This window comes from Corvus hawaiiensis, chromosome 10, assembly GCF_020740725.1.
Source record: "Corvus hawaiiensis isolate bCorHaw1 chromosome 10, bCorHaw1.pri.cur, whole genome shotgun sequence".
Lineage (NCBI taxonomy): Eukaryota > Metazoa > Chordata > Aves > Passeriformes > Corvidae > Corvus > Corvus hawaiiensis.
Window position 1 is genome coordinate 25,880,595 of NC_063222.1, and position 63,560 is coordinate 25,944,154.

The 63,560-nt window shown below is 41.5% G+C and overlaps 1 protein-coding gene and 1 long non-coding RNA gene across 2 annotated transcripts; one reads left to right on the plus strand and one right to left on the minus strand.

Annotated features, from left to right (window-relative positions):
* Positions 1-5,023: 5,023 nt before the first annotated feature.
* On the plus strand, positions 5,024-48,197 carry LOC125331059 (maltase-glucoamylase-like). The gene is made up of 48 exons (XM_048314940.1): positions 5,024-5,259; positions 6,617-6,737; positions 8,022-8,095; positions 12,211-12,331; positions 12,411-12,520; positions 13,186-13,337; positions 14,668-14,839; positions 16,159-16,258; positions 16,885-16,997; positions 17,530-17,655; positions 18,117-18,248; positions 18,409-18,528; positions 19,121-19,234; positions 19,460-19,544; positions 20,143-20,260; positions 20,632-20,803; positions 21,390-21,506; positions 21,945-22,099; positions 22,378-22,462; positions 23,209-23,265; positions 23,634-23,758; positions 24,127-24,215; positions 25,411-25,460; positions 26,767-26,937; positions 27,423-27,572; positions 28,823-29,029; positions 29,857-30,011; positions 30,997-31,165; positions 32,029-32,125; positions 32,536-32,648; positions 32,753-32,878; positions 33,602-33,730; positions 33,836-33,943; positions 34,041-34,103; positions 34,373-34,504; positions 35,102-35,186; positions 36,087-36,225; positions 39,504-39,637; positions 40,163-40,197; positions 40,289-40,405; positions 41,618-41,766; positions 42,267-42,351; positions 42,446-42,502; positions 43,129-43,253; positions 43,463-43,551; positions 44,804-44,853; positions 46,111-46,281; positions 47,594-48,197. The coding sequence occupies exons 2-48, from the start codon at positions 6,617-6,619 to the stop codon at positions 47,654-47,656; spliced, it is 5,427 nt and encodes a 1,808-aa protein (XP_048170897.1). The 5' UTR covers positions 5,024-5,259; the 3' UTR covers positions 47,657-48,197.
* Positions 48,198-49,841: 1,644 nt separating this feature from the next.
* On the minus strand, positions 49,842-54,671 carry LOC125330859. Its single transcript, XR_007205727.1, has 3 exons — positions 53,158-54,671; positions 52,787-52,966; positions 49,842-51,398 (listed from the first exon to the last, which is right to left on the minus strand). It is a non-coding gene; the product is annotated as an uncharacterized LOC125330859 (long non-coding RNA).
* Positions 54,672-63,560: the final 8,889 nt, after the last annotated feature.

A 63,560-nucleotide genomic window follows, 5' to 3' on the forward strand; every position in this document is an offset into this window, starting at 1 on the left:
ATCCTTTTGTTTTCCTACAATAGCCATCTATTATTTTTCACCGGTATGAAATGCAAAGCTGAATAACATCCAGCAGTATCATGTCTAAATAAGCAAAAAGCTGGCAAGGAATCAAGAGATAATAAAGGTGGCTTTGCTTTGTTTCCTGCTCAGGAGCAGCAAGGAACACAGGAATTGGCTGGAGGACCATCTGCAGCAAGGACAGGGAAAGTCATGGGAGCAGCAGAAAAGCTCTGACAAAAAAACTGCAAAGGGTCAAAGCCCTGATTTCATTAAGCAGCTCCTTTCAGAATTATCTTTTCCTCTCTGCAAAATCTGTCATTGCAGCTTTTGTTCAAGAAAAACAGGAGAAAACTCAATGGAATAGGTTAGGAATGGTGGATAATGAAGTTAGGACTTAATAAGGTGCATTTTGAGTGTTATTTAATAACTGGAGTTTTTTATTCCCTTTAGGGTGTTGTCATTATTGCAGATCAGTAATTTCACCTTAAAATGCTTTCTTTTAATTATTATTATTACTGTAATTATCAACCTAGCTATTAACCTTCATTTAAAAATAATAACTAAAGTTTCTGCTCTTCCTGGTTGTAAAAATATGCATATTTACAAGCCAAGAAATTAAGAGTCCCCAGTTTATTGTGGTGGGTTTTTTTCTTAACTAGCATTACAAAACCCATCAAAGGCTATTTTGGAACTGCCTGATGCATGTATGACTCAAGGAGTATGACTTTGGAGCTGGCAGGCTCCTGGGCTTCCTGGTGGTCTGTGCATATGTGTCTCCAAACTGGCACGAAGAGGTGGTTGTGTCAATATTTATTTTTTATTAGTGAGCCTTTGGGCAGCCTAAGTACAGAGGGGTGATTTAGGTTCTTAAATCCAAGACTCTCATTTGCCCATATTTGAATTATTGAAGAGTATCTGCTTTAGTTAAGCACATCACACGTGAATTTATCCATTTCTAGAAGGCACAAAATTAATGACGTGCCTTGGGAGGTTTAAGAGTTCTCCCTGTTTTTAAGGAATCAAAGGAGAAGGAAGGACAGTCTTTTTAAAGGGATTTAAAACCTGATACAAGCTCTTTTAACCAGTTCTTCAGCTTTTCACCAATTAGGTTTCATAGGAAGCAATACCCACTTTTTTATTCAAAACTTTATTCAAATTTAACTTGAATATTAACCTTGATATGTCCCTGTTCAGAAAATGTCTCTGATGTTTCTAGGTCTGCTAGCAGGAGTGAAAATTCCTTTCTTCTGGTACATTCCAGGTAGGAAGGGAGATGGAAAAAAAAAATCACAAAAAGCTGAAGAAGTTGAGAGAAGAAGGATTTGAGAGTAAAACCTGAGGATCATTCCCAGCAAAAGGACCCCAAAACCAGCACCCACAGAGGGCTTGGTCTGAAAAATCAGTGCATTGTGAATTCAGGTATTTGAGGAGGAAGGATAATTGCTAATGAATTACATTTCTTTCTGCTTGTTTGGGGTTTTTTTTTAGCTTTGCTGTGGTTGGTGTTTTCTTCCAACTGCAAATGAAGAATTCCTTTCTCTCCGTTCTGCCCAAAGCAGAGCTGGGACGATGCAGCTGAGAGTCACTTTCAACTTGGTGCATTATCAGGAGCCAGCAATTAGCTGGAAGCAAACATTAATTGTCCTTTTCCCCTTCATTTCCAGGCAGTGAACTCTATCCCGGAGTGAGCATTGTCAGCTGCAAATGCCAGGTTCAAATCTCTTGCTTGTAGGACACTTTCCATTTTGGAATATCCCTGATGTTCTCCCAGTACACCTTACAAAAATCAAAAAGAAGCTGATAGATTTTGATCAATTAATAATGTCAGGCACATTTTGATATTTCCACATATTTATGCATGAGTGGCCAAAGGAAAAATATTCTTTTTTTTTAGTGCAATCTTGTAATTTCTTTGTCAGCTGAGAAGGTAGATAATAAATATTGGCAATACATAAGACTTGGCTCTGCTAAGAGCTACCCTTGCTATCTTGAGCAGCAGCAGTTATTAATTTTCAGACATAATCAAGTGATTTATATTCATGATTATGGTTCAAACCATCCTGACACTTGTTCCTTCTACATCAGACACCTTCTCGCTTCGTGCTTTCTGTGTTCAGCAGCGATTAAAATAAGTATGAGAGGGTTTGGGGTTTTTTAGGAGTATTGTTACAATGTTTCTCCTCTGATTTCAGGTCTTACCCACTGAGTCATCACCTGAGCAGTGTGTTCTGCACTGACTTGCAGTAATTACTGCATTTTAGAGATTCCCAGCAAGTCATTTCCTCATTTGCATTGAGAACCGCAAAATTTATTCCTCTTTCTATACCCCATAGATCCACTGGAATTCTTATATTTGTGATCATTCTCATGATCACTGGTATCTAATTATCACTGGTGTCTAATTTGACCTCATAAAAATTCATAAATAACACATAAAAATTCGATTTTAATTTTCATTACCTCTGCCGTACTTTGTTGGATCAAAAGTGGTATTGGAACGAGGATAAAGATCATTGTTTAGCCATAAAGAAACATATTTACTTTCAAAATATAGTTTCTGTGCAATGTTTATTTGCATTTCTTTCAGAAGAACTGCACATACTTTGAAAATGAACTTCAAATATGTTCTGCTTTCCCACTGCAACGAAATGACTCAGCTGAATTATTTCTCTGTTTGGTAAACAAAATCAAAATATTTTGGTTGTCAATTACTATAAAATGAAAACTGCTTTTGTCTGAGACGGAGCTCACAGCATCTGATCTTGAATTGTGATGTGCTTTGGGAAAATGACACAGCATGGGATGAATCCAAATTCATTCTCTCCAGAGTCTCATTGGGGGAAAATCTGTTTTCAATGCATTGGTGAGGCTTCACAGCTCCTTGTCTTGCTCAGTTGAATGTCTGGAGGAGACTCCAGGCCTCTGAAAACAGCTCAACCTTTTTCCTTGCTTGGATGTGACCAGTGCTGCCCTGGAGAGCTCTCAGTTGGGAGAACTGGGATTGCAGGGTGGGTTCAGCCATGCAAACGTGGAATGTGGGAAGTAGGGGAGTGTGTTCCCACTGGATCTGTGCCAGATGTCCTTCCATAATAGTAATTATGTTCCTGGCTGGACTGGTAACTGCAAACAGATTCTTACAGGAACGAAGGACTGAAATTTAACTGTAATTTATATTAAATATTTGATACCAAAACAGTGAAAAAACGCATCTTGTGAAACTGTAGAAAAAGTATAAGGTATTTCTATTTCCTAGCGTGGTCCCTTAGCTGAAACCCCAAATATTATCCCAGCTGACTGAATTAATACAACCAGGGAGCTCAGTCTGCCCAGCTCAGGAGCTTTGCAAGGTGTGTGTGATTTAATTAAAAATGGACCTGTTCAAAGCAAAGAGATAAATGTCTCTTCTTAAATGACCACGTTTTTAACAGTACCTAATTTCCTAGATTGCTTTCCTGTGCCATTCTCTCCAGCCTAGCCTGTACCCCTGGGCTTCTAGCAATTCTTCTTCCCAGCTTTTTGTCAGAAAGGGATCAGCTCAGAATTCCTGGGAACCAAAGCAGGAGCCAGCAGAGACCACGCTGCTCCAGCTCTTCTTTTAATGGAGTTCTCATTGTTTTTACGGCCTCTCAGTGTCCCTGACTGAGGAGCCTTCCCCGTCCCTCCTCCTTGGAGTTCAATATTACACCTTGCCCTGAAAGCCCCGTGCTCGATCTCCTTTGTGGAGTAATGAAAACGCACTCAGCTGGGAAACCTGCTGGGAAACCCTCCCTGGAGACCTTTGCGTTCCCTGCTTTTGTGCTCTGGAGTGGCAGGGAAAGCGTTCCCTGGGTGATGGATGACAGAGGTTTGTGGCACCACCAATTCAGGGAAGCACTTAAGCAAATGGTTTTATTGATGGCAGGGAGATTGCTAAATGGGACCCACGGAATATGCTGTGCTGGGCCCAGAGCTTTCCTGGAACACTTATGTGAAATAAATAAGCTTTGGAAAACAAATATCCATCAAACAACCCCCTCAGGCTTCCCTAAACCATTATCAGCCTCATAATCCACACTAAACCATTATTTTTGTCTCAATAGACACTTACAAAGCAGAGTATTCAGCAATTTTTAGCAATGTTTCTGGAGTTTACTTGGACATGGGGGGTGTTCCCATGGAAAGGGGGGCTGAGATTGGTTTGGAAACTCTGCCTGTTGTTTCCCTGAGTCTCTGGGAGTGGTGGCATTGATCTGAGGGGATGGATGGATGGATGGATGGAAGGAAGGAAGGATGCAGGAGACCCCCAGTGCTCTGGATGTGCATTGATTTTCTTTCCTTCAAGTGCTGACTGAGGAAAAGGGGCCCATCCTATCTGTGCTTCATCAGGAAATATTCCAAATTTCTCATTCCTGGGCTCCACAGGCAGAGCTGAGGGAAGGAGAAATTGGGATAAATTCATGAGCAGTACAAAAAATACAAGTGGCCCTTCTCAGCCATTTCATTATTATTGAAAAATTACTTGTAAATGCTTCAATAATATGAATTGAAAGCTTGCTTTTGGAAAATAGGGATTTAATGTTAAAATCCCACCTATCATTTGTGAGAAAAAGACAAAACCCAGTTAAGTGTGAAGGATTCATATTAAGGTTATGATTGAAGCCTCTTTGCTATAAAATTTTAACATTTCTGTGTTAATCTTTCATCTTTTTCATCTGCTTTTGACATTTATTAGTAGTATCCCATGAAATCTGTTTATATTGATTTAAGATTCATATTTTATCATTAATTCCAATAAAAATTTTAATGTCATAAATTTGATTCTCCCCTGCAATGAGTTCAGCAGCTCTTTCCCTCATTTGGGAAAGTTTAATGACTTCCTGTGGTGATTAAAGCAGAAATAATAGACAAAGAATCTGAGAGTTCCATGAAGGTTAAAGTACCAAAGATACAGAAAAAGAAGAGACTAAAAAAAAACCTAGTTGTGCAACTGGATGAGCTGACTGGCATTTTATGGATGTTTATCTCTCCTTTGCAGAATCTGATGTTTCATATTAAACAAAATATTATTAATTAACCAGCCATTCCCAGGCTGAAATAATCCCAGTGTTCAGTCCAAAGAGTGTCTGCAATCTGCCTGTAATTCTGGCTGTGCCTGCCATTGGCCCAGGGCTTTGCAAACACAGCTGAGAACTGATAACAGCAGCTCATAAAACCCCTGGGTTGATGCTGGACTTCACAGTGAGGAGCAGCAGATGAAGGAACCACAGAAACTTTAAGGTATGGCATTTGTTTTATTGCTTCCAAGGTTCTGGAGATCTTTGCCTTGCTGGGGAGTGCTCATCATACAACAGAACTTAAATTTATAAATTATAAATACTTATTTCCAATGTTTTAGGGTTTGGAGGGAGACTATGTGAAGAAAGAACTGAAATTCAATGAGATAGGAGGCTTTCATGACAAGAATTGGAATGAAATCAACTTTTCAGATAAATGACCATTAGGTTTTTTAACTTTTAGTGTGATAACATCTGGGGCAACACAGCAAGAGGGGGTTTTTGGCTTGGATAGAGGGAGGCTGATGGGTTAAAAATGGCACCAAGAGCATACAATGGCTTAAACTGTTATTTCACACACAAAATAGTTTATTCTGAAGTATTTTTCACTCCTGTGGGTCATCACAAAAACATATAAAAGTGTTCTGATGTGCCAGTGTAATGCACGTGTGCTCCCACACTTTCTCAACTAAACAGAACCAATTTCTTTGTATTTGAGATTGTTTTATGAGGTTAAGTGCTCTTAACCACAAGTTAAATGCAGTGAGAGCTGCCAGTGTGTGTATTGACCTGGCTGCTGAGATTAGTTTTAATTAGTTTTAATCAGTTTGATTGCTGGTGCACAGTTCAGTGGTGATGGTTCTGAGTTGTTCTTTTAGCCAGCACATCCCCCTTGGCTCAGCACAATTTACTCACCAAAAACATACAGAAGGAATTTGGGAAAAACCTCGTGTTTTCCACAGCTTTTTAAGGCACTGACTCCAGTGACTTATTTCCCATATTTCAGTTGTGATTTCAGCAGCAACCACTGTGCCATGAGCTTGTACACAATCTGTTCTCCCACTGTACAAATGACGAATGTGCCTCTGTCTTGCCTTCCCCGCGTGTCCTGGACACGCCCCCAGAGTTTATTTGAGCTTTTCTCAGGTATATTTTTAACAAATCACGTTCCTCCCTTGTAAGAAAGAACAGACTTGTGATTTATCTAAGGGAAAAAAGAAAGAAAAGGAAAAAAAAGGGGAAGAAGATTTAATTTCTTTTCTGTTTCAGGAATTTTAGTAACCTATAGGAAACTCCATGGTTAATCTCAGGAGTAAATTGTTCTGTTTAAGTGATTTACAGGAAGCAAAATACATTTCTCAGTGTAATAATTTCATAATCTGCACTGGTTGAATTATCCTGGACTGGAGATTTATTGCACACGGTCTTTAAGAAGCATTTTATTTAAGCCTCAGGATTAGGTGGCCTGGCTTAAAACCTGAATAATTTACAATTGTTGCTAATTTAATAAATTGGAAATGTAATTTATAGCTGTTCCTTGTGTTTTGCTTTTACCAATGGTGGTTTTTCTGGATTTCTAGATGGGCAAGAAGTTCAGTGGGCTGGAGCTCACCCTGATCATCCTCTTCTCCGTGGTGGTAGTGATCCTCTGTGTCCTCATTGGGTTGTTGGCCACGGGGCAATCCGGAGTGAAATCTCCAGGTAAGTGCTTCCTACGGCTGCTGGAGGATCAAAAACCCTGAGTAGGATCTGCTCAGCTCTGACTCAGGGTCTCTGTTCTGTGCTTATCTTTAGCCAAAGGTGAATCATGGCCAGAACTTCCTATGGATGATACAATCAAAGTCACCAGCCATGAATGTAATAAATGGTGTGACTCAGGATTTAATGTCATGAAAAAGCTTTTATCTCTCCCTCCCGTGACTGGACTTTCTTTAGGAACATAGAGCTCAGATAATTTCAATTTTTCTTTTGAGTATAAAACAAGGTGACAGAGAAAAAACAGTTTCTCTGATCCCTTCTTTTTGTGAGAGCAGCCAAATTGTGTGGAACATACATTACAATCCTAAAATCCAACAGTGTTTCTTGCTAATTGATACATCAGAAACCCCTTGTGTTCCAGGGATGTGATGCAGAGCACCTGCTTTACTTCCAGCTCTGTTTTGTGTGAGTAATTCCATTCACACACAGGGACTGAAGCAAAAAAGTTTGGAGGTGAAAATGGCAGAAAAATAAAAATTACTGCTTATACAAAGCAAACACCTCGGTGTTTTAGTAACACTGCCCATCCAGACCAAGATCTGCAGATTTTTTCCTGTTTCTGTCATGAGCAGCAGTTTCCCTGAGCAAAAAGCACAAGTGCAGATGATGCAAAGAGGCAAATGTGGGGGAGCATGTCCATCTGAGCCCAGGGCACATCCCTGCACTTCACAGTCCTTGTTCCAGACATAAACAATGTTCCCAAATACATAAAGTAACCTTCAGTGCTCCCTTTAATCAGCTAAAGCTGCCCATGCTAAATTCAGTCCCACAAACCTGAAATCTAAAGGAGCATCTTAATGGAGCTTTGAGGTGCTTTTCCCTGATGCTCCCACAGCTCCTGTGGGAAACTGTGGCTCTGGGGAAGGAGTGTAAGAAAATAAAGTTCTTCCAATTTATAGTTTTGCACATATTTTCACATAAAGCAGAGCCTGTTGGCCCACAGGAGTCACTGAAAAGTGGACTAATGAAATAAAGTTATCAATATCACCCACATGCTCAAAAGCTTTGAGGTGAAGGTGTCACGTTTGAGATAGTTGTGCACCACGTTCCAAAGGTAAGAGTAAGTCACGGAAGCAATGGTTTATTGTGATTTGAACCCATGTTGTTTCAGGGGTTCCAGCTGGTGAGAGGCAGCCAGCAGAAGTACGTGCTGAGTTCAGAGGGAATCAAGTTATTCCTGCAGTTTAGGGATGCTGGTAATAACCCATTCCTTTATTTCCCTGACAGACTTTTACCCACAATGTCAGAAGATACCAGTAGCAGAGAGAATCGACTGCATCCCGGATCAATTGGCAACACAGGTCTGGAAACATTCTGGAAAATAATAGAAAACAGGTTTCATCCCATAAAACCTCCTTGTGTGTTTATGAAAATGTAATTTGTCTCTACTAGATCAGGTATTTTCTTAATATTTTTTAAATCTGTGATTTCCCCAACATCTGCAGGGGAGTTCAACTCCTCTACCACCACTTCAGCCCATGGACAGAGGGTCTGATTTGGGGAGAGGTGGTAACAAAATTGGTCAGACATCAAGCAGTTAAAAAAGTCACTCTTGGTTTTTAACAACTTTTTCTGAACAGTTTCATTTGGTGTGATGGTCAAAAACTGGCATTTATAATAATGCAGAAATGATGGGCTTTACTGAGATGTGCAATTTTAGAATGTACAAGACGTGGTCAGAGTTTCCTTTCGGACCCAGTTTGGATCCCAGTGTCTTCCTCCCCTGGTTGGGGTGTCTGAGAGAGCAGAGTATGGAAAAGACCTTTTGGCTGAAGAATCTCTGAGATAAAATTCCCGGTGAAAAGCATCACCTGAGGCTGGATGAGGCTTGGAGCAACCTGGGATGGTGGAAGGTTCCCTGCCGGTGGCAGGGGTAGAATGAGATGAGCTCTGAGGTCCCTTCCAACCCAAACCATTCCATGATTTTATGATGCTCTTTACTTTTCAGTGCTTCCACTTTGAGAACCTTTCTGTAATAGTTAGCCTGGAAACACTATTATTATTTTAATAATTATTATTATTATTCATCTTTATTATGGATTTTCTTGTTTTCTGGTGGATGCCTGACATCCTTCTTTGATTTGGGGACAGGCAGCTAAGGAGAAAAAAACCAGTGTGGGTTACTTCTGTCATTCACAGAGGTATAAAAATTGTTCACCAGCTGTCTGAACCTCTGAGGGACTTCCCATCTAATTCCAGAGCTGGCCGTTGTTAAAGCCTCTCATGCCACGGGTTCTGTTATGATTTGTAGTTCAATAAAGTCCTGCAGGGGACAGGTTAGGAAAAGTTCAAATCACAGCCTGTTCCTCGACTCCTCAGGTTCCTTCTCTGCCCCAGGAACAGGCACAGCACTGCAGGAGAAGCCATGCAGATCATTTAAATCTGTAATTACTGCCTTTGAAGCAGTCACCCTGTGTTACGTGCTGCACCCCTCAAGCAGGGAGGGAACCCGGGGTGCTCTGCTTGCAGCTGCAAGGCTGGAGGCAGGAAGGAATTGAAAACAATCAAATCATAGCTCCCAGCAGAAGAGTAGGTGCAGATTGCAACACTGAGGGTGCCAGATCTGGAATTTGGGGTAAAAGAAATGATTCCTGAATATTAGTGAAGACCAGGCAGCAGATTTCACAGGATTAGAGATAAATATCACCTTTACTCTGTGCTGTGAGGTGCAGGGTCCCATCTCAGTGGTTCCCTTCACTCCTGCGTACATTTTTCCTGGAAGTGATTTGGGTGTGTCAGGCCACACAAATGCAGCAACCTGTGAAACCACAGGTACCTGCGTCACTCTTCTGCAGTGGTTTGTGTTAATGGTTTTCAGAATAAAGAGCAGCACGGAAAATTAGGATTCACCTAAGCTGATCTGGAACGTTTAGTGTCTGCCTTGATTTCCTGAGTCACTGAAGATGTCCAGGATGGAGCCAGAAAATGAGTAGGATTGCAGAAAACAGAAGAAAGAAAATGAAAGGGGGAGAAAAAAAAAAAAAACAGGAGGAAAGAAAAAAAAAAAGAAGAGGAAGGGAGGAAAAAATTAAGAGAAAGAAAAATAGCTGTTTATTTTCTTTCTTCTTTTCTTCCTATCTGATCATATGGTTGGTGAAGATAGAGATGCTGAAAGAAGGAAGGTATTTAGTAACTGTTCACTGCTGTGGAACATTGCCGGGAGGTCTGATCAGACAGGCAGAACACACCAGTAAAACATGAATTCCTCTGAGCAGAGCTCATGCAGGCCAGGCTGACACCTCTGCCAGCTCATGGAAAGGGGCATTGTTGGTTTGATTTTGGGTTTCGTGCTTTTCATCCCAAACTACCCTGCTGGTAGAGGGCTGTGTGGATGCACAGAACAGCACATTTTAGTTCAGCACGTGGCCAAGCTCTTTGAGTCCTTGGTGCTCAGTTCATGCTGTGCCCCAGTGGAAACGGTTTCCTCGTATCTAGGGTTGTTCCCAATTAAGCTTTGGCTTTCCTGGGTGTTGGCTTTCCTATTGTGCTGCTTTTACAGCTCACAGGCTGGGATCACATCTTTATAGCAGATGATTGCTTTTACAACAGGCTCCCCAGTGTCTCTGGTGAACTCTGCTCCTTTCGCTGTGCCAGGCCTAACCAATCCTGAACTCCTGTGTCTACTTCCTTGTGCAGAAAGCTCAATAGGCCACCAAAATAGAAATCTGCCTGGATAAGATCCAGCTGGAAAAGTATCACTGGACTGTGAAGTAGCTGCTGAAAATGGCCGAGAACTATTCATGAGAAATGGCTGGGGAAAAGAAAAAGGTGCTTAGGAAGCTGGGAATGTGGATGCTTGAACTGCCAGGTTCTAGGAAAATCAGTTCAAGTTATTCTGCTTTTTATGGGATGATCATTGGTCTAGGGAGGGATAAGAGGATGGAGGTAGTAACTGTTCTTGTATATTTAGGATATTCCCCTATATATGAAGGAAATGAAGTCAGGGAATGAAGCTGTGATCTCTGCAGCCTTGGAGGGCTTGGTGCTTCCTCTCCTTTGCAATAGTTTTTAAAGGGGAAATAGGGAGTTCTCCTGGTGGCATCTGGGAAGGTGGGAAGTGAGCCTGGGTTTTTCCCAGCGTTACAAAGGGCTTACATCGCTTTGTGTATCAAAGGAGGGAAAATGCGTCCCTACATCTCTCCTCCAACCGTTTGTCACTTGGAACCTGATGGAAATGACAGCAAATGTTTTTCTGATGGGATAAATCCATTACAAACAGACACACATTTACCTGTTTGGTGAATCTGGGTTTTATTTTGGGTGATTCTGAGCCATTTCTGTGCTCTGTAAAACCAATATCAAATAAATGCGCAGACACTCCCCAAGGCGGTGGCTTTGTGAGCTCCCTCAGTGCTTCCTTCAGCACCTGCCTGATTGTTGGGCTGGAGCTGCCTTGTCTTTTGTCTGTTCAGAGCCTCTGAAAATAATTTGAGCTGCATTAACCAGGTTGAGCTCTCTAACCCCAAAACAAGGACAGCAGCAATGAAGCTTTTGGGTTGTGTCCACCTATTTCAAGCTGCAGAAAATTTTAGATATTTATCACAAACACCAAAAGCATTTGAGCACAATCAGATGAAGGCAGAAAGAGCTTCTGGTAGTGGATAGGTGGAAAATGAGGTTTTGAAGGTGTCCCTGTTGGATTTGGATACCTGAGATCACTGATGGACATTGCCCTTCACCCTCAGTGAGAGTAGTTGTTCTACCACTGCCCTTTGCCCTAAGTAATGAATGGGGTTTTAAAGGAGAGAAACTTAGTGATAAATTGCCCAAATCTTATCTCCAAACATAAACCTCACACACAGAGCACGTGAGCAAGTTAATTCCCAACAGCAAAGCAAGGGAATTTCAGCTTCTAGTGAATGGGAGTGTAAAGGTTGGTGCCACTACACTGAGAGAGAGGCTTGAAACAATAGGCTTATTTTTTTTAAAAAAATTTATTTGTCTCAATTCGAGGTTTTGTAGAAACGATTGGAGTATTTCTGATACTAAAAAAAATCACATTAAGATGTAGATATTATACACAGTGTTCAATTATGTATATATAAATACTTATTAGATATAAATTTCAGCCCCTCTCCAGGGCGTGACTTTTGGCCAGACTCTGCTGCATCTGTCACAGCTCAAATGGTTCGATAATCCTTTTGAAGTGTTCATTTTACCTGTGGATCTTGTAGTTTTCAGAATGTACATCTAATAAGCAAGTTTACTCTGAATCCAGAAAAAAATCCTCTTTTGTGAGTTCTGTGCCACTGAGTTCACTTACAGAGTTTTTCAAAGAAGGACTTGACCTGAGTGCAGAGATTGTGAAGGTTTCTGGTGTTTGGGGTGAAATGCACTCCGTGTGCACTTTAGCTGGTTTAGTATGGATTTATTTGTGTAAGCCGAGCTGATCTGTGCCCCTCCTGTCCTTGCTCAGAGCACCTGCTCCCTCCGTGGCTGCTGCTGGAGCCCCCAGAGCGACACCAGTGTGCCCTGGTGCTTCTTCTCCCCCAAACACGGCTACAAAGTGCAGGGCTCCCAGAAATCCACCCAGGCAGGTAAGCTCTGGGCTGGGTTCCCCCAGTTCCCACCCCCTGATGTCCCATTCCACACAACACCTTGTGCTTGTCTCCCAAGGATTTGAGGCCACGTTGAAAAGGCTGCCATCCCCTTCCCTCTTCGGGAACGACATCCACACGGTGCTGCTCACAGGAGAGTATCAGACACCCAATCGCTTCCGATTCAAGGTCAGTGCGTGCCCTGTTCTGCTTCAAGGTCCATTTTCTCTGCAAGATGTGAGGTTGCCTGTGCAGGGAATGTAGGATTGATGCCTCTGGAGCACTCTCATGATTCCCACTGAAGCCCTTTTGTTGTCCTTCCTGCTGTTGCAGTGCCTCAGGTTAACAGGCACTTGGCACAGTGGGAATTCTGCTTGAAAAGTCACCAAGACCTTTGAAAAGCTCAGCTTTTCTATTATCTACCATTTGTTCTCATCCCAGGAAGATTTGGGGGATAAATGTATTTACTTATTTTTTATTTATGGCCCAGTCACATCTCTCAATCATTTTGACACACAACATCAGCTTTTCCAGATTTGTGTTTTCTCTGGAAAGCTCAGGACTCTGTGCCGTGGATGTGGGGTATCAGGGGTTTATAGGATTGAAAACCTTCTGTGGGAGACTTTGTGCTGTGGTGGCTTCCTGGTGAGCCAGGGAAACACAGAGTCAAATATTCTGAGGAAAATGGCTGAAAGTGAGTAATTAAAATTGGAAGTGAATAACAATAAAAGAAAGAGGAGACTGGGGTAAGGGTGGAAATACCTGAGTGAGAACTATGTGTAAATGCTGTAAAAGATTTGCATTAGGGATCAATTTGTGAAGGCCCAACACTTGTGTTTTGTAAAAATGTGCAGATCACTGACCCCAACTCACAAAGATTCGAGGTCCCTCACGAGCACGTGAGGCCGTTCACGGGGTCCGCGGCCACCGGCCTCAACTACAAGGTGGAGCTGAAGCAGGAACCCTTCGGCATCGTGGTGACCAGAGCGAGCAATGGCAAAGTGCTGTAAGTCGTGGTGGGGCTCCCTCGGGGCCACAGATGTCACTGGGGCTCTGTGAAAGCTGGGGATGCCACCTGTGAGGTGTCCTCTTGGACACAGAGTCTGCTTCTCTTCTTCTGGCTGATGGATGTCCCTCAAGGACTCTCGGGGTGCCTTTGGGAACAAAGTCTGTGAGCTCTGTCTGAAAGGTTTCAGGTGTGGCTCTCTGATCACTTTCCCCTAGTGCTGGGGAAATCTCCACAGCTACTTTGTCCTGTCAATTGGAGGAACTTTTATTATCTGAGGGACTCTTTGCCAATGCTTCAAACCACGTGGGAAAAGTCCTCATTGCACCTTTTGTCTCACCTGTGCTGAGGGCCTGAATCACCAAAACCAGGCTGCCCTTTAGACCTGTGATATCCAAGGACAGCTGATTGTGCAAGGCTGTGTGTAAAATATTTAATGAACTTGAACACTGAATTCTCTCATCCCATTTACATTCTAAAACTAAATAAATAAACCAAACCTACTGACCCACAGGTGTCCAAGTGCCCTCAGAGAGGGGAAGTGCCAGGATGAAGGTGCTCATTAAATCAGCCAGGAATGATTACCTGTCACAGGGCTGGGCCATGTGGATTAGCAAGGCTTTGAGTTTAATTAATTAAGGGTTACTTTTTGCTCTTCTTAGCATTGTTTTCTTGCCTGGAATCCTCTGTAATGATTGATTTGCAATTATAGAGGGCACAGAAGATGGACTTGGCAGTCAGCAGTGCCTGGCTGATGAAACAGGTACAGGGAGGTGGGTAAGACACCTGTGGGACCATGTTGAAACAATTCTCTGGGATATTGTCTCTGGAAAATTTTCCTTAGGCCTTTGCTTAATTTCATAAATGTGTTTGCTTTTGGTTCTCTAAAAAAAAATGACAGTGATGTTGGACTCTGAGTTTGAGGATCTCAAAGGAAGCTGTTGCTACCATGGGATAAGAGCAGCCCCTCAGAGATAAATCCCTGATAAACCTGTTTGCACAAGATCACTGATTTTCCCCCACCCTTAAACAGCCCAACAAAAGAGAGACCTCTTTATAAAAGGACAAGCAGGGACCAATGTGTTACAACAGTTCATTACCAAAATCCTGATTATTCTGATAAAGTCTGCGACCTTCCATCATCATTTTTTCCACCTGAGGCCCCGAAGGAGAGTTCTGATTCCATCAACAGTTGGAAGAAAACTTGAAAGATCTGGGTGGAGACTTGACTCTGCCATCCAGCCCCAGCTAAAAGGAGCAGAAAGAGTTCTCGCAACAATTCTTTGTAAAACTCTTCTTTTTCCCCTTTTTTTTTGCTTTTTTTCACCAGGTTTGACACAACCATTGGCCCCCTGCAGTACTCTGACCAGTTCCTGCAGCTCTCCATCAAACTGCCCAGCAGCAACATCTACGGCGTGGGGGAGCACGTGCACAAACAGTACAGGCACGATGTCAACTGGAAAACCTGGCCTATTTTCAGCAGGGACACTGGCCCCTCTGCAGTAAGTTTGGGGTTCTTTCCCCTCGTTCTTTGCAGTTCTGGAACCCAAACCTCTCGGGCAGTGAACACATTCCTGTATCCACTGAGTTTTCCCTGAAGATCTTTCAGGCACTGCATGTTGTTACCGAAAGCTCCGTGGTACGGATGGATGCTCCCTGATTTTTTGTGTTGGTGTGCAGTGGAAAACCAATGGATAAACCTTAACAGATGAGTCTGCAGCTTCCAGTGATAATCAGAATAAATAACATACTAATAAATAACAATACGTCTTAATGCATTGCTGTGCGCAGGGTTCAGTTCACATGGCACAGGCTGATTCAGCAACATCCTTGAAGCTCAAATTATGGAAAAATTCTCCTTAACAGGTGTCTCTTTCCAAGACAAAATATGTCTGTCAGCTGTTACTTGTTTCTAGAGTTTTTCTGGCTGTCCCTGTATGAAACAATTTCTATGGCACCCATTTTTTGATAACTGTTAAGATTACTTTCACCATTACATCAGCTTCATAAAGTAATTCCCTGCTTTGAGAGAGAACTTTTGTTCCACAGCAGTGGGAACTGTACTGACAGAAACCTGAGGGTGAGATGACTGGATGTAGTTAATTAATAATCTGGAATTTGTACCCATTGCCTTGAGATTCCTTCTCACTCTTTCCTCTGGTTTGAAGATAGCTCAACGCAATGGCTCCACTGAATGTGGACTCATTAAGAGAAAGTAACAGTGAACTAAGTTAGGCTGGTTGCAAATTGCTCATGTTCTGCTCCTTGTTCATTTGAACTGAATTTGCTTCTTCAGGAGAAAAAGCACAACTCTTGCAACAATTGTTAACAGCTCTAAGGGGTTTTATTGCTAATAATAGCAACAGAAAGGAATTAAAGAAAAATATTAGCAAGGAAATGAAAAAGCAGCAATATTTCCTTAGATTAGACATCAAAATTATTGCCTTGCAGGATGAATAGAAATATAGATTAGATGTAAAATCTAATCTATGGTGAAAGGGGATGGAAGCACCTCTCAAGTTCTCCTTGATGAGCACATTTATTCTCCAGAAATAGAGCTGCAATATCTGCCAGCTCTCCTGGAGATCCATCAGATCTGTTATCTATTTATTGGGGGAACTCTTGTTTTAATGGAAAATAAAGGAGAATAACGCCAGGAAAACCAGAACATACGAAACAGGGAAGTGTCAGGACTTAAATTTTTGTAGTTTGTTCTATTTTGAGACGTTTCAAGTTCTACCCATGATATATCTTGAAATATTCCAGAGCAGATCCTGTTATTAGCTTTTAACCAGCTTGCCTGTTCCCTCCATTATTTTAGGCAATGGATAACTTATATGGAGCCCAGACTTTCTTCCTGTGTTTGGAAGATGACACTGGAGCCTCCTTTGGTGTTTTCCTGATGAACAGCAATGCCATGGGTAAGAAACCTTTCTCTGTGGCTCTGAGCAGTGCAGTTAAAATTCTTTTGAAATCTGTGAGACTGTGATCAAAACTGAGCTGATGTAGATGTCCCTTCTTAAAAACACCCCCAATATCTGAGGCATCATTACTCTGTGTTTAATAATATTTCACATACACAGTACAAGCAGTGGGTAGCTCCCAGTTAACTGGAGGATTTTGATGGAAATCTGAGGGTCAGAAACTGATCCAAAGTCTGTACAGGTCTGAACTGGAAGAAAGGGTTAAATTTGTAGTGAACAACACTTGGAAGTAAATGTCCTTTAGTCCCTTCTGATAAGCATATTTATATTTACAGAGCTCTGCATGTCTTGAGGCTGGAAAGTTGTACCCAAACTTAAAAGATAAAAGGTTGAACTGTTGGATTTCTTCTGATTCTCTTCTCTACAGCATGTAAAGGAATGGAAATAGGGGCACATAAAGAGTTGTCTGATTTCCCCCTCTTTGCTCAGTTAAAAGTTTGTGTTCCTTAGGCATTTTGTGGTTTTTACTTCAGTAAACTCTCTGATTATCAATTAGAAAACGGCAAAGTTATTTTAGAATTTCCTGTCCTTCAGAACTGTTTTTGTGCACTCTTGTCTGGCAGAGTTTGTGGTGCAGCCTGCTCCAGCTGTGACCTACAGAACCATCGGGGGCATCCTGGATTTCTACATCTTCCTGGGGAACACTCCAGAGCAAGTAGTCCAGGAGTACCTGAAGGTACCTTCACCTACTGGGATTATGCATTGAAAAGACTTTTTTTAAGTGCTTGGGATTTATTTTATAATATTTTATTTATAATATTTTTTCTCTGGGTGCTGGAGAGGCGACCATACTCGAGGCGCAAGAGCTCCAACATTCATTAATCTGTAATTTACACCATAATCGTTAGAGCTGCGGGTGGTCTCTAGAATAATTTATGTTTCCTTGCTCCTGCCATAAGGACAAATTCCTGTTCCTACGGCTATGTTATGGGATAGAGAGTGTGTTTATAGGCTGTCTGGATTTTATGATCATAAGATATCACTGGGTGTCTTTAGGTTCCAGTGGCACTTTAAAGAACAGGCATTGTCCCAAAACACTGGTAATTCCTAAAATAAAGACATAATGGGGAAAAGTATTGTGTTTTGAGTCGGGCTGCTCATTTAGTGTGCATTATTCGAGCAGATTTGGGGAATGTGGATGCAGGGAAAGGGGATGAGTTGACACAAGGTGTCCAACAGCACGTGGGATTTTTGCTGTCCCCTTGCAGCTCGTGGGACTGCCAGCACTGCCCTCCTACTGGAGCCTGGGATTCCAGCTCAGCCGCTATGGTTACAGGTCCCTGGATGAGGTGAAGGAAGTTGTGGAGAGGAACAGGGCCATCGGGCTGCCCTATGTGAGTATGGGATTAGGGAAGGACACAGAGATCCTGCCCCCGGTTCATTCTCCATCAGTTTGGATTAGGAAATGTGTGGTGTCAAATGTTTTTGTACATTTTGATGTTAGACCCATTACCAGAGCATGGGATGGGGGAGGGGTGAACTGCAGTAAGATTTATTCAAACACTTTACTGTAATAATTTGTCTTTTATTCTTTCCAACTCTATCCATTTTTCTTCTCATGGAACATTTTTTTTATTGTCTGTGGACATGTATGGAACCATATATTGTTCTTAATTGACAGTCATAGGCAAAGTACAATTAACTTTTAAAATTAGATTTTTGGGGGATATGAATCTGGTGTCCTCAACAGAATAAGAATACCCTGATATTAAGCTAATATTTGGGAAGAAAATGGACTAATAAAAATCTTTACCTAACACTTCTCCTGGAAAAGCTGAACTCCCTTCTCTTTCAGGATACCCAAGTCATTGACATTGATTATATGGAGGAAAGGAAAGATTTTACTTATGACAAAGTGAACTTCAAAAATCTCCCTGAATTTGCAGCTTATTTGCATGACTATGGACAAAAATATGTCATCATATTGGTAAGCATTTAATTACTCATTTTTTCCCTTGTAAACACTTTCATTACAGTTATTTATTTATTATTATTAATATTCTATGTAATTATTGCACGTATAGCCTGTAATAATTGATGGAATATCCGGATTTCTTCTTTTCTTTGTTGCTTTCTGATTTCTTTAGGATCCTGCCATTAGCACCCAAAATCTGGTTGATGGAAGTTCCTATGGAAGCTACGTCAGGGGAACGCAGAGAAAAGTCTGGATTAATGAATCAGATGGAGTAACAGCACTGCTTGGGGAGGTAATCGTGGTTCCACACACTGGGACCTGATCTGTTGTCCTTGTTAGGATTTAATTTGGCTCAGGGGACCTATCTACCAGTGACAGAAAAGTGTGTAAGGTCTCTTGTAGACAGAATGAATTCTCAAACTTTTTAAACTTTTTTTCCATTTTTTCCATTAAAACAGTATTTTTCATTAATCTTACATTCAGATTAATATTTTTTAAAATTTTAGGTTTTTAAAAGAAAAATAGAATTAAAATTGCAATTAAAATCACATTTGTTCACATTAGCCCTGCATTTTGTTTACATTAACACTAAAATTTTTATACATTAAAGTGTGATTTGAAGGCTCAAGGGACATTTCATCAGCCAGCTCCTATTTATTTCCAGTAGCTACTGAAGATCCTGACCCCACATTATCCTTTTAATTTATATTCTTAACTTCTATTGAGAATTTTCTCAGCTGTGCATGGTTCCTTACAAGAAAAAGAATTGAAAAACCCAAAGTTAGACTCCTCTTTCTGTGTCCAACCTGAGCAGATCTATGATCCTATAAACTCTTTTTATTCTTGCTCAAAGTGTATGAATCGTTTCCCTTTGAATATTCCAGGTGTGGCCAGGGGAAACTGTGTTCCCAGACTTCACCAACCCTGAATGCACGAGCTGGTGGGTGAACGAGTGCAAATTGTTCCATGACACTGTGCCCTATGATGGGCTCTGGATTGTGAGTAATTCACAATTTTCATTTCTATTTTTAAAATATTGATGATAGCAGATGTTTATTACATTAAGTTTTTATTGGATTGGACGGTATTTTTGATATCAGAAAGCAGATGTTGAAGAATAGCTACTAATAATTCCTTAAAGGATGACAGAATAGAATGGAAGACTTTTTTTAGAAAAAAGGAATTAAGGTAACTTTATTACATCCTGCATCTTTCCTTCCCAGGATATGAATGAAGTGTGCAACTTTGTTCAAGGCTCAAAAGGTGGTTGTGCACAGAATGAGTTAAACTACCCTCCTTACACTCCCCGTAAGTCCAGCTGCTTTTATCAGAACAATAAAATACCAAATAAAATTTTAACTGCCTTCAAGGATACAACGTGATTTTAGTGTAGTTCTTATGGGTGGGGGGTGGACATTCCTGTTGATGGAAAATATTGATCTGCTTGTATTTGTTTACTTCAGGTGAGGTTTATAGGACTGCCTCTTTTCTCTTGCCAAATAACTACTGGATATTTGTCATTGCATTAATTATGTCTGATGACGTAACGATCCTCTTGCACTGTCAGTAGTTTTTGAGATATTTGCAGAACTAAAACAGAGTTCATGGTTTGTATTAATAGTAGTTTAAGTAACCTTTGCCAGCGTGTTGTCAGGTGGTGATTCAGGAGTTCAGAGCACAGTTCTCAGTTCCTCGCATGGGTGCAAAGCTCAGGAGTGGAGGTTTCACAGAGCAAAGATGAACCAAACCAACAGCCAAGAGCAGCATTTTGGGTCTGGAGTAATTAAACTGCCTGAGTGCAAAAATAAAGAGGAAAAAGGGGCTTGGATATCATAAGCATTAAAGATTGGAAATATTAATAATAAAAATGTACCTTAACAGTGCTATTTGTATTCCTTTCTTCAAGATATTCTTGACAGACTCTTGTATTCCAAGACAATTTGCATGGACGCAGTGCAGAACTGGGGGAAGCAGTATGATGTCCACAATCTTTATGGATATTCCATGATCTTATCCAGTAAAAAGTAAGGAAAGCATCCTAAAATCCTGCAGAAAGGTTTTGGAGCAGTGCATGACCTGCATTTTCCAAAGTACCACAAGACTTGACTCCTAAAGGAATGAGATTCCTGGAAAACACTGCGTTATACTTGAGCCAATTTAGCCAAGGCAAAATCCAGAGCCTGGAGTTGGCAGAAAAAGCCACAAATTGGTTGTCAGAGCTGTGTAAAAAGATTATTTTAAATGAATATCTTGAACTTTGCTAAAATACAGCTGCAAAGAGGTCCCCATTCCTGGGATGAATAATCAGTGCAAATCAGTACAAAGCTTCGTACAGAATTATCGATGTCTGAGTTGTCTGTTCCTCTGTGTAATTCCAGTCTCATTTACTTTTCAGAGCCATTGAGGAGGTCTTTCCTGGAAAGAGAAGCTTCCTCATTTCGAGGTCTACTTTTGCGGGATCGGGAAAGCACTCAGGACACTGGCTGGGGGATAATGCAGCAACGTGGGATCACCTGAGATGGGCAATCCCTGGAATGCTGGAGTTTAACCTCTTTGGAATTCCTTATGTAGGACATCAGTTTGTGCCATCCTTTCAAAGCAGATAACAGATTATCTGACTAAGCACTCTCTAAATAACCACTTACATTGTCACCTCAAAATGAACCCTTTTTAGGAATCTCCTTTGAACATTTCTTTTCAATTGTCGATTTTTGATTTAGGCCATTTATTTTCATTTTTGTGGCTGTGGTGACATAAATGTGGGTAACAAACTTATTCTCTTTTATATCCCAATCCACCTCTTATTTTAGTAATTTTTAAACACTAGTGAGGGATGTGAAACACTTCCTGGTTTTCTTATCATTTCAAATTAGAGAGATCCATTTAGAAGGGAAACAGCCAAATTCCTTTTTATGGTTTAAATTTGAACGGCTTTGAAGCTTTTTTCCCGTTCTGTGCATATTATCACCAAACAAGAAGGTAAAGATTTGGAAGAAGCAGAATGATGGGTGGTGTTAGCAGGGTGTCAGTTTAATTTTTTGGACAGCATAGCTGGATTTGGAAGGAGAAAGGTACAAATGTGTTGTAGATTTTGAGGTGCAGAACACTGCACATCCAATGAATTCTGTTTTTTTTTAAAATTTTGTTTTAAAGATTGGAGCAGATATTTGTGGTTTCGGTGGCGACACCACAGAGGAACTTTGCAGACGATGGATGCAGGTGGGAGCATTTTACCCATTCTCCAGGAACCACAATGCTATAGATTCCACAGTAAGTTGTGCTTTCTGTTAAAAATTACTTTGTGTTACACATTTCCTTTAATATCACTTCTAATCATCACTCTCACGGAGTTTGAAAACAGAACTGTCTTTATGAAATATGAGAGGTTTGCTTTTGTAAGGGTTAATTGAGAATACACTTATTTGGCAACAGTTTTATGAACATGGGTTGTTCCTACCACCAAGGAACACTGAGGTTTCTGTGAGCCACCAGGCTGACTCCTGGGAGCTCCTTGGCATCAACCTGACTGCCAGGATGAAATCTGGAATAACCCTGGTGGACAAGGAGGGATGGGGGACAGGACATCAGGTCACAGCACCAGTACAGAGCTGCCCTGCCGAACCCCAGCCTCTCTGAACCAGCTTTTCACACGCTTGGCGAAGTGTTTTTGAAAACTTGGAAATAATAATAGTGGATATTTGTTTCCAGTCTCAAGATCCAGCTGTATTTGGAGCCAACTCCTTGTTGGTGAACAGCTCCAAGCATTACCTGAACATTCGCTACACTTTGCTGCCCTACCTGTACACGCTGCTCTACAAAGCTCACACCCAAGGGCACACGGTCGTGAGGCCACTGCTACACGAGTGAGTTTGGGAGTTTTATAACCAATGAGAAAATCTGACACATTTAATATGGTTGGGGGACTTTCTAAACCTCTATCCTGTGAAAATGCACGTCGAGATATCTGTAGACAACTTCCCAATTCATGAAATCTCATTTTGGTGTAATCAGGAGGGTGATTTTTGTGTGACATTCTGTGTACTCATGATGGAGGACAATCAGTACCCTGAAACCTTGGGATTGCTGCTGATATAAATCACAAAAAAAGACAATTTCTGCTCTCTCCTTCACCTGTATCCAGGTTCTACTCTGATGAAATAACATGGAACATCGACAGGCAGTTCCTGTGGGGCCCTGGGCTGCTGATTTCCCCTGTTCTTGAGCCGGTAGGTTTGGATGTTTTGGGATCTATCTTGTAACTATGGGCCATGTTGAGTCACGTTTCCCCCCTTCATTTATTGCTTCCAGTGAGAGAGCCCACAGCACATTTTTATCCCTGCTGAAATGGAAAATCTTGTAGTTAAATCCCACTCCTGTTTTCCACTCCTCTATGGAATCAAAGACATCTGGTCCGATATTCTGGTTTACCTCTTCCTCACATCATCTCTGAACTTCCTTTGGAGTCAGCTTCTCTTGCTGCATTTCAGCTTCTCTGTGGTGCAACAAGAAAGCAAAAAGATTGTGGGTTATTCAGTGGCAGAATCTTGTAAATAATGATCTCTCCTGCCAGCAACACGTTAGCCATGGAGAAACAGAAAACATTTGTTAAATACAGAAAGGGAAAGCGAGAAATCTGAAAGGTGCCAGCCCCCAAAAATGTGGAAATAGAGGAGATAGAGAGATTCTTGTGGATATGATCTGGTTCACTGGCTTTGAAGCACTGTGACTTTGGGTGGCTTCCAATGAGCTGCCACTTTGCAGAGCAGCACTTCAGTTACAGCCCAGCAGCTTTGCAGAAATTGTGCTTGGATTGCCCTTCCTCCTGTCTGGGCACCATCCTAAACACCAGGAAAGCAAACAGGAAAGAGTAGAAGTATCAATGATTTTCTCACAGTGGACTTTAGCTTTGTGGGAGAATTGAGTTTATTTGATGAAGCTGAATAATGAGAGTTGTTTCTTTATTCACTTTTAGGGTATGGAGTACACTCGTGTGTACTTTCCTGATGCAGCGTGGTACGAGTATGACACGGTAAGGAAATGCAGGCAATATTATGGGATATTACACCATTTTCTAAATAGGAATGTGATGAGCTAGGATTGTCAGCCCTGCTTTGGGGACAGAGAGCTGAAGTAAAGCCTTTGGTGTTACTTGGGAGACAAGGGATGAAGGGTGGTGGGATAAGCACAAGAATTGGTGACTAAAGAAAGGGCTCAGATTATGACATTAAATCACAGTGATATGCAGTTACTTTACCTTTATGTGCCCATTAGCCCATTGGTATTTACATAACTGAAGCTTTTTTTATAAGGAGCAATCTGATGAAACTCAAGAGTGTTAAGAAAACACTCCTAGGAGTGGGTCATACAAAATTCCTGTTCTCTTTTCCATTCCATAAGGGCGAACCAGTCCTTATGAGGAAATTGTGGCACGATTTACAAACCCCAAAGGAAAAAATGGGGCTGCACCTGAGAGGAGGATACATTTTCCCTACTCAGCAACCAGGCAACACCACAGTGGCAAGGTAGGCTCCCAAACTGAAAACTTTTATGCTTTCTTTTTTTCCCCCACAACTGGGCTGAAGACTTTCAGGTTACAAATAAGCAGCAGCCCATTGTATTTAGGATTTTTCACCTTGAAGTGTGGGAATTGCTGGGAGACAAACCTCCCTTCCACACCTTCAGGGATGAGTTGTGGCTTTATTTGCATAGCAATTTGTAAACTCACTGGGTATTTTAATGCATTTGCATGAAAATAAAAGGCAACCGAGGATTAAGCTAAGGCAATTCTCCAAGGACTGTGACCCTGCTGGGTGTCACACTCTTACATGAACATGGAGGATGTAGTGAGGCTGTTTAAACATTTGTTATACGCATAAATCTCTTTCCACAGCCGCAAGAATCCAATGGGACTCATAATTGCCCTGGATATCAACAATGAAGCTTCTGGGGATTTGTTCTGGGATGATGGAGAATCTACAGGTGAGCAGCCATCAATAGTGAAATAAATTAGATTAACAAAGATTTAGTATGCTCAAATTTCAATGTCCCCACTGAACAGAAGACGCTGTAACACACTACTGCTACTTGCTCATAAATCAGGTTTGCATCAGTTTTAAGTAGAAAACTGTGACTATTATTAATGTAAGATTAAAGTAGCAACTTAATATGACACAGGTGAAGAAAAAAGACACTAGGCTCTACTTTAAGGTCAAACCTCTGGTTTTCAGGAGAAATCTTTAGATTGACAGGAGATGACAGAGTTTTCCCATGGAATTCAGGCAAACCACTGCCCATCCAGGGAGGTATCTGAATATCAACATTGGAAAACTTTGCGCATTCCCCTCGCACAACTCCATCTTCTTGTGGGCTACACCAATCATATCTCCCAGGAAAACTCCCAAGCCTCTGCTTTTGGGAATTTAGGGAAAGTTAGGGATGCTTTTAAGAAGTAGAGCAGTGGTTCAGCTGATTATTGCTGCCATAAACACGGCAGGCCTTGGGTGGCTGCTGTGCGTGGGGGTGACAGCTCGATGAGCTCCTTTGGCCTAAAATAACAAAGCCATTACTGCCCTCACTGCTGCTGCCAAACAAAGCAATAAAACATTTGATCGTTTCATGGCCTGCCCAAAACTTACAGGTTGCAGTTTTCCGGGGGAACCATTTACAATTTGCTTGTGGTGACAGGATTTGTACATGGAAAAAACTGCCAGATTGACCACGCTTTATATTTGTTTTTCCTGGTCATGTGTTATTTCCTCTCATATTGTTCCATGGCATTTATCATTATTATCATCATCATCATCACCACCATTATTTTTGCATGAGGAACCCTTATTTAGGGTACTTAAAAGGATTAGTTTTGACCCAAATTTTTATATTTAAGACAAACTGAGAAGAAATAACAGTAGAATAAAAATCATTGCATTTTAGAAGAGCTGATTTCAATGAGTTTTTGCAGAAAAAATGAGATCTCCCGGGAGACTGGCCAAAGGAAAAAAGAAAAAGGGACATTTCAGTTCCTCAAAGAAACATTAGTAAATATTTGGGTTGCTTAGTGCAGCTTTGAATGCAGTCCTGGTAATTAATAGTTTATTGGTCTCTAGCAGTGGCACAGCCCTATTTTATTTTTATTATTTTCTGCACTCCAAGTGTAACTTCTCCCTTTACCTTTTAGGTACAATTGAGAATAAAGCCTACATTTACTATGAGTTTAAAGTTTCCAATGTAAGTATTTGATTTTAAATGATCTTCTCTCCATTTTTGATTTTTATCCAGTGTCTTCCAAGAGCATTCTTTTCTCTCTTTTTTTCTCCTGTAAGATTCGCTGGAAAACAAAATATTTGCCAAAGCCAAGAGGAATCATGTTCAAAGTACTCCCATTTAACTGGGATGAGATCTGTTGTTTTTTCTCCTCCTAGTTAATACAAATATCTAAATAACTCCTATTTGCTTTCACATTATAAACTCAGCAGCAATATTTACTGAACAAGAGAACTCTAAAGCATAAGAGGCATTTAAAATGGAGTAAAAAAGGAGAAGCATGGAGTGTTTGTGACTCTGAAGATAGTGGGAATGTAAAAAATATATGTTTTTATACTGTGAAAATACAGCTGAACGTCTCCAAAGAGTGAGGAAAACCCACACCTTGTCTGAACCCCCAGAAACTACATGAGGGTTAAGTTTTATTGTGTTGATTATTTTAAGCTGAAAGTGCCTTTGCAGGGTTAATTGACATCAGGGTGGAGTCCTGAGAGTGCTTCTATCCAACATTGACAGTAACTATTGCATAACAAGGATTGCAAATAACATGATAACATAGTATTTGTACAATAATAATAATGATAATAATAATAATCTCTGGTAAAGGTATTCATTCCTTTGCCTTGATGAAAGAGCATAGAACAAGTGAGAGAACGCAGCGGAACACGAGTGAAGAGCATGAATGTTATTTTTTAAAATCATAATTAATCAAAGAGTCATTTGTAGATAAGACACCCTGATCACTGTTGGAGTTTGAAACTCCTGTAGCCCAATCATCCCTTGACTGTGATGACATTGAATTAAAAATAAACCTAAATGTTCCCATGGAGAGCAATAAGGAAGTTCTACTCACGTGTGACAGCCATGGTGCAGTTCCTCTGCTTGGACTCTTAATCTAAAAATAATTAATGACATGGACTAGGAAGTGGTATTTTTATATCAAGAGAAGTGAGTAAGAACCTTTGGTTGTTGGAACCCAGCGAGATCCCAGACAGGTGGAGTTTATCTGCCCTGTCACAGACCCGCCCCAGCCTTTCCTTATTTCCCAAGCAAGGAGAAAAAGCTGAAAAACTAATCTGAAGATTATTGTATATATGATAGAAAGCTTTATTGTGATAACAACAAGCAGGATAATAATTAATGCATAAGAAAAAGGTATTGGCTTATTTATGCTCCAGTGTGAAAATCTTCACAGAAAAAAAATGGTTAAATCAGGAGGATTTGGGGCAGATTTTTACCATAAGAATATGACTACTATATTATTTTTCAGAATGTTCTACAAATGACTGCTACACACAGCAATTACACTGATCCAAACAACCTGAAATTTGAGGAAATCAAGATTCTGGGATTGTCCCAGGAAGTGACAGCAGTTTCTGTGTCTCAGGACAATGTTGTGCAAAATTATCCCCTTAATATCACCTATGATCCTGTGAGAAAGGTAAAGCAATAACAGGAGAATGGAAAGTAAACATATATTTACAATTGCATCACCTTTATTTTATGCATTGCAAAGGACAGTACTTAGTGCCAGTGTTGCTCCAATGAAACACAATGCGAGTTTTATTACAGAATAAAAGTACAATTGCATTCAACTCCGCCGCATAAAAGTGCACCTCAGTTATGCTCTCAGTGCAGCAGGCAGTTTAGTTATGCAGTTGTTCCTGGATTTATTCCTGTTTGCTTCCAAGGAAGCTGTGGGATTCATTCCATTTGTTTAGAATCTTAATTTTTCAGATTTTATCTGTAAAAATATCAGTTGTGTGCGTTTGTGAAAGTGAGACTGTACCAAATCTTACAAGATGGGATTTTGTGAATTTTCAAGTTTTAAGTGTATTATTCTTGAGGACCAGCACGTCTTCTGACCAAAGGAAAGCTGGATGGGGTTTGGCATTTAATAACTGTTTATTGCTTAATATTTATAAGGTTGCTGTTATAAGAGGACTTCAGCTTGAACTGGGAAAATCTTACACAATCAACTGGACTCTCAGTGTGAGCACCAATGAAAGGTTTGATTGTTATCCCAACCTCGATCCAACAAAAGAAAAATGTGAACAACTTGGCTGTACCTGGGAAGTAAGTCGTTATTTCTCTAAGTTAATTAGACAAAAAAAAAAAAAAAAATCCAGAATAAAAGGTTTTCCTCTGTGGTTGTTACAGAATAAATGTAGTCTGGGAGATTTGTCAGGTTTAAATACAATGGGGGCGCCGGCCTCAGCTGGCCTGTACTGGTGGATTTTATTTACCTCACCAGTTGGCAACCATGTAAATTCTCCTCCAAATCATATCAGAAGTTGAGGAAAAATGTGGTATTTTTTGAAAGATGGAAAGAAATAATGTTAGAGTTATGAAAAAGTAGAATTGCATCTTCAGCTGCCCCTTCTGCCTCTCCCTGGCACCGTGGCCTGCAAGGCTCAGCCCCTTTGTGTCACCTTCACAGTCACTGAGGGACATTTTAAGTCAAACCAACTCCCCTGGATCTCAGTTTGAGAGGAAATCCTTGAATTGCACAGAAATTTTGGTTCATTTGTGAACTTAATTGTTTGTATCCACACCAAGGAGCTATTTCCAAACCACAATCCCTGACGTGAAGTTCTTTAACATGTGGTTTTATTATTAATTATTAATAAACATGTGGGAGCAACATGTCCTGGCAGGGTTGAACTTCAGAGGTGCCTCCAACTAAATTATTCCATGTTCTTCTAAATCTCAAATGTCCATTTTGGGCCTTTCCCATAGGAATGGAGCTCAGAATTCTGTGCTGGCTGCTGAAGTGGGTGATGAACTGCTCTGGTTTTGTTGCACTATTAAAGGAAGTTTTTGTAATTTTGGACTTTTGGAAATGTCAGGAGATATCAGAAGAGCAGGATGTAATTTTCACTGGATATATTAAGGATAATTTGTGTGAATAAAGCCAGTGGAAAGATCTGCTCTGACGTTGCCTGAGTATGAAATGGGTTTTGGGCACATCCCCTTGAAGGCAACCAGAGAGCAATGGGATTAAAAGGGAGGAAGCTTTAGGAATTTCCACAAGCCAAGATTAAACCATGTTGAGGGATTGACCTGAAGATCACAGAGATGGGGAAATGAAATCCATCCTCACTGCATGAGGATTCAGTTTCCTGACTGAACTATTTGTACAGCCTTCACTGGATATCTGCTTCAGTGTAGAGATTATTCTGTATTATTTTATTATTCAGGATTCCATTAATCTTCCCCCAAATTCTACATTTAATAGAGATCTGATAAAAACAGGATTCCACGCTAATACCTAATAAAAAATCCAGCTGGCTCACTAACCTGAAACTCCTTTCTCTTTGCACCAGGAGACACCAAATTCGAGTGTTCCTGCCTGCTATTACAGCTCCAACAATCCTTACTCTGTCATGAGCCTAAATTATTCCTCCACTGGAATCGTAGCCACCCTCAGCTTGGACAGTGCCAAGGTCAGAGCTAACGAGAATGCCACGGCCCCAATCAGCACCCTACTCCTGGAGGTGAAATATCATCGCAACAACATGCTGCAGTTCAAGGTAATGCCAGCCCAGAACTCCTAGAATGTTTTATTTATGGAAATTCAAAGGGCTTTCTGTAGCCAAATTTATACTTCACAGACTGTAGCAGCCTTGTGTAAATATGCTTCTCCTTCTAACCAATTATTATTGCTCTTAGCTTGCATCTTTTTGCGTCCTAGAATCCTAGCACTCCATTTTACAAAGAAATCACATGAATCAAAGGTGTAATGTCAGTGTGTAGATGTCATGTCAACCAGGAACTTTGAAAATATTTTGTTAATATGCAGGTAAACGTATCTGTAAGCGCTATCACGACTCTACAACTTATTTTTACGTCCATTACTCTAAATCATTCTAAAATATTCTATACACTGGTTAACTGTAATTTATTGCCATGAGTTTAATAATATTGAGCCAAATGGTGAGACATCAAAAACGAACTTCTTTCCACTTTCAGAATACATTAAATACATTAAATTGCATTAAAAATAAATACATTTTTAATGTTTTTTCAGAAAACATTAAAAAGGATCTCTAAAAGTTGAGTAAAAGATGAACCAGAAAATTATTTTATTACACTTGCAAAGTATATGCATCTATATTTTAAATATAAGTTTATACTTTAAATTAATATAGATAATTGTACGAGCTGCTCCTGATCCAAAATAAATTTTTAAGGTTTGTTGGTTGGGATTTTTTTTCCCCAACAAAATCCTGTGAAGGAACTGATTCAAGAAATATGCATTTGAAAGAAAATACTCATCACAGCAAGAGTTTTTAAACTGGTATCAGGTTCATATTTCAGACAACTGACCTGCTGAAATAACCTGATTTTTGCTTCACAGATCTCTGATTCCCAAAGCCCACGATATGAGGTTCCAGTGCCCCTGAACCTGCCCAGCTCCCCCACGAGCACGAGCCAGGACCGGCTCTATGAGGTCGCAATCCAGATCAAACCCTTTGGGATCCGAATCCGCCGCAAAAGCACGGGGACAGTCATGTAAGCCACTGCCCCTTTATCTTATCTCTCCTTGTTTTGGTAGCTCTTTCCAAGACAAACCTTTTCTCTGTGCATGTGTTGGAGTGAGGAACACTGGCAGCTCTGAAGGCTGTTCCTCATGCGCTTCCCAAGTTTCTGGCAGGCACAATGATTTTCTACACTTCCTAAAATGTTCCTTAGGGTGACCACAGCACTGATCATTAAGGGTTGGCCATTTGGGTCAGTTTTGGGAAATGGTTAGGAAAAAAATTGAAGGAAGTAGTGTCCCAACTACCTTGAGATGGATTTTGGTAACATGATACACAAGTCTAGCATGAGCTGCAATTTCTTCCTTGATTAAGTCAGAGCTAGAAAACAGAGAACAGTTGAATGTGGTTTTTAGTCAAAAAAACAATTTTTAAAAATTTCTTAAAGTACTCAAAACTTAATTGTGAGTTGAGTTGCCTTTTGCCAACCAGAATAGTAATTCAGCCTGCAATTGAATCTCCTGGAACAATGGAATTCTCTGGCAGAGCCCACCAGGCTGCAGTTTGGTTTCTAACTGGAAAGATGCTGATTTATAATAAATATGACCTGTGAATGGAATTTCAGTGTAATCTGCACAGAAAGTTCAGCGAACTGTATAAAGCACTTTATTTACTCTATTCCATGTGGCTCCAGTGCTCAGTCTGAGAGGAAAATAGGATTGCAGTGTCCTGAAATGCATTTTCTCACTAAATTGCCAAAATATGATGCAACTTGCAGTGCTTGATGCCTGTGTGTAATTCCTCTCTGAGAGACACAGAGGACTTCGTGTCCCTAAACTCTTCAGCAGTTATTAGACACGCCCATTTTGTGTGCTTTAAGTTTTCTTGATAACCACAACACTCTTAGCCCACTTTTACTGATTTCCAGAGAAAAAGAGTGGCCTAAAACAAAGTGTCTGCCACAAACACAGCACTGAGCACACGCTATTCTTATTTTCCCTTTCCTCTTCCCATTCCAGCTGGGATTCAGGCCTGCCCACCTTCACCTTCAGCGACATGTTCATTCAGATTTCCACCCGCTTGGCATCCCAGTACATCTACGGATTTGGAGAAGCTGAGCACCCCACGTTCCGACACAACATGGACTGGCACACCTGGGGAATGTTCACCAGGGACCAGCCTCCAACTGTAAGTAGGCAAAGAAGAAGAAAATGTGATGTTTTGGACCAATAGAGTGCAGAAATATTTGGCAGGACTTTAAAATCCACTAAGTATCTGCTGGTACTGGGCATTGGCTCTGGCTGTATTTATCATCACTTATAATTTAGATGGTGTCTCCATGGCAAAAGCCTTCTGTAAACCCATTATTTGTGATCTGCAAGAACAATGTGAAGAGTTCAGGCCCTCAGTCAGATGTTGGAAGGTGACAAATGGCTTAGGAGTAACAGCACGTTCCTCCTTTTTTTCATTCCTCTCAGCTCATTGTTTTGAAAATTAGACATGAGTCAGAACAATTCCTATTGCTTGGGGATTAATTTAGTACTTACAGGGGTAAAGCAGAAATCTTACCTCTATTGATTTATCTTATTTCCTACAAGATAGCAAATTTCCAATTATCAGGGAATGGCCAATGAAATAGCAGCAGCTAATTATAGCTCTAACTTCCAGTTCAGGTTTTGAATATATTTTGAGATAATAAAATATAACAGAATGCCACCAGTACCTCCTGAGCACGTAGACACTTGGTCCTGTTTGCAAAGCAGGGAAGGTTTTGTCCTGAGGAAGCACCTTCTCATCAGTGACATTTACGTGCAGCAATACCTTTGCTTTCCTTCCTGCCTGAGCAGTCTGGACGAGACTGACAAATTGTGGAGTTCAAAGTGACCTTCTGCAGATCTGTTTTGTGGTTAGGTAGGGTTTAGGTGTATAAATTTCAGGTTTATTTGCTATGTTTGGTAATTGTCTCGTCTTTTATTGAATTTATTACTAAATGTTAATAATCAAACGTTTGCACTGTTTCCCCAGTAAAATGTATTTTATTTTATTCGCAGTACAAGATGAACTCCTACGGTTATCAGCCATTTTATATGGCTCTTGAAGAAGATGGCAATGCCCACGGTGTTCTCTTGCTTAACAGCAATGCGATGGGTAAGAAACCCTTCACTCTATTTCATAAAATCATGAAATGGTCTTGGTTGGAAGGGGCATTAAAGCTCATCCTGTTCCACCCCCCTGCAGGGACACCTTCCACTGCCCCAGGTTGCTCCAAGCCCCATCCAACCTGGCCTTAGACACTTCCAGGGATCCAGGGGCAGCCACAGCTTCTCTGGGCAACCTCAGGGCCTCATCCCCCACCTCAGAGGGAACAATTTCTTCCCAACATCCCATCTAAACCTCCTCTCTGTCAGTTTGAAGCCTTTCCCTCTTTTCCAGTCCCTCCAGACCTTTGTAAATTGTCTCTCTCCATCCTCCTCCGTGTGGTCCTTTTTTACAGTCAGTGTTTTGCACTAGTGGCAAATCCAGGCCTCCTTTTGTCCTTTCCTTCCCTCCATTTCCAGATGTGACTTTCCAGCCCACCCCTGCCCTGACCTACCGCACCATCGGAGGAATTCTCGACTTCTACATGGTCTTGGGCCCAACTCCTGAACTCGTGGTTCAAGAATACACTGAAGTAGGAGCCTGAATAATGCTGGGCTTGGGAGGGGGCGGGGGGGGGGAGGGGTTGGTTTGGTTCCTCTTCACCTCTTCACCACAAACCTCCTTTCCTATTTTCAGCTGGTTGGCCGCCCAGTCATGCCACCCTACTGGTCCTTGGGATTCCAGCTGTGCCGCTACGGATACGCGAACGACTCGGAGATCGCCCAGCTGGTGGAGGAAATGAAGGCAGCTCAGATTCCCTATGTACGTTGGGAGCAAATAACATTTGAGCTTTTTGGCTTTGTAGCATTGACTAGAACCATTTAAACGCTAAACCACAAACCAGCCAAAAAAACCCCACTGGGGTAGAGAAGAGCAGGTTTAGTTCCACAGACTCTGGGCTGTGTTAAAAGTTGCTTAATTTTCTTTATCATTCACACCAAAGAATGACAGGAAGGAGCAGTGATCGAGAAGAAAAACAAGCAAGGAAAAAATGAAGCAGCAATCTTTTCAGTGCTGCAATGCTCCTGGTCAAATCAGCTGTGATTTGGCCCAGGTTGTTGTTGGGATAGTTGGAATAGCACAGAGATCTAACAAAATTATGCTATAAATTGAATGTGTCTTCATTTTAAATATAATAATATCAGTGTTTCAAGGTAGAACAACAGTTTCCATTGTTTCCCCATAGCAATGGAAATATAGGTGCAATTTCTGTGTACACACATCCGGACAAACCCAGTTTTTTCCTCTATCATCATGTATCAATTCCTACCCTCAGATCAGATGCAGCAGTGAAAGGTTTATTTTGTTTTGGACTTGATAACAGATGTGTAATATTCATTTAACAACTGCAGCCTGATGTTACCACTGCTTCCAGTTTTACACCTCAAAAGTTCTGTATTTTACTTATTTTGGTGGATTTTCAATATTTGGCAAAAAAAGGGAAAAAACCCATTTAAAATTAATTGGGTTTTTTTTGAACTGCAGGATGTCCAGTATGCAGATATTGACTACATGGACCGGCAAATGGACTTCACCATTAGCCCACGCTTTGCTGGATTACCGGCTCTGATCGACAAAATCAAAGCAGAAGGAATGAGATTTATCATTATCCTGGTCAGTTTGGAACATTGCTTTCAAATTTCAATACGGCATCACAAAATGGAGGATATATTCCAACTTGAGTTTTGAGCATAAGGACAAAAGTGTTTTTAATTGTAGGATCCAGCCATTTCTGGGAATGAAACCGATTATCCTACCTTCTCCAGAGGTGTGGACAATGATGTCTTCATAAAACGGCCTGGTACCAATGAAATTTTATATTCCAAGGTACTGTGCAGGGAGGAGTATTGAAACCTGTGTGTTGTTGATGCGCAGTTTGGATTCAGTGTGGTTGGAGTATTTGAAATATTCTTTGTCCTGCTAGGTCTGGCCATTTCTTCCCAATGTCCAAGTCAATGAGTCACTACCTGAACAAACACAAATACAGGTAAATATTGACATGGTTTGGTTCTGGACTCAAATACAGACATTAATTAATGGAATTAATTAATGAAAATAGCAGCAAACTCATTGATAAATCTCATGGAAAAATAAGTTGCAGAAACTGGCTAAATCATCCTAAGAGCCAAAAGAAATCAGTGAACAAGTAATTATTTTTTGTCTTTTTTAAAATTTTCATTTAAAAATTCCAGAATTTTTCCAGAATGGGATGTCTTCAGTCCCCTTATCTGACTTGTTTTCCTTCTGTTTTTACAGCTCTACGGAGCACATGCTGCTTTCCCAGACTTCTTCCGCAATTCCACGGCGGAGTGGTGGAAGAAGGAAATCCTGGAGGCCTACAGCAACCCCAACGCCTCGAGAAGCCTCAAGTTTGATGGCCTGTGGACTGTAAGTGTAGAAATCTGATTTCTGGATTGTTTTTCTCTGCCAGACATTGGTGGAGAGGGCCCCAGTTCCCAATATCTGCACTGCTCTGGCAGAAGTATCCCATGTTAAATTCTCAGTAAGGAAATGTTGGACTTGATGATCTTGGAGGTTGTTCCCTTGAAACAAAGACTCGCTGAATCACAAAATGGTTTGGATTGGAAGAGATCTTAAAAATCTTCTATTCCCACACCTCCCACTATCCCAGGGTTCTCCCAGCCCCAATGTCCAGCCTGGCCTTGGGCACTGCCAGGGATCCAGGGGCAGCCACAGCTGCTCTGGGTACCCTGTGCCGGGGCCTCCCAGGGAACAATTCCTTCTCAATATCCCACCTAATCTTGCCCTCCTTCAGCTCAAGGCCATTCCCCCTTTTTCTTTTTCTGTCACTCCATGCCCTCATGCCCTTTCCTGCCTTTTTGTCAGCCCCTTTATGGAACATGGGATGTCCAGCTGCGATGGCAGCTGCAGGGGCTCCTGAGGAACGCTGCAATGCTGCTTATGTGTAATTCAGAATTTATGGTGTTCTGTAGCAGACTATGGGGTTTTTCTCTGTGTTTTTAGGACATGAATGAACCAGCAGCTTTTGTGAATGGTGCCTTGGATGGCTGTAGGAATGACCTCCTAAATAATCCTCCCTATATGCCTGGTAAGTCTGATCCCTCCTTAGAACAGTTTTTTTAGGTTTTTCTGGTTCCTACGTAAATTCTTACCTGGTAGATGGGGCCTAAAAGCCTAAATAAAGATGGGTTTATAAACCCACAGCTCCTCACTGAATGTGGCCCTTTATTTCTGAGATTATGGGCACACTGCAAGCCCAGACACTTCAGCAGGAGCAGGAGCTGTGCAGCACTTTGTAAAAATAAAGTTCTTTCCAGTTCCTCGCTGCATATGGATTTTGATCCCTATTTTGTGTCTAAGTGCTTTGCTTGAGGCATGGAAGAGAATTGAGCTCTCTGTTTTTCGGTTTTCTCAGATGAATAATGCAATTAATTAAAAATTTAGAAAATATCCCTGTGTCTCTTTTCATTATCATTTATGTGAGCAGTCAAATGCTTGAAATGCTTTGGTTTCTTAGCTCGGCTTTCCTGAAATGCTGTACTAATTAGGAATTATTTATTAATGGTTTATTAGCATATCTCGCTGCTTACTGTTGTATTCAGGTTTCATGAGTGGTTTCTCAGGAATTTCCAGGAAATTAATATTCAGACACAGATCATACCCCCACCACACCCATTTTTCTGTTTGTGTGGTTGGTGTGACAGTGTTTAAAAAGATTTGAAATATATTCTGATCTACTCTGGTTATTCTTTGAGCCTCTGTAATAAGAGCATCTGTAACCGAACTATTAAAACATTCACAGACCCAGATACCTGCAGAGGAATATTGGAAATAGTCCATTTTGGAGAAGACATTTTTATAGTTATAAATAAGTGACAGTATAAAGAGACTGAATGCCTAACAGATTAGGAAAATTAAGGAAAAGTAACTCAAATGATTAGTATATGCCTATTGATAATAATAAATATGTTTCTTCCCTTTCCACAAGGTTTGGGATACAGGTCAGAAGGATTACCCTACAAAACTATGTGCATGGAAGCTCAACAATACCTCGCAGATGGGACCCCAGTCAGACACTACGATGTCCACAGCCTTTATGGATGGTCCCAAGCCAAACCCACGCTGGAGTAAGTGCTTTGCATCTTCCATGCTGTCTCCAAAATGTGTTCCAAATGGATATTCCATGTCTACATTCCTACAGCCAAAACTGTCAGTGGTTTATTTCAGATGCCTGAGTGATCTTTCTCTTCACTCTGATGAATTTGGTTCTTCAATCCAGCTCCAAGTGGAGTTGGATGCTCCAAGGACTGGGCAGCTCCTGGAGTTATTCCAGTCAGGGATCTCCCTGTGGTGCAGGAAGGGAGGTGGGACCAGAGCTGCAGGAGAAGGTGAGGGGGGTCTGTGCAGGGCTGAGCTGGAGCTGTGCTTCCATGGTTCCCCTGCAATAAATCCTTTCGGCACATAATTATTGTAATTAAAACACCATGTACTTACTGTTTCTAGGTGTTGCTGGGACTGCCTGGTTTACTCCAGGTTGGTTCTGGTTTTCCTCACACTTCACATCCAGTGAGGGAAAATGAAGCGAGTTTTTCAATCATGTGAATTTCAGACGGGCTCGATTATGTTCTCTATTTAAAATGCAGTGAAAAGGGGGAAGGGTGACTTTTAAAATGCAAAGTGTGAGAGGAAAGCTTTACTTTTCAGCATTTCTTTTCCCAGTTCCAAGGCAAACGTCATTATCTGTCCCTCTGAATTGTCCTCAGCCTGCTTTAGATAACACCCGATCTAATGATAATGGAGCTGGGCTGTTTCATTTACAGTTCAACGAGTGAGCAAGGCGCAGATTTTCTGTGCAGGTCCTAACGACCTTAAAGCCCTGGGTAACTTTGATATTACCATAAAGAGAGAAAATATCAGGGCTGTTTGGATTTGTGAGAGGATGCTCCACTGGCAGGTTGCCAGCACAGCCCTGCCAGTCAAGGCAGGGGCGAAATTGCTGACAGGACAGGAGGGAATGTCTGATCCCTGTGCTGTCAGCTGGATGTCACGGGATTTGTGCATCACAAAATGTGGTGGGTTGGAACCTGGCTGAGCTCCAGGTGCCACCAAAGCCCCTCCAGATCTCCCCTCCTCAGCTGGGAAGAAGAGAGAAAATATAAAGAAAGATTCATGGATTGAGACAAGGACAGAGAGAGATCACTCCCCAGTTACTGCCACAGGTGAAGCAACTCAGTTGTGGAGACCAGTTTAATTTATAACCAATCAAATCAGAGAGGATCATGACAATGAAAACTAAATCTCAATTCCCCCCCATCTTCACTTCTTTCCTAATTCATTTCTTGTTCTACCTGCTCCCCAGCAGAGGCAGAGGGGACATGGAGCAGGGGTTGCAGTCAGTTCATCTCACGCTGTCTCTCTCCTCCCCACTCTCTTCCTCTCCCCAGGGGTCCACAGCTTCCTGCCAGGATCCAGCTCTGGCACAGGCGTCCCACGGGATCACAACCTCCTTTGGGCATCCTCCTGCTCCGGTGTGGGCTCCTCCAGGAGCTGCAGGTGGATCTCTGCTCCCCCATGGAACATCCTGGGGAAATCCCAACTCTGGAGCCTGGAGCATCTCCTGCCCCTCCTGCACTGAGCTGGGATCTGTAGGGCTGCTGCTCCCACATACCCTCACCCCTCTCTCCAGCTCCAGTTGCTGTTGGGAGCAATGTTTCCCTTTCCTATTCCTGTTATCCCAAAGTCACTCAGTGCTGCTGATGGGCTCAGCCATGGGCAGGTCCCTCTTGGCTCCATCAGAAATGGGGAAGCTCCAGGAAGTTTCTCACTGGAGCCACCCCTGCAGCCCCCCCATTGCCAAAACCTTGCTGTGCAAACTCAATGGAATAGACAATAGTTTGATAGGAAAAGGAACATTGCCATCATTTCTGTGCTTTAAGTATGAACTGAAATATTCCCCTCTCTTTTGCAAGGCACTGCAACAGAAATCACTACAATAAATCTCTCAGTTCCCACAGATATTCTCACACTGGAAATTTATAGGAAATGTTATCTACAAAATATATACACACATATATTTCAGTCCCAAACTTATTTTTTGGCAGTAACTGAAGGGGTAGTTGTGAAACTGAAGAAATGTAATAATTTATTTTGATACTAAACCATCCAAACAGAAAGATTATTTGCACACAAAACTCAGCAAAGACTGTTACTGAAAAGTGAACATCAGTATTTTATATAACCTGGTGTCATTTCAGTTCTCCATCCTTAAAACACAGAAACTTCAGGATATTACCTTGATGCTGTTCTTTTGTAATGAGGTTTTTGCATGGCCAGAACCCTTATTAGTGAGCACAGGAACTGTTTGGAGGTTAATTCAGCCTTTGTGATCTGAATAATTGATTTTCATGGATAGAGCTATGGAGCTCTAGGCCTGAGCCTCCAGTCCCAGAACACTCAGGTTGTGCTCATCCCTGAGCAGGTCTATACGTGACATTCACTGCCTTCACTTTTGAAATTTTAGCTGCCACTTCCAAAGCATTATTGGCACAGGGAAAGCAAAGGGAGAATGAAAATGGGCAGTGTGTTGCAAAGGAATAAAGGATCTTGGAAAAGTTACTGTTTGTCCTGGAGGAAATAACTGTGGCACATTAGTCTGGTCTAATTGCTGCGGTAATTTAAGTGACTTGTGTATCTTTGCTGTAATTATGGTGTCACTAAAGCTGCAAATCCTATAGAAAAATAAGCAAATAGTGCCTTAGTGAAGCAGCAGCTTGGGCAGTTAAGGTGGAGCTCTCACTGGAAGAGCAGTGGGATTTAATCAGGGCGATTTTCTGACTAATATTCCTATTGATATCTTGTCACCTTGGTCTTTCTCAAGGGAGTACAAATCCCTCTTTTTTTTTAATTTTTTTTATTTCTTTTATTCCAGTACCTTTTAGTCAACTAAACTTACACTGAGACGTCCAGTAATCCTGCTACCTCTGTTTTCACTCCTTTGGTTTGATTTTTGCTGAATTATTTTCAACTGTTGCTTCAAATTTTCAGGTACTTTAACAAAGGAATGATGTGCCCTGGAACACATTGTGGAGCCCTTGGAAAATGTGCTTAGAAAAGCTTTGCTATGTTCCTATTTTCCCATACAGGAGTGAGCCTGAGCTGGAAAAATGTATTTTAATCCTTCTTTGTTTGCCAGTTCTCTTTGCAGCTGCAGCTTGGCCAACACTGCTGGGATTGTGTGTGGATCATACTGAATTGCCATAAAAAGCACGAATGGATTGGATGTATATAATGCAGCCCTTCCCTATGATAATATAAACCCACAGATTTCTTTTCAAAGGCCCTTATACAATAAATTCTCCTGCAGTAGTTCTCCTGTAACTCGTTTCTCTGTCTGTTTTCCATCCAGAGCTTTGCAGAATGCCACCAAGGAGCGCGGGATCATCATCACCCGGTCCACGTACCCCAGCAGCGGGCGGTGGTCAGGGCACTGGCTGGGGGACAACACGGCAGCCTGGGATCAGCTGCCCAAATCTGTGGTTGGTACGTGGCAGGAAAAGGGTCTGCATTCCTGGGATCACCGAGTCATGGAATGGTTTGGGTTGGGAGGGACCTTAAAGCCCATCCAGTTCCACCCCTGCCATGGCAGGGACACCTTGAACTGTCCCAGGCTGCCCCAAGCTTTATCCAGCCTGATTTTGCTTCTCTTTCATTTCCTTGCTTTCTGTATTCCTGCGATTTTAGATGTAAAAAATTGGCTCAGCAACCAGAATTTGTGGTCAATTCCTATTTTTCCTTTTTCTTCTTATACCTTTTCTGTGCCAGGTGCTGGGAACCCCTTTAATTCCCTTGGGACCAGACTCCTCCATGCACTGTGTCATGCCACTTACTTTTTTCTTTGCTCCTGTCCACCCACATCCCTGCAGTAGGAAAACACCACACATTCGAGAAATTGTGGGGCTTTTGTTTGTCGTTTTCTCTTTTGATTCAGCAGTGCAATAAACATTTTCTGTGTAACCATCAAGTGAAAAAACCCAGCCAGCAACACCAATTTATTTCTCTTTTCAGGTATGCTGGAGTTCAGTCTCTTTGGAATATCTTATGTAAGCTAATGAGTTATTAACTTCTATTTAATTACCCTGATGCTGGACATGGTAATACAGTTTCCCATTTGAGTTATTCTGAAAATTTCAGACAGGAGCTGATATCTGTGGCTTCTTCCGAGACGCAGAGTACGAGATGTGCCTCCGCTGGATGCAGCTGGGTGCATTTTACCCATTTTCGAGGAATCACAATGAGAAAGGAACAAGGGTGAGTGGCAATATTTTAATAGCTGTTAACACCTGGGCCCTTGCAACACCCAGGAAAAGCCAGCCAGAACAACTCACAACTGGCCTGGCACAACAACTCCCCACATTTCAATTAAAATGGAGAAGAAAAGAACACTTTTGGCTCTTTATCAAATGAAAATTGACATTTTTTCTATGCTGGCTCTGCTACAAGCCTTCCCATCACCTGGCAGGTTTTATGCCCACAGAGGGGCAGCTCTGGGATTTGGACACTTGAAGGAAGTATGTTCTGACTTTGCTCAGACTGAATCAAACTCTACATATTTTCTCCTCTGGGCCATTTGGATTTCAATGTGCTACAGCAGAGCTAAAGTGGAGATTTTATGGCAAAAACTTCAAGGAGCACAACCGACCTCAGTGTTCTCAGCCCTAATTGCCCATAATTACACAACAAATGAGAAAATGGGGCAGTGGAATAAGATGCTGGAGTGAGACTCAGGAATTTCTGTGCTTTGCACATTTGCCACCATCAGATATTGTAGTTCTGTTAAAAGGAAAGGGAAAGAATTGCCTAAATGGAGGCTAAGGACTGGAGTGAAGAAAGCTGTCCAACAAGATAACTGGGAAAAGAAAAGAAAGGGAAACAGCACTTCTGTTCCAGGGAAAGCTTCAGTCTAGCAGAGTGGAGCTATTTAGATGGCAAATATCTAATGGATTAAAGCCTCCTTTTGAGAGCCAGGTGCTTTATCTCGCAGCACACACCTTCCACAGGCCTGGGAAAGCCTCAAAATGCAGATTTGGGGTTATCATGGTGCTTCCAGTCTTAGCCAATTTGCCAAGGTACTGTTCCATACCTTTCCTAAAGACTGGGAGCTCTCCTGCTGTCAGTCACTGGTGCCTCAGACCCTTGCTGCGAGGCCGGGCCCAGGGGGCTGGTGGATGCTGCACAGGGGGACGTGTCACGCCTTGGGGACACCTTGCATTAAACGTTTTTGCAGCATTTCCCCACAGTTTTTATCAGCTTTCCTCCTTTCAGTTGCCATCTTGGGGATGACAGTGGCAGCCACTGTTTTCACTCTCTCCTGAGCTGAAGAATAAATAACTGAAGATGCTCTGCTTCAGAGGCGAAATCTCCTTGGTTTGTTTTGCTATGTTGATTTGGGTTTGGTTTTTTTTCTTAGCTTTCCCAGGCAGTCCAATCCAGCTTCTCTAACAACACTCTCTTCTCCTCCAGAGGCAAGATCCTGCTGCCTGGAATGCCACATTCCACAGCATTTCCAGGAACGTGCTGAGCATCAGATACACCCTGTTGCCTTATCTCTACACCTTAATGCATGACGCCCACGCCCACGGCAGCACCGTGATCCGCCCCCTTCTCCACGAGTAAGTGCAGTTCCCCTGCTCTCCTGGCCAGGAATTCTCTTTAAAACTCTTCTAGTTGTGACCCCCTAACAACAGAGTTTACAGCATTTTCCCCTTCAATTATAAACATAAGTCTTGGCTGGGAAAAACAGAGGTTTTTGCATGTGGTGATTTACTTTTTTCCAAGAAACTCAGAAAATAGTGGCTTAAATTAGAAAATCTGTCCCAGGTTGTCCAAGTTGTTATTATTGTAATAATAAACATAAGACCTTCAGAGTTTTGTTGTCTCAGCATACTGAAAAGCAAAAGCGAAGAAATGGAAAGAAATCTAAAGTACTAACTTGCATTTCTCTAATGAGTTTCACTTTGTGCGTTCCTGGCAACCATTAATTGATCTCTGAATTATTAACAGCAGTAACGAGGCAATAGATATTAGAAAGAGTGGGTTCAATTACTGACAGAAGGGTCTTCAAGGAGGAACACTTTGGGAAAGTTCAGCTCTCGCTGTCTCATCCTGACAGGTTTGTGGAGGACAGAAAAACGTGGGATATCGACCAGCAGTTCCTCTGGGGTCCTGCCCTGCTCATCAGCCCCGTGATGCAACCGGTGAGCACCAATTTAAGCACCAATTATCAAAGTCATTTAATTTAAGCTTCACTTTTTGATTTGAGGTGCCTAAAATTTGTGTGTTTAATTGCAGGATGCTCGAAGTGTGGAGGCTTATTTCCCCAATGCCCGCTGGTATGATTACTACACAGTAAGTCATCCTATAAAAATTGCATTTTAAAACTTATATTTTAACTAGTATCTTCTGTCTTTCCACAGTGCTGTGTGGCAGGGAGGTGGGAACACTCTCCTGCCTCATTTGCATTTAATAGAAGTTCTTAGAAACATAAAATCTACTCAGCTGATTAAAAAAATACTAAAAATCCTCGATTCCTTTATAATAATGTATAGCAACATGACCAGAGTTACAGTAAATGAAAAGGTGAAGTAATACCTTTAACTTAGAGCTCTTTTCACTTTTTGTAACCCTTGAACAAGACACAGAAGGTTTTTGTAACGGAATGCTCTGATAAAGAAAAAAACAAACCAGGTTTAGCTGCATAATTTTTCCCAGAATATAATAAAAGATTTGGTAACAGGAAGAGCAGGATCAAAACTCCCTTCATTAATCACAGGTTTGTGTTTCACTGCTTGGCCCCTTTGGTTCAGCTGCTGTCACCCACGGTCAGCCCAGGCTTTTATAGGGCCGAAATTTCGGGGTTCCTCTTGTTAATAGTTACTCCTGCAGTAACAACTCCTAATTAACCTGTCTAGAGAAATATTATCACTGCATTCTGAAGGAAAACTCTGTAAAAGATTCAATTTTTTTGCACACAGGAGGCAGATACTGGCTTTAGGGGACAGCTCCAAACTTTACAAGCTCCTTTGGATCATATCAACCTGCATATCCGAGGTGGATACATCCTGCCTTGGCAGATACCTGCTAATACAACTGCTTACAGGTAGGAAGAAGTGAAAATTTTAAATTTAAGTGATCTTTTTTGGGGTTTTGGGTTTTTTTCCTAATGGTCTCCTTTAACAGTATGGGATGGGAAGATGGCTGTGGGAGGTCGGCTGGGTGGTACACAACATTTCTGTAAAGAAATTGCCATTTGGGAAGTATGGAATGAGATTAGCTGAGGAAATTGAGGGAAAATTGTGATTTCCACAGCCGGAAGAACGCAATGGGACTCACGGTGGCCCTGGATGATGCTCTGTTTGCAGAAGGACACCTTTACTGGGATGATGGGGTTCGCATTGGTACGTCCAGGGTTTCTTACCTCCCTAAAACCCTTTTTTTTCTGCTGTGGGAATGGCTGGATCCTGCCAAGAGAGGCTCTATCCTTGGAGATATTCAAAGACCAAATTCAAGCAGACAAAGCCAAACCTGAGGATGTGAATTAGAGAGAGATGAAACAAACTGTGGGGTGTCCAAGGAGGAGGAGAGGGCAAGGGAGAGACTCAGCCACAGCCACCCCATTTCTGGGGGACAGATCTGAACCTGCCCTCAGAGGCAAAACCGGAATTAAACCTGCAGATCAGCATTACAGAAACATGATTCTTCCTTATTTGAGCCACACCACGCTGTGATTTATAGAATTAATATGTTGTATAAATGAAATCATGCCCTGGGCCTGAGGCAACGCAGATAACAAAGTTCCATCCCCAATCCTATGGGAGCCATGACCATAGATCATGTGAGAACTTTCACGGATTTCCTCAACATGGCTAAATTTAAATTGTCTGCAGGTAAGGGATGATGCTGAGATGTCATTTATCCTCCCCTCCCAGAGTGCTTTACCCTCATAATGACGATGAGCTCTGGCCTGAGATTCCCATCAGGAATGCAGGAAATGTGATGTGGGGGAAGTTTGCAGGAGACTGGGGGTGGATCTGGAGGTGCTTCACACACGCTGTCAGCACTGGAATCCAGAGATGATGGCGATGTTTAGGGAATCTGATGATAAATGGGATTTACGTGGATTACAAGGAGCATCTCACAGGCACCACTCGAGGCAGGAGCCTCAATGCCCAGATGTCAGCACTGCTCTGAGGGCAGGCATAGCTGAATTATAGGGCTGGGAAAATAAAAACAGCCATTTCAGACAGGCAGCAGCCTCTGTCATGGTCAGGTGTCACCTGTAATTGGGCAGTGAATGGAGGGGGATGTGGGAAATGACTCTTCAGTGAGAAACAGGAACATTTTTCTCCTCATCTAAACTCTCCTGATCTTCCTAGTGCTGCTTCTTTGTCTGCTTTTATATCTTACCTCTAAAATGTTCTCCTTTTGTCCTCATTTAGACTTGAAACACACTGAAAATATTTTATGTCTAACAGCATTTATCTTCTGGAAATGCACGACTTCTCTTTATTTACATACAAATACATCCCTTATATTTGTAAGTTGCCCATGGACACAATCCTTGAGCTGAAATTTCAATAATGTGTTAAATAAGGTGGATAGAAAAGGCATTTGATTCCTTTTAATTCTTTTATTCTTTCTTTACAACAGATGCATATGAAGATGGTGTTTACCTGCTAACATCATTTACTGCTAATCAGGTAATCACATTAGCTTATATGTATTTAATAGGCACTTTTGGGTGATTTTATTTGGGTATTTTAATTTGGGTCTTCCTAATGTCTATATATCCCAACCTTACATTAAACTGTGCTCACAGTTGATTAGGCTAGAAGAAATGTGATTAAACTGTGTTAAGAATGAGCTTAGGAGTGATCCTGGAGTGTATTGTTAAGTACAATTGTCAGATTTCACTTCTTATCATAACCATCTATCTGCAAATAAATTAGGCTCTAATTATAGGGAGTTTTGCTTTAAAAGAAAAGCTCTTTCTATTGTAGCAGAAAACACACTTTCTTATTTCATTACTTTCCAGTGTGCTTCTAATTTTATCCACACTGTTCTTTCTTCTCCTTTAATTCTGTCTTTGTCAAATAAAAGGGTGTTAATTGCTAAGGCAGGGAGTTTGTTTTGCTAACACTTAGTATTTGCAGTTGTAAGGAGATTATAAAATAAATGCACCTTTCCCTGCTCCTACAAAAACTTGGTAAGGAAAAGCTTAATTAAAGAGGTCTTGAATCAACCAACAATGAAAAACACTCACCCTCTGAGCCCTAAATACGTGGGATTGTGTCACAGCACATTTGTGTGGGATCTGGGTACATCCTGAAGAAATCCATAATCTCCTTAAAATCTCAGTAATGGCACGAGAGGGGGCCTGTGAGTGCTGAGGGAGGCGATGGGGAGGAAGGAGCTGTTCTGGGAGGGCAAAAAGGAGAAGGATTAGAGCCTGGAGCTGCTCCCACAGAAGCTGGAAAGTGAAACAGGGGCAGGGAAGGAGGGGTTTGTCCTGCAGCACTTGCTGCCCATCCAGGGGTTGAGAATTTCTCGTTGCTTCACTCCTCACATCAATCAGCTGAGTGGCAATTAAGGACCTGCAAAGCCCAGGATTTGGCCAGGTTAACAAAGTGGAGGAAAGCTTTCAGTGTTGGAAAAATAAATCACAACACACAGGTAATTAGGAAAAAAACTTGAACAAAAAACCTGGAGTGAGGACAGCAAATGGAAAACTCAAGTGGATTTCATAGAATCCCAGAATGGTTTGGGTTGGGAGGGACCTTAAAAATAATCTCATTCCAATCCCTGCCATGGGCAGGGACACCTTCCACCATCCCAGGCTGCTCCAAGCCCTGTCCAACCTGGCCTTGGACACTGCCAGGGATCCAGGGGCAGCCACAGATGCTCTGGATTTGTCCCAGTCTAATCCCAATCGCTGATATTTTCCCTCTTCCTTTCAGACTGTTTTGGATATCAGAGTTATACATCAGAATTACACTGATCCAAACAACCTGATGTTTACTGACATCAAAGTCCTGGGGGTGCCCACCAGTGTCCAGCAGGTGACAGTGTCTCAGAATGGGCAGGCAATCCCATCATCCCCCGACGTGGTCTATGAGAGCAACAAGAAGGTGAGATCTGCTTGAAGGGTTAAAAAAGGTTTCCCACCTGTGTTTGTGCTCTGAAACCTGTGGAGATTCAGCTGTAATACCATATTTAAAATAGTTATCTATTTAGCATATTTAAATATTTATATATCTACCTATTTATCTATTTAGCATATCTAAAATATTTCTGTATTTACCACATTTAAGATATTTCTATATTTAGCGCATTTAAAAATATTTATATATTTAGCACATTTAAAATATTAATATATTTAGCACATTTAAAATATTTCTGTATTTAGCACATTTAAAATATTTATATATTTACCATATTTAAAATATACCACGTCTCAGAAAGATGCACAAGCTGCCATCAGGTAATGATTCTTTAATACAATTTAATGCATAGAAAATATTGTGTGTGCTAGAGCTTTCAAGCCCAGAAGTCCCTGTTGAGGAACCCAAACTGCTTCTGGAAAAGTGGATTTTGTTCCCTAACAGCTTCCCTGCAACCTGGAGCTGTGACAGGAGGCAAAGCATCTCTGAGTATATTCCTGGTCTCTGCATGACCCCGCTGTTGTCGTTCTTGTCTGACAACATTTCCCTCTCCCAGCCCTGTTTGCCTCCCACCATTTCCTGCTCTGTCCTGTCCCATTTTGGCTCTGGGCACTGCAGCACTCAGTTCCCACCCGGGCAAGGCAACCACTTTTTCTAAGGTTATTGGGAAACCTTCAGCCAACTTCAGAGCACCAGGATTTCCATCTCTGTGGGTTGTGTCTGTCCAGGGATTCACCCTCTCCTGTCTCCCCAAACAATGAGAGTTACCAACCTCTTGTTACTGGGATGTTCCTACCCTTCCTTTGGGATTCAGCCTTCTCTCATGTTCTAGTTTGTCCTCTCTTTCAGTGCAAAATCAGAATATAAAATTTTTGTACCCAACAACAACAAAAAAAAAAGGGGGTTAAAAATATAAAAGAGAATGGAAATGTTTCATTCTGCTGTTGACTTTCTGATGGAAAAAAAAATCATAGGCACTGCTGAATTACAGTGTATTCTGATTTTGGCTGCCTTTAAAAAATTCCTTCATTTTTAAAGTAAAAGGAACCTGACTTCTAAAAGAGCCTGTGAATGAAGGAAGGGATCAGAGAGTCATGGTCAGACTCCCAAATCTGTGCCGGTTAAACTGTTTGTAGTGATAAAAACACAAATGAAAAAAAAAGAGGAATCAATTCCTGTAGGTTAAAATGAGCAGCCAATATCTCCCTGGAGCACAGAAAACACCGTGGATCTTCAGGGCTGAATTCCTAAATGCGCATTTTGTGTGTTTTATTCTCAGCTCCTGACAATCACCAAGCTCCAGCTGCAACTGGGCCAGAACTACACCCTGCAATGGAGCTGAAATGGAAAATAACATCAGCCACACCACTGGGTTTTCTCAGACTTGCAAAACCTCTTTCAATTTTTCCCTTAAAACCACACCAGCACAGCCAGTTTGTACCCAGGTATTTTGTGTACAAAGCAGTCACGTGCCAGTGGTGACACTTAAGGAGAACTTCATCTTTGAAAGCTGAGAACTGAAGGGAAAACTCTGTTTTTTCAGAGTAGAATTCCTGTCTTAGTATCTAATACATTTTGTGAAAAAAGATGCAGCTGTTGTTACCTAAGTGGAGTTGGAGGCATTATTTTGCCCATGTCTCAATTCCATCCTAATTTTAATTACACCCATGCAAGTTACTACTATGGAGAAGAATTGAAGTAAAAGCAAATGTTTTCAGATGACTGATTTAGCATGAAATAATATTTCAAGTTCTTGATCTACAAAATACTCAAATACTTGAAAAAATCATTTGAAGTTGAGGGGGTTTTGTACAACTTCAGCCACATCTTTGTGTTTCCCATGTTTGAACCTGAAGTTGTAAAATTAAACCTGAGGTTTCAAGGTTAATAAATGAGTGTTGGTCTCTGTGTGTTTATTTCACGGAAGGAAATGTTGTTGTTGTGTTTTTACCATAATAACAATTAATGTTAAAGCCTCCTTTTATCCCAAGAGTGCAGCACGTGAACTAAAGAGACTGGGAAAACATATTTACAATTAAATTTGAGGGGAAGAAATGGCTGTTGGAGGTAGTGGTGATCTCCAGGGACTGTGCTTTACATTCATTTAAAGGATTCCTCCTTGCTTTAAAATTTTGGGGTAAAAAACTCAATAGCCAACATCTCCTAGGTGGGTTAGTGCAATCATAGGGGTGAATTTATTGAAACTTTGCTGTGAAATGGTAACGAAATTGGCAAAGAAAATAATCATTTTATAATATAAAATATTATATTATATATATAATATTTTATATTTCATATTTTGACAAATAAAACTTCCCTGTTTCTCCAGCTGCAAGCAGATGTGAGGATGTGTCCTTTTGCTGCAGCAAGGGGTGAGCTTTCACCTTATGTGCCACACTTTGCACCCTTTCATCTGACATAGGAAATATTAGAGACAGCAAAAAGGCTTCCAAAAAACAAATTTGTCCTTATTCATTTGAGGAACCTCATTTTTGTCTTTTTTTCACCTTTGAGAGGCTTCCAAAAAAATAATTTCTTCTTATTTATTTGGGGAACCTCCTTGTCTGCTTTTCAGCTTGGAGAGGCCCAGCACCTCGCCTGAATCCCAAGTTTCAGCCCCAGGGGATGGTTTTACTGAGGGCCCAGGATAACAGTTCCTGAGAAACTCGCCCAGGTTGAGAAATCCCAGCTTCAAACTCACTTGGCCACCCCGGGGTCACTCCCTGCAGAGCCTCTCCCATCCCACATTCCCTCAGCCACTCTGGATCCAGCCCAGATGTGTCCCATTGCAGGAAATACCACGAAAATCCAGTTTCCCACAGAATTAAACACCCTGCTTGTGCTGAGATGGGATTTTTTAACTCTCACTCTCCTCGGAGTTTGGCTTTCCAGCACTTGTAAAATAACAACACCCAGAGGTTTGACACTGACACTGAACCGTGCTGTAAATCGAGTCTCTCCTGATGGGAGAGAATTTTCTAAAAGTCCTTGCAAGGAGTTTCAAAGATAAAACGAGACTTTTCCTTGAGTTTCAATGCTTCCAGATAGTTGTTTTTTAAGTCTTACTAGAGGAACAGAGCCACTAGTGTGACCCAGGTACAGCATAGAGCACAGAAAGCAGGAGTGAAGTCTAATTATCAAGATTTACGCAGCCTTTTAAAGATATTTTAACCAATAGTTACTAAAAATGTACATTAGTTTTACTTTCTTACCAATTATTCAGTAACACGACCAGGAACTGTGGAATTTTCTATCCACTCATTCCAAACTTCTTTTACTGCAGAATATGGAGTGGTAGAAGAAGGAGAAGAAGGTTTAGAGAACAACAACAATCCTTCATCTTGATATTTTTTACTCTTATCTATTTACTATAAAGAGAAGCCCAAAGCCTCTAAACTTTTCACCCTGTGACAATCTTACCTAGTAGTCTATAACCTAATTCACACCACTGTATTTTCTAGCTGTTGTCTGACTGTTGGTAATTTTTTCCAAGGTTTGAAGCTAAAACAGTGGTGTCCGGGGGGGGTAAGAACCCTTAAAAATAGGCAGAGAAATATTCTCGGCACTCTGGGTTCCTACAGACACAATCCTGCTGCACACCCCACTAGAAAATCCCCACTGAAGGCACAAAGCCTTGCCTGAAAGACACAAAGTCCTGCACTGGAAATCTTCTTTTCTGAGCTTTAGTTTTTGGAACCATTGGAATTTTGTTGGAACTGTTGCAGTCTGACAGCAGCTGAAGAGAAGTACCCGCTTAGGGCAGCTCAGAGGGAAAGCACCACGAACCAGGGTGGGGAGGAAATGATGGAAAAGCAGCTCTCATTTCCCATCAGTGTCATCCCAAAGGGTTCCCAAGTGCTGCCTGCACTGAAAGGCTCCTCCTGGGTACAAACTGTGGGAGTGAGGGGCTGGGGTGGAGTAGCTGTGTAGAACAGGAGCAGACATTGTGCTAAAGAGACACTGATGGCCCTGGCATTACAGTTCCACTCATGGAAAAGATAAAACCTCGTCACGCTCGGCTGTGCTTGTGTTAATGAAGCTGCCACACACGCACAGATAATTGGGTTTTTCCTTGGAGCTGGATGGAGCAGCTGGATGGCAACATCTGGCAGCACGGCTGGAGCGTGGTGGGCTGGGAAAAGAGGGTTGGGCACCTTTGGGGATCTTCTCCTTCCTTTTCCTTCCCTCCTTTTATACAAAAAGCTCACTTTTGTGATTGTTCTTCTGGTCAGTTGAGGAACTTTGGGGTTTTTTCAGCTAAACCAGGAAATCTTTGATAAATGATGAAGAGTTTGGAAGTTCCTCTTTACATTTGCTGGAAATACCAATCTCCTGTGACTCCAAGGATTAAGCCAAGCTTGGCAGTGCTTTCAATTACCAACACAAATATACTGCAATATGAATTTGTGAATTATCATTATTTGCAACTGAAATGTTAAAAATTAATCCAATGCAATGCACTTCAAATTAGCCCATGTGGAAAGCTGAAGTGTTTAAATACACATGGGATGTGTGCTATATATAAATATATAATTCACAAGTGCATGGTTAAGTGGACACACTTAAACACACACTATGTCTATTACTTAAATTATTAATATTTAAATTGTATTATTTAAAGTAAAGGTTTTTTTCCTTTTATTATATGGTTGCTCTCACATTCAGAGTCGTTCCAGTTGAATGTTTAATGCATATGAGGCATTATGCACATTACTATAATTATGGCATAAGAGATTCAGAAATGCTCCCTGACCAGTGGGTCCCTTTTTAATCATCTCAGGAGACCTTTCGTCCCCCTGATACAAACCCTACACTCAGGGTCAGCCCAGAAAGCAGCTGATACTGAAATATTCCAGCTCTTTTTAAAAATGGATAAAATTTGCATTGAGTACCGGGTGTAGGAGCGGCAAATAAAAATGACATGCAAGCAGGATGTCCAAAAAGTACCTGCTAAAAACATTATTTGCCATTAACTGAGTCTTGAAAGTAGCCCAGGGATGGAGGAGAGCGAGGAATCCAATCTGGAGCAGGCCCTCCAGATCCGTGGTTTTCTTTGCCAGCATGGGAACAGCTGGGAGAATCTGCTGTGGAAAAGAGAAAATATTCAACATCTTTGTGGATTTGGATATCCAAACCAGTTCATCAGGACACAGGGGCTGGAATTAAATCAGGTATGTCCAGGAATTGATGTAAGAGCTTCCAATGCCCTGTGTCCATGGAGAAAAATTCTCCTCAGATCTGGTTTTTGTAGAATCATGGAATGGTTTGGGTTGGGAGGGACCTTAAAGCTCATCCCATTCCACCCCTGCCATGGGCAGGGACACCTTCCACTGTCCCAGGCTGCTCCAAGCCCCATCCAACCTGGCCTTGGGATCTTGGTTTTCATAGTGGGATAAAGTCTAGGACTGAGGAGTTTGGGAGTTGGGTTGAATCCAAAAGAGCTGCTGCCTAAAAATGACAGAATTTGCAGATTTGTGCTATTTTTTCCTAAATTTGAATGTACTGGTGAGTGACAAACTCTGATGTGTTTGGACAAAGCCAGCAAAGAGAAACCTGCAAAGATCTGGGCTCTGCTTCAAGTCCAACTTCTTGTTATTGCTTTCGCTAATAGATTTAATTCCACTGGTTATTATTTTTAACAGATTAAAGAGAAATTAAAAGCAGCTCTTATAAGTATTTACACTTTCAGATAAATATTTAATAAATGTTCTCTGTTGTGACACTTCCTCTCCTCAGAACAGCACAACTCTGGACAAACAACAACAGCCACAGAAGCTCCTCTTTCTCCTGTTTTGATCCACACAATTCCTCACACCTTTCCCTCATATTCACTAATGACAGGAAACAGAATTTCCTGCTCTGCATATCCAGCCTCTCCAATTACTCTTTGCTCTCCAGCATTCCCATCCATGTTCCAGTGCAGGGATGCTGGGAAGGGCATTTTGTTGTTTTCCATGCAGGCAGGTCCTGCTTCCTTCACAAGTTTCCAGCTCACTCCTTTAATGAAATCCCCCTCCCCACTGAACTCCTGGCCCCCTCAGATCTCTCTTTCCCATTTTTCCACCACCTTCGGCTCTGTTCAGTGCTCTGAGCCATGACCAGCCTGGAGAAAATGCTTTTCTAGGCTCTGCTATTCCATCTCTACCTTAGAACAGGAAATATTTCCATGCCACCTCTGCTTGTTACAATCCTAAATGGATCTCATCGGTTCTGCCCTCTACCCTTAATAACCAGAAACATTTTGGAGTGAAAACGGAGATATCCCATCCTTTGGAGAGCCTAATCCCTTCCCACAGATCTTTCCAAGCAATAAAAACAAAGTTTGCCTGACTTTGAGAACTTCCCCACAGCACAAAAGCTTTTTCCAAGGGTTTTAATTGAAGCCAAGCCCCTATTTAGGTTACGACGTCCTATATTTAACTAGAATGGAATCATTTCTTTTCTTGTATTTAACCTTTGATCAGCTGCCTACCTTTGAACTCTGGATATCGACCTCCTCCTTGTCATCCTTGTCCCACTTCTCCTGTAGCTCTTGCATAACCTCAGAAATCAAAATCAAATTCTCTCTTTGCTGAAATAACTTTTATTGTTTTTCTTCACAGGCACAGCTTCACTTTGTTCTTTTGTTTCTTAATGTAACCACCATGGAGATCTGGAACACAATAACGAAGATGTTTGTACAGTTTTAAATAAAATGCAGCACAGGGGGAGTGTGTGGTTGAACAACAACAGTAATTAAAGAAAATACAGCATAAATGAAAAAATAACATGTTAAAAATCCTGTCGTGGTCTGAATTTTGCTTTTTTTGATATGGCTTAGAATGTTCTAAACTGTATCATTACCTCCTTTCAGGTTCTTGTATTCAATGATTTGTTGCTTCAGAGTGATGCAGGTAAAAATCTTCCTTATTAATATTTGCTTCCAAATGAATTCCAAAGAGAGAAGTGAATTTCTGCATTCAGAGAGCACAGACAAACAAATTCCCATCAATCCCCTTGTCCCCCAAATAGTTTCAAACTACCCAGATCTAAGTGATTTATAAATCCTGTGGCACTTGCAGGCTTGGGGCATATTCAGAGGTGGTTTTGTCCCTTTTTTCCTTTTTCTTCGGAAATATCCTTTCGTCCCACATCCCACCCCGCTTCTTCCACTGTCATATCCCAGATGGAAATTATTTTCTTACCTAGGGACACAGAGCAATAAATCAAAACTGGTTTTAGTAAGACCAGCTCAAAGCAGACCCTGAGCTGGTCTTACTGAGTAACAGCACCTCTGCATTTCCTCAGCATTTCCTGGATCTGGTTTTTCCCACAGGGTTTATGCCAGGCAGGTCACCACCGAAATCTCTGGAATTACATGGATAAACCTACCACAAGAGAATTCCCACATCTTCTCCAGCCTGATTATTCTGACTGTTTCTCAGAGTTTGCTGTTTCTCCTCTGAACCCTGGGAACTTTGTTCAGCCCAACATTCCCACTACTGGACATAACTTAAGCCCTTCTTGTGCTGACTTCCCACAAGCTGAAATTTTGGATATTTCTTCACACATTTTTATGTTTTCCTGCCTTTCAAGAAGTGAGTGTTGCCACCAGGCTGTCGCTGGCAGTGTCCCACACATGGCCAGAGCCTTTCCGAGTCCCTTCCAACTCCAGATATTCCATGATTTAAACACTGAGTACCTGGAGAATAGAACCATTCATTAATATCTTAAGAGAAGAATTTTGGGTCAGGCTTTTTGCCTCTCACAATGCATTTTAATGCACTTCTTACGGAGTCTTCCATTAGGCCTCTGCAGAGGTAGTTCAGATTTTCCTTTTATTCAGCATTTCCTCACAAGGGAATAACAAAAGCTGAAATTCTCCACCTCCTGCAAGATAATCCTGTGAGATTTTTGTATTTATTGCTTCTGGATGTCAGACAGGGAATTCACTTCCCACCATACCATAAAGCTGATTTATGAGAATACAAATGCATATATGGGTCAAAATGAAGTGATTTTTTTTTCCTTAAATAAAGGGGGCACAAAACTAAAAGAAGCTTTTTAAATAACGACAACATAGTGAAAATGTCAAATTTCAAGTTCTATACTTCCAACATGCAAAGTTCCATGTTGGGGAATGAATCAGAACATTTTTTTGTTGTTATTCTGGTGTAGGAACAGCACCTGAGAGAGGAAATACTTTCAGCTGCTGGAAATGCGGCTTTCACACTCATCTATAGCATCAGCCTATAGAGGATGTGTTTGTTATGATAAATATTTACACATGCAGACTCCCATTTCCACATCCTGCAGAACTGATTACGTCAAAGGAAAATATTTGGTTCCTTGACAAAAAATCCCACTTTTCACTTTTCCTTCCCCTTTCTTTTCTCTCCTTTCTTTTCTTTTTATGTTAAAAAATAATACATGCTGTACATTATATAAAATATAATATATTGTAATATTAATTCCTGCATCTTTGAAGAATATATATATATAATTTTCATACTATGGAGACTCTGTAAAAAGTCACCATGTCCAGAGTTTGTTTTTATTTGGATTTGTTTTTAGGATATTCCTCTTTTATCTACATGCCCTGTATTCACATATGTTCACCTGTGTAGAATTATAAGCAGTCTGCTTCCTTCATTTTTTTGAGATAACTTTAAATAATAATGAAAATCCATAAATAACATGGAAATCCACACCTAGAAATAAAATAAGTAAGTAGCACACCTGCAGTAGCAAGGTTAAAACGTTACATTCTGAATATTTGGGCAATTATCTTCAAGAATGAGGACAAAATAAGTACTTAATTTTCCTGGAGCATGATCCTTTCTAATTTTCTTGAATATTAAAAAATAAACCCTTAAAACCTTCAGTTGTTTTCAGTATCCTGTAAAAGTAAAGGTAGCAGCTGTGGAGTTATCACAAAACGAGTATGAGAACACCTTCAGGTACTCACCAGAGGTAGCACTGAGTATGTGCTGCTGCTGCAAATGTGATTGTGCTGCAGCAAATCCACAGAATTTTCCACCCAAGCAGCAGCAGGAAATGTTTTACACGAAGAGAAAAAGCCACGTCAGTCCCTCAGCCCCTTCACTGCAAGGACCACTCTTCTGCTCGTATTTGCTTTGTGGGTACCTTACCAATATTTAATTTGAACAGGACCACGGAACACAACGAGCCCTGAGCACAAGGTGACCCAGGGGTGTCACTTGCAGGGACAATGAAAGGGTTTAGTGCCATCCTACTGAAGAGCAGGGACAGGAAAATGTGGAAAAGACTTTTAAAATGTCAGGTCCAACCATGACCTGGCACCACCACCACACTCCCACTGAACCACATCCTCCAGTGCCACATCCACACATTTTCTGAACAATCCCAGGGACAGGGCCTGAACAGTTCCAGGGACTCCACCACAGCCCTGAGCAGCCCCTTCCAATGCTTTACAACCCTTTCCATGAAGGAATTTCCCCAATATCCACCCTGAGCCTCCCATGGCCCAGTCTGAGGCCGTTCCCTCTCCTCCTGTCCCTGTTCCCTGGCAGCAGAGCCCGACCCCCCCGGCTGCCCCCTCCTGTCAGGGACTTGTGCAGAGCCACAAGGTCCCCCTTGAGCCTCCTTTGCTCCAGCCTGAGCCCCTTCCCAGCTCCCTCAGCTGCTCCTGGTGCTCCAGCCCCTTCCCCATCTCTGTTCCCTTCCCTGGACACGCTCCAGCACGAGAAGAGAGATGAGGACGGACAGCCCAGGTGGAGCCTCCCAAAATCCCCAACTCTACATCCCTGAATCCCAAGGGCACCCTGTATCCCTGAATCCCTGCAGCTCCTCAGCAGCTGGGAGGGATGAGGCTGGGAAAGTGCATCCCTAAGGCCACGAGCAGGGGAGCAGCACCAAGAGCCGCAAATGAGCGGAAAAAAAGTTTGCTTGTAGTATGAGAAAAACCTAAAAACTGGGGAAACTTCTCTTTTCTTTTTTTTCCCTTCTTTTTTAAATGCTAAGCCACAGATTTTAACAACAAGAGGAGAAAAAAAAAAAAGAGAACACTGTTGTCGAAACCAAAGAATTTCAACTTCCCAGCCTTCTTTATTGTTGTCAACTTCAGAAATTCCCGAAGCCTAACAACATCACTTCAAAAGCACTTGGTCTAAACGAACACCAGATAATGAAAGAACATCCTTTAAGAATATTTCCAGAGACATAAAAACCCCCAGCAAGCTTCCACAAGCGACACTTTGACAAACGACGCTCCCAAAAAACCAAAAAAAATCTGGGCACGGAACTGAAGCTGCTGGCGAGAGTGACACTTTCCCTCCTGCTAATTGACAACTTGAGAAACAAAGCCACGAAAAGAGGCACATTCTGCTGTTCCTCTGGTGCCTCGAGCCTGTCAGGGAGCTGGGAATCAGCTCCAGTTTGATCTGAGGCAGCGCACGGAGCCGAGCGGGGCAGCAGGAGGGATCTGTCTGCAAGGGCTGGCACAAAGTGCTGTGAGAGGCAACCAAGGTGTGCTTGAAGGCCCAGTAGAGCAGCCAGGGAGGCTGAAAAGGCAGAAATTGCAATATTTTTAGTGCTCTGTGGTTTCTTATTTAACAGCTTAGCAGGGCTGAATGCATTAGAGACAAGCGTGGAATAAATTCAGGGTGGGAAGTTGGGAGGGTGAGGTGGAGGCATCGCTCAGCCACTCAAAGGACCCTGGATTCAGGACAGTGTAATTTAGAGCTAAACCACCTCCAGGGGTTTTGTTTGGAGAAAAATCCAGAAATTTTGGCTAAAAAAATGTGTTCAAGGCCAGGCTGGATGGAGCTCTGAGCAACCTGGAAGGTGTCCCTGTCCATGGCAGGGGTGGAATGGGAGGAGCTTCAAGGTCCCTCCCAGCCCAAACCATTCCAGGATGCTGTGATTCTGCTGACTCGTTGGTTTTAAATATATCCTAAATTGGTTTTAGTAATAAATTCTAGATTTTCTCCTAAAAGTGGGGATTTTCCTTTTCTCTCAGCATTGTGCCATCAGTAATTATTTGATATATTGTTTGCTTGTTACAGAGCCCTCTCTGTATATATTATCTATAAATCTATTTATATATCTATATATTCCACTATTATAGCTGCCAAAAGTTTTTGGCTTGTGCAAATGACACAAAATCTGAAAAATGCTGGGCATTTTATTAACCCTTTTTTAACTCATTCCCTATGCAATCATGAAACAGCCTCGGGCTTTATACTGGACATTTCAGCTGGAAGTATTACAAACCACATTGAAAGGAATTTAGGATTTAACAGTCTCCTACCAGATATTTTTATCAGGATCAGAGATCCTCTAGCATCCAGATTAGATGCTCTGCTGCTTTGTTTCCCTTTAACTCAGCAATAACCCTGTGTCTATCTGTATCAAGAGGGCTCTTAAAATTGTACCTTCACATGCAAGAACACTGCTCTGGTGGCTTCTTTTCCCCCCCATTTTTATTTCTCTCTTCCATAAAAACCAATCCTCCATGAAGTTATCACCACTGAGGACAATAACAGGAAACAAAATGCACTGATGGAGATTTTAGTGCCGAGTTTCATGCTACAACCCACCCTTATGGCTTGGTTAGAGGGACAATAAAATCTGCCTTCTTTAGGGGAAAGCTGACACCTTCTTTTGGTCTCTGCCATCTCCAAAGGCCATGGCTGGCCTGAGGAGTTTGGATGATTTTGCCATGAGAATAATGAGAAACTTGAAGGCAAAAAGCCACCAGATATTATATTTTGCATCAAAAAATGCTGCATGGAGCATTCAGGTTTGTTATTTGGAACAGTGATCATGCAATTTAGCAAATTATAAAAAATAATGACAAGCACATGCCAAGTTTGGGGCATTTCCTCTGCAGGCTCAGCTGTGCTGTGTTTTATTCCACTTTGCAGAGGATTGTGTTTGGTCTCCTGCAGAAAGATTAGCATCAAACATTAATAGTTTTTTCCCTATGCAGAGTCAGAAGATGGGAAGTGTTTGACTGTTTTCCATCATTCTAACAAACTGCTCTGAAAGGAAAGAATTATGGAGTGTCTGAGGTGGGGAAAACTTTGCAGTGGCAGTCAAAAAAATGAGTCTCAATTCTGAAAATCACAACAGAGAGAAGTCCACAGGACTGAGGAGGGAATGCTGGGGCTCCCCTGGTACAAATGCACCCTGACAATCTTTGTGTCTTCTTAAATACCTGAACACTCCAGACATTTTTTTTCACCAATTCCACCCATTTCAGAGTTCTGTGGGAGGCAGTTAGCAGTAATGAAAGCTCACCTGAGGTCTGAGCGCGTTGTTTTGGAACGCCACCCACAGAAGTTTGTGTAGATCTCAGACAAAGGAGGGGGAACACAAACCTGTCTTTCAAAAAGAAGATGGGCAGAGCCTATTGTACACCAGGAACTTGTTTGTCTTCGCTGCAAACTCCAAATGTTGCTCTTTTAGCAGGAATTACTGACTTTGAGAAGGTGAACAAATCAGGTACAGACTCATTTCTCTCAACACAGACAGGAAGGAACTCAGCCTCCAGATCCACCTGGAATTCTGGGGTTAATTCTGTGTCACCTCTAGATCTCATCACCTCTTTCCTATTTTGGATGCATCCAAAGGCAACCAGAACAAAGTTCAAACAGCTCTAATTTCTCATAAATGTGCATTTCCTTCCTGAAAAGCTTTTAAACAAGAGCTGACTGCAGGAAAAAAAAGACAAAGGCTCCGTTAAAAATGAACCTGTTCCTTCCATAATACTTTTGATCAAATTAATGATTTATTGAGTGCAAGTATTGCTGCTATCAGGCTTCCACAGCACTTCCAAAAAGAAGTGGATGGCTGGAAAAAAACCTGTGGAGAATTATTGCTCACACAGACGTGGTGGAACAGAGTTAAAGCTCTCGCCAGCAATGAGAGCAATAAAATCTGACTAAGATAATGCAACAAACATAATGGTTTGCTTTGCATCTTAAATAGATAATGAAGCAACCAGAGGCAATAAATCCAGCAGTTCCTGCACTCCAGGCTCCATAAATAACAGCTCAGAGCAGTAGGATTTACAGTGCTAATAAAATTAACAGATGACCGAATTCCGGCGCTTTCACTCACCCTGCCGGTGATGTTCTCCCCGTGACGCTGCGGGGGCCGCTCCCAGGAGAAAGGCAGCAGCAAACTTCGGGATAGTGGAGCCAAATCGGAGCTAAAATGCTCTTTTGTGGATGGGGAGAGGTGATCTTTAGGAATTGTGAGTCAACTATTTCCACAGCAGGTCCCTTGGGAGCTTTCCTTCTCCCTCCGCAGCTCCAACCCACAAGAGAAGGCTCCAGGTACTTTTCCCTGTCCTGATCCACACCAGCCCCTTCAACCTCGATGATTCAGTGATTTATTCCATGTTTCTGCTGGAGTGACCCTTTCTGGGGCTCCACTCACCTCATTTGAGCTGCTCACACAGCTTTGAGCTGAACAAAGCACCCCAGCTCCTCCAGCTGCGAGAAATCAGCCCGAATTAGAGCGCGTTCACTTATCCTGATTAAGGAATGTGGCTCAGGAGGGGAGAGGAAGCAGAAGGGTTGCCCAGAAGTTGCAGAGACCTCATTATTCCAAGTATTCCAGGCCAGGTTGGGTGGGGCTTGGAGCAACCTGGGCTCATGGAAGGTGTCCCTGCCCATGGGGCTGGAGGATCTTTAAGATCCCTTCCAACCCAAGCCATTTTGGGATTCAGTTTGGAGAGGGATGAGCTCTCCCAACGATGGGGTGGAGATAAACAATCACCCAACAGCAGCTGCTGAGGCTTAGGCTGAAATGAAACAATCTTGTACCTAAATGTTCCCTTTCTATTCCTACCAAGAAAATCCGCTTGACATAATTTAATTACACCTACGAGGACATTACACCTCAGCAGAGGCAGGGAGTTCTGAGAGCGCCGTGTCAGAGCTGATGACATTATCTGAGCCACTTTTGATGGGATTAATGTTGTTTCAGGGAGCTGAGGAGAATTTTGCTGCACGAGATAGAACAGCAATGGAATAACAGGTCCAGAGGGTGAGCAAGGCTCTTCCAGGCAGCGGCAGATAATTATGAAATGTAATTATCCTTGGAGTTTCTCAGGGAAAAGAGCAAGGCCTGATAAACATTTTAGCACATTCTTGCTGTTAGGAGGGAAAGAAAGAAAGGGAAAAAAAAAAAAAAAAAGGACATTTCAAGGAAATTAAAAACCTAAGGCAGCAGGTTTTGCAGGGAGGGATTGAATCCTGAATGCTGGGATTTGGCAGGTCATTTAAATACGTGAAAATGTTATTTAATTCATGCAACCTAAAACTGTACAAATAAAAGCAAATTCAGAGGGAAAAGGATTTTCTTAGAGATGAAGGATGGGGATTTTAAAATCTAGAACGAATCAGTGGCTAAACCTGACACAGAACCCCCCTCTCCTTGCTGGTGGCTTCTCCCCATCCCTCAAATCCATCCCATTCCAGCACCAGTAAAGTGGAGTGGATCCAATCTGGGTGCAATTTTCCAAGCTTCTCATATTATTCTGAACAAAATTGTATAAAAAAACCCATGAGGGAAAGGAACAGAGCTAAAGAATCCTATTTATTATCTTTCCCTTTACTTTTACACTAAAGTGTGACGTTGAGCAGCTCACACTGGCATTGCCCAAATGGATTTAAAATTCCTTTCCTATTATTAATTGTGAAAAAGAAAAGAATAATAAAGATTGTGGCTATGACTGCCAAAATCACCAAACAAAGGGGATAAAGCAGCAAAAGTTTTGTCCACTCCTTACGATTCACTTTGAAATACATTTTTTGCACATAGCAAAGAATAAATAATACAAACAAAGTGCTCCCTCTCTGTGCTCTCTATTTCTACACACACACAAAAAAATGGGATGGGCTTTCCTGAGGACCCTGAAAGAAAAAAAAAAAACCAACCCTGTAAAGGAAAATATTTTAAGGGAAATAATTTTTTAACAACTATTTTAAAATATTTTTCAATATTATTTTAAAATAACTATTCATAAGAGTTGAATTCCAGAAAAGGTGGCTCCTCAAAACTGTTGCAAGATGTGGTCTGGAATTCTAAAATTCTGCTCCTTGGAGTCATTCCAGCACTGCCTCTCCACCTTATCCTTCTCCAGTGTAGGACAGGTACTGTGGGGCCAGAAATGTGTGATGCTGCAGAAACAGCTGTGCTACAAAACCTGCAAATCTGGAGCTGCCTGGACAGGCATCCCTCGCCTTTTGTCACTTCAAATCACCATTTCCATGGGTGGTTCTGCATGGTCAGGGCTATTTTGATGAACCTGCTTCTGACAGGATTTTGCATATCTGGAAAAGAATCCCAGCAGATCAAAATCTCACAACGCAATCAAGGGCAGATTAAAAATGTGCTTTGTGAGGCTCATCAGGAGTGACTGGGGACGCATCCAAGGGTGCATTTTTGTCACTTGGTGTCCCCCTTAACAATAAAACCCTGTGAGCTGTCAACATGTCAAGGTGTGTTGAGTTCACAACCAGCAAGGGAAGGCAAAACCTCATGCAAGGACACAAGAATAGAAAAGCTGCCAGAGAAAAGATAACTCTGGCTTACCGAATGTTTTTCAACATTTACTCAGATCAAGCCTCTAAGAATAAAGATGTCTGCCTTTCCCTCTAAATTAGCCTCAGCCAGGGATTCTTGTCAGATACATACATTATATAAAGCCCAAAAGGTTCTTAAAAATAGAAATAAATAAACCAAAAAATAGGAAGCCAGCAAATCTCTTGCTCTGAAAGACGAGATTGGCTTTCATACCCATAAATACAAATGAGTCTTTTATCCTGGCGTGTGTAGCCTTAATTAGAGCTGGATGTACAGGATTTTCCAGACACTACAGAGGATGTGTCAATACAGATCACAAAGTACATCTGAACGGGTGCACAAAACCCCTGGGTGCAGCAATTCCTGCTGCAGAACAAATATTTGTTCCATATTTATACTTGTTGTTCTTAAAAACAAATTAAAAACCGAAAATCAAGCAATTCTGCGCTGAGTATTTAGCAGAGAGATCATTTAAAATGAGTATCTTCTCTAGATGGCAATATTTTTTTTCCTATAAATTTATTTATTCTACTTAAAATAAATTTGAAGCCTGTTTGGCTTTGTGCAGCATCCAACTGGAATAATTTTAACCATCCTGGTAGATTTACACCCCCTGGTACATTCACATCCTCCTTATCCATGGAGCTGGTTGGTTCTTTTGTCCTGAGAAACCTCATGTACAAATTGAAAATCCTGGACTGATCTCCATGGGAATGGCAGAGGGGAAAGGGAAAAGAAGAGAGGAGAAAAAGGCAGAAGAAGAGAGGAAAAAAAGGCAGAGAGATTGCTGCAGGAATTGATTTCAGAACCGCATCCTTTCAGGAAGGAAATCTCCAGCAAAGGAAAAATTTGGGAGCAAAATATCCTGTAAAGTTATTGGAAATTTTTGGAAATCCAGCAAGTTTTGTGCATTATTAAACACAATCACCTCCCACACTGATGACGGGAATGAAGAGTATTTTTTGAACGCTCAAAAATTTTCAGAGATCTCACCAAAAAACCTTCAAACTTAAAGCTTTAACGAATTTAAAGTCTAAACCCAGGAGGAAGCCAATTCATGAGCAGTGAACATGAAGATTTAGCAGCTTGGATATATTTAGATAATCCAAACACCTATTTAAAGATCTGATCCATTAATAGCAGTATTTGTGATCTCACGAACTTCTGAGCTGTTCCCTCTGGGCGGGATGGGATTCTTAACCCTGCTGAACAGGGACAAAATGCAGGTGTAAGAACATATTTGTGGAAAAATGCAGATTGAGGTCACCAGAACTATTTATATCTAATTCACAGGATTGTCTCATCTGAGGGGGGAAAAGTTTTGAGCAGACATCAAAGGGCAATTCTTTTGTTTCAGCATTTCAAAGCAGAATTGTTGCTATTTTTTACTTCCCATGTTTCATTTCAAAGTACTCCTTTCTTAAAGAGTAAAACATGAAGAGGTTTTTAAGATTTTTGTTTTGTTACAGAAGCTAATGAAAATAGTTTAGACTGACAGAAAACAAGCCAGGAGCTGTCTCAGGCATTTTGGGCTCACCTGGCAAAGCAAGCAGCACTTAAGGATTCATTTCAGAACTTCCCAAGCCAATTGAAATTATAAAATATGAAATATAATGTGAAAATATGAAAACTATAAAATATTATAAAATACAGCACATCACTTGGTAAGTAAAACACACTTAGAT

Coding starts and splice junctions, on each gene's coding strand:
- LOC125331059 (XM_048314940.1), top strand. CDS start 6,617: ATGGGCAAGAAGTTCAGTGGGCTGGAGCTCACCCTGATCATCCTCTTC. Junction 20,261..20,631: donor ATGATCTTATCCAGTAAAAA/GTAAGGAAAGCA, acceptor TTTACTTTTCAG/AGCCATTGAGGAGGTCTTTC. Junction 42,503..43,128: donor GCTGGTATGATTACTACACA/GTAAGTCATCCT, acceptor TTTTGCACACAG/GAGGCAGATACTGGCTTTAG.